Source organism: Varanus komodoensis, unplaced genomic scaffold (genome assembly GCF_004798865.1).
Source record: "Varanus komodoensis strain SLA01 unplaced genomic scaffold, ASM479886v1 scaffold5, whole genome shotgun sequence".
Taxonomy (NCBI): domain Eukaryota; kingdom Metazoa; phylum Chordata; class Lepidosauria; order Squamata; family Varanidae; genus Varanus; species Varanus komodoensis.
In genome coordinates, this window is record NW_025336087.1 from 24514556 (window position 1) to 24586644 (window position 72089).

Below are 72089 nucleotides of genomic sequence, written 5' to 3' on the forward strand. Positions count from 1 at the left end.
AAAAGTCTTCTAAAAACTGAATGAAGTGTACAGGGGTGTGGCATCAGGGCAATGGGACAGGGTAGGCAATATGCTCACCTAGTGCTAGCACTGGCTGGGGAGATGAAGCCATGCCTGAAAAGTGAGGCAAAAGACAATGGTCCTGGTGCAATCATGATAGACATGTTCTTTATTGTAAGGCTATGATTGGCCCAGCAGCGGACAACAAGCTTATTGGGACAAGGGGGACATTTTGCATTCCTGTCACAGACTTGAGAGGGCCTTGTGGAGAGACTGCAGGGTGTACAGGTGAACCTATCAAAGCTTCTTATAAAGCATGAGAAGAAGTTGATCAGGGAATGTTTCCCCAGAGCCTAACTGGAAGCAGATGAGCAAGCTTCAGGGAGAAAAAGAAAGGTTGGGTGACCATCAACTCTTCCCCTCAGTCTAAGGCCACTGAAACAGTCCCAAAACATGCCTTCTGCTGTACATACTCCTATGTGAAAGACCAACAGCAAAAGTCTCAAATTAGCAAGCCAGAACCTACAGTCAAACCAATTCAACAAGTTAAGAATTCTCAGTCTCCAGAGAAAACGCTCTAAAATAAAACCACCTTCTACCATGTCTCTGAAAATTAAAAAAAAAAAAAAAAAAAAAAAAGCAGGGGTAAGCAAAGTTTCACTAGGGAAGGCATTTGATAATGTGGACATCACAAACAACGAGCCTCAACTCCATCTTCTGGCAGATCTAATTTCTGCAAATGGCCCGAAAGCTTTGAGGTTATTAGTTCAGGTAAGCAAGAATTGTTTTAAAAGGCTCCCTGTGTGAAGGTGCATCAAAGAACCAGGACACAGAATTCTGAATCATCTTCTGAGGCAGAGCCACATATAGTTTGGTCTTACTAAAGACAGCTCAGTATGAATTCAATGGAGAGAAGGAGATTCTGGATTAATACTATCCATGGAGATTGTTGGCTCCACTATCTTTTTTTTCATTCTGGGATAGGATACTAAATATGATGATTTCTTAAGAGATCCCAAACTGTGGAATATTAGGACTCTTCAGTTGTTTTTTCTCAATGTCAGGAAGACTTAGCATAATCAATAATGAAGAATGAGCCTTCAGTTACCTTCACCAGGTACAGAGAAAAATGCCAAGAATAAACTGTAGGCAGAATTCTTCTGAAGTGTGGAATGTCACTTATTTAATTACCTCTTAGTTTTTCCTTCAATATCTTGTCTGGGATTCTATCAGTGAAAAACAAAGATAGAATCATGGAATAGTACAGTTGGAAGGGGCCAAGGAGGACTTTGGGTCTGACCCTCCACTAATCCAGGACACCAAGTTAAACCATGCCACTCAGATGGCTGCCCAGTTCCATCTTGAATGCCTCTACTGTGGAAGAGCCTACAAACTCCCTAGATCATTGGTTCCATTTTCATACTGCTCTAACAGTCAGATCCCTCCCCCGCCCCCACCCATATCTAGCTGGGATGTGGTTTCCTGTAACCTGAGCCCATTATTTGGTGTCTTATGCTCTGGGATGATCCTGGTCTTCCTCTTTGTGACAGCCTTTCGGATACTTGTAGAGTGCTATCATGTCATATATCATATCTCCCTTCAGTCTTCTTAAGGTTAAATATGCCCAGTTAAATCTCTCCTTAGAAGGCCTTGTTTCCAGGCTTTCCAAGCCCTGGATCATCCTTGTTGCCTTCCTCTGAACCCTTTTTTTATTTTATTATTTTTTTTATGAACCCTTTCCAGCTTGTCTGCACCTATCTTACAGTGTGTTACCCAGAACTGGACACAGTACTTGGAATGAGGCTTAAACAGTGCAGAGTAAAAGGGAAATAGTACGTCATGGGATTTGGAAGTGACAGTTGTATTAATGCAACCTAAAATAGCATTTGCCCTTTTTGCAGCCATATCACATTGTTGACTCATGTCCAGCTTGTAATCCACAACCATTCCAAGATCACTTGCAGTATTGTTGAGCCAAGTATTTCCCATCTTGGTTTCTTTTCACTAGGTGCAGAACTCAGCATTTGTTGCTACTGAATTTCATTCTGTTCTTTTCAGCCCAAAGCTCCAACCTATCAAGATAACCTTGATTTTCTTTCTGTCTTCCAGAGTATTAGCTATCCTACTCAGTTTTGTGTCACCTGCAAATGTGATAATCATTCCCTGAACTTCATCATCCAAATCATTAATGAAAATGTTGAAGAGCACTGGGCCCAGGACTGAACCTTGCAGTACCCCACTTGTTCCTGCTCCCCAGATTGAGAAGCTGCTGTTGATGAGCACCCTTTGAGTCCAATTGTGTAGCCAACTGTTTATCCACTTGACTGTTGTTCCATCTAGCTGACTTTTAGTTAGTTTTCTAATCAGCATATCATAGAGCACTTTGTCAAAAGTTTTGCTGAAGTCAAGATAGATTATGTCAATAGCATTCCCACAGTCAATCAGGAAAGTTATTCAATCACAAAATGGAATCAGATTAGTCTGGCAGGATTTGTTATTGAGAAATCCATGTTGGCCTCAAGTAATCACTGTATTGTTTTCAAGGTGTTTGAAGACTGACTGCTTTATAATTTTCTCAGAATTTTCCCAGGGATTGATGTCAGACTGACTAGTCTGTAGTTACAAGGTTCTTCTTCTTTTCTTTCAGAGGAACAACATTAATAGTCAACACCATCCAGTTATCTGGCACTTCCTCCATGAAGAAAATAGACAGTGGTTCTGAGAGTTCTTTTGCTAGCTTCTTTATGACTCTAGGATGGAGTACATTGGGCCCTAGAGATTTGAATTTGTTCAACCCAGTTAGATGATCAACCCAATTAGATGTTTAACATTTGCCTAGCAATCTTGAGCTGCTATCCTGCTCCTTCAGCTTGTACTTCTCTTTCCTCAGGGAGGTCATAGATCTTCTTTTGGGAGAAGACTAAACTAAACTAGGAATTGAGAACTTCTGCCTTTTCTTTCTTATCATTTTGCCATCCACATATAGTAGCTGAACCCCCATTTCTTTTCTTTGTCTTTTAATTTGAACATATCTGAAGAAAGCATTTGTGTTGCTTTTAGCATCGCTCACTAGCCTCAGTCCATTCCTAGCTTTAGCTTTCTTGACACCATCCCTGGAATTCCATGCTACCTACCTGAATTCTTCCTTTGCAGCCTGGTCTTCCCTCCACTTTCTCTACATGCCCTTTTTTGTTTTCAGATCAACTCTAGACTTTTTGTGAAGCCACATGCCAGATTCTTTCATTGTCTTCTATACCTTTTCCTTGTTGGAATTGTTTGTAACTGTGCCTTTAGAATTTCCTTTTTCTAATATTCCCACCCATTCTGGACTCCTTTTCTCATTAGAGTCACTTGCCCTGGGACTTTACCTATCGTTGTTCTGAATTTATCAAAATCAGCTTTCCTAATATCCAGGGTACACGTTTTGCCACATTTGGCTTTTGCTTCCTTTAGAATCAAGAACTCAAGTACGGCACGGTCACCTTCCCCCAGAGTTCCTGTAACTTCCACTTTGTCCGCTAGGTCTTCCCCATTGGTTAGGATCAAGTCAAGGATAGCTGTTTCTCCCTCCACTTTCTGTTGGAGAAAGTGATTAGCCCAGGGGTGTGAGATGGGCTGCCAAAGGACACTATATATGCCACCAAAGAGAGCTGCAACAGCTGCAGAGAACTTTCCCCCAGTTCTTCAAGGAATAACATGCTATGACCACAGCATGCTATACTGTTATTAAAGGAAGGCTCAATTCCATGAGACTAGTAGGCTGGGTTTGCACAATATGGCACACAATCCAGTTGTGGCACTGTTCCCATGGCGTGCAGAATTTTGCAGAAATGTACAAATTAGATTATCACATAGTCACCCAGACAGCACAGTTTCCAAACTCCCCACTCCATCCTCCAAGTTTTATTATACTTCCTGGCAGCCCTAGCAAACAAAATCCCCATCCTTTCCCTATTCTTGCCTATGAACCACAGCAGATCCTCCTGATGGGTCCACTCTGATCCTGAAATCTCCCCTTTCCCCCAGAGGCTAGGATTAGAGCCTAGAGTGCACATGCATGTCTGTGGCACTTCATAATCACTCCGGCCCCCCAGAGAGGTTTTTATTAAACGAAAACAGCTTTGCTGTGATTTCCCCCTTCTCCCTGCACCTTCTCCCTGGTTCCAAAAGTAAACCGGGAGCAGATGTATTGCTTGGCCATATTGCTTAGAATAAAATGAGCAATGATATATCTGTTGCTAGGAAGCTGGTGATAGCATCAACTGAAGGCTAGAAGCAACTACTTCCATGGCTTTTCTTGCCAGGGGATGCTTTGGTGTTTCCATACCAACTGTGGTAACATGACAACACCAGGTCCAGACAAGCAGAGAAGCTGTGGTGAAGTGTGGAAATCTTAGGACAAAGCACCAATTCTCTTCCTGGTTTCAGAAAACTATTCCTACCAAGCACAGATTCTGGAACTGGGTCCGGAGCACACAAGAAACCCACAACAGTGATATTTCACCATGCCTGTTCATATAATGTGAAATTGCCCATAAAGTTCACTGTTTAAGACTGGAATACTAAGCAATTGTGTCTGATGTGACACTTTCTGTTTTGGTGCATATCATTCTTATTCGTAATCAGCTTTCTCCATCTATTGCTCTCATTTGTCTTGTTTCACCTCTACTGGTATGCATTATTCCACATCATGCCTTTCATACTTCCTACTTGCCTATAGATTTTGAGGGCTTTGCAGAATAACTAAAGTCTTGTTTGGATAATTGTAATGCCCTCTGCATTATGCTACCTTTGATGATGGTCCAGAAGCGTCAACTGTTCCAGAATAGGAAGTGAGACTGATGGTGAGGACTGCCCAGTACCAACATATAATGACAGTCCTCCACCAGCTTCACTGGTTACCAGTTGAAATCTGGGCCCCATTCAAAGTGTTAACACTAATTTGAAAGACCTGAACAGCTTGGGGCCAGGTCATCTAAAGGAGCACCTCTTCTCAACTGTGCCTACCCAGGTTGTTATCGGAGGTCTTTCTCAGAGAGCTCCCTCTGAAACAAATGAGGATGGCTACAAGGAGAAAGGCCTTCTCAGGGTGGCATCCTGATTCTGAAATCAGCTCTCCAAAGAGGTTCACCTGGTACCATCTCTCTATTCTTTTCAGTGCCGGACAAAGACCTATTTATTCACCCAATACTTTAATTGTTAAGCTAATTTTAAAGATTTTATGGCATTTATTATATCTCATGTTACTGTGCCTTTTAATGGTTTAAGAACCATGGTTATTGTGTGCTTTTGTTGTGGGGCTTTTTATGTGTTTGATGTTGTGACTTTTTTCTTGTAATATTTTGCCTATTTTATATTATGTTTTATCTATATTGTTATTATTCTAGTATTATATTGCAACCCTTCAAAAGAGCCATTTTGGCCAAGAGGAAGGATTGAAATCTAATAAACAAATATAAATAATAGTCCAATGTGACCTGCCAAGTTATGATGTTCTAGAATTGCCTATTAAGATAATGAGCACAGAGTTCATAAGGAAATAAATGAATAAAATAGCTATCAGGCGGTCTCTTTTTGCAAAAGCAAATGCAAAAAAATCAAGCTACAATATTATTTTTCTTTCTTTTTAACTCCAAATCCAGTTGACCAGAATAATGGTGATTTTTTTTTTTGAGTCATCAGTGTAGCTTTTTAGGACCTGAATTGCCATTTATCAAAGTATGTCTCATGCTGAAAAATAGCCAAACATGAATGCAGATGGAGAGTGGTTGATTTATGCCCCATCACAGAGCTTATATTTTGCTGTATCTCTAAACACATCTTTGAAAGGGATTGCACTTTTTGTCAGAGTTTAATGAATGGAAAAATTTCACCTAGCATGTGGGTGAACAATAGCAGGAACCAACGTACGGCAGTGCATCCATTGATCATCAGAGAGAGGCAGCATGTTCCATTGATTCCTCTAGTGCACAGTAATATCAAAATGAAGATCAATACTTGTGGGGTGGAGGGAGGACTAATAAAACATTGGGCGAGTATGCACCATAGCAGGTTACACTATGGAGTTTGATCTAATGTTGTCAATGAAATATAGCATTACCTTTTCCAGCAAACCAGAATGAAACCAGAATAGCATTTTCCTGATCTGAGTATATGGAAACAAGTCAGTTCCCTTGTCGCTTATTTTGACTGGAATCACATGGGAAATAAAAATGAGATTAGAGCATTTTTTCATTAAGTTTAATAGTTCAAAATATTTTACACCATAGCAAAATAAGGAAAAGGTTTATTTTTATTTTTATCTTACTTTTACGGAACAGTAGTCAGAGCCACCTTCACATGGGACAGCAGGAAAAAATGTATCCATGTGGAAAGTTGCCATGTGTTGCCCTGTCCAACTGAATCAAGCAAATCATTTTCTTTCCATCCCAAGCGGATACAAAACAAAGTGAACATGAATGACTTGGTTAAAGAAAAACCTCACTCACTTTTGTCCTGGGAGCAAGAGCAAGCAGATCACACAGGGTGTTTCCTTCTAACCAGTGCGACAAGGATCACACCCCGTGAACTGGAATTCCTCTGGCTTCCAGCTGATAGGAGGGCCTAAGCAGTGTTGGGGTGAGATGGAGGGACAGTACAGGCCTGTAATGCAAGGCCCCTCCGGCCCACATATCACAAGCCCAAGCTGTCAGTCTCATGAGTTATGAAAGACAAGTTTCCTTCTTAATCTGAAATTATATTTTCTACTTTCTAAAATTAAATCAAGACTCAGAGGTGGACTTTTTCACCATGCCCCCAAACTTTTTCCCATTTATGCCATTTCTGTATACCATAAAAAAGCAAGCTACAAAATTTGCCAGGCATCCTCATCCTCATCTAATTCTATTAATAATAATTAGAGTTATAGCCCACCTTTTTTCTTAAAAAGACTTGAAGCAGCTTACATCAATTTCCTCCTGCTGCTCTTTCTTATCCTCACAACAACAACCCTGTGAGGTAGGGCGATCTGAGAGTCTGTGACTGGCCCAAAGATACCTAGATGGCCCCATGGCTAAGAGGGGACTAGAACCAGTTCCATGTTCTTAACCACAACACCACACTTACTCTTATATTGTAACTTTTTGGTCGATTCCAATATACTATGCAGGTGATAGACCGGTGTGTTTTTTAAGGTGACATAGATATAATTTTTATATATATATATATATATATATATATATATATATATATAATTTTTATATATCATGATATATATATCAATCAATTTCATTTATAGCTTTATTTTCTGGGCTTTACGATTACAAAATCATGTATTACTCTCCAAAGTCAATTTCTCTTGCTAGCTCACATTCAGTAGGACAAACAGGTAGATAGTTTACATGTTCTTGTCCCATGGCAGAGCACCTGCAGTTTTTGGTGAATGCCAACTTGTTGAAACATATTTCTGCTTTTGCCATGTGCACCGGCAAATCTTTAGGGCTATCACTTCACTGAAAAGTAGCTGGAGTTCTTCAAAAAGTTGGAACAACAGATAAAACACTTTTTGAGGCAAAGAATTTGTCTTTATAGCACAAGCCTATATCTTTGAAGAATAATAAGGGAAGAAAAAGCGACTGCACACTCCTGCTTTTAGTAAACCTTCTAAATATGGTGATGCTAATTGTGGTATTACAAGATTGTCTTTTGAAAATGTTGAATTGAAGCCATAGGATGCAACTGGAAAGTTCTTTTTCATTGGTTGACATGGAAAAATCTTTATAGATGTTTCTACATTAAAATCATTTTAAACTTGTTTTTGTTAATATACTTCCCTAGATAGTGTATTGTCAAGAACTAGATTGTAGAAAGGCCTTGTCTGTCTTGTAAAGCTAGAGGACTGATTGGTGTCCTTTAAATTTCTTTTAGTTTTCTTCCTTTAACCCCCATACTTTTCCAGCTGCCTGGTTGGTATTTATAGCCAGACGTGACAGTATGGGGTGTGTGTGTGAACAAGAGATTTGCTCACATATATTTTGGGGCTGTACCAGCTGCACAGACTCCCACTGCTCATACTATCATGATCCCAGATCAGCAGCAGCAGTGGCAGCAGCATTTATTTTTTCAAAGTATACCCTGTCTTTAAGGTTAAAAGCCCCCTCAAGGCAGGTGCCAAGGTAACATACAAATAACAATAAATTTAAAACATTAATAAGAAGTGATAAAAATAAACAGACATCCTAGAACATGCAGGCCAGGAAGAGACCAGAAGCCAATAAATAAATATAGCTAAAACAAGTGGCCCAGTAAAACTTATGTTATGAAAAAGCAGCAGAAAACAGAGGAATCTTTCAGGCTTCCATAAAAGCCTGTAATTATGAGGATGGTCTCTCTGATTAGCTACAGACTGGAGATAAGGGATTTTCCTTGATAGGAGTGTCAGCAATGCCTGGAGAAGCTGGTGGGCCAAGTGGGCAACCCTGTAGAGTGTATCTGTCCAGTGGGCTGGAGGTCACCCAGTCTCAAGAAGCAGATAAAATATGCTTTTTACAGTAGGCCATCTCTCTGCAATGATCCATAAAGTACTAAAGCCGAAATACTTAGAATCATAGAACAGTAGAGCTGGAAGGGGCCATGAAAGCCATCAGGTCCAACCCCCTGGTGGTGCAGGACGCCAAGTCACACCATCCCACTCAGATGGCTGTCCAGTTTCTTTTTGAGTGTCTCCAGTGTGGAAGAGCCCACCACCTCTCTAGGCAGCTTTTCCTCATGTCCAGCCTGAATCTGGATTTTGCAATTTGAATTGATTATTCCAAGTCCTACCTCTGGCATCAGCAAGAAGATATCTTTGTGACAGCCTTTGCCGTACTTATAGAAGGATATCGTGTCCCCTTTCAGTCTTCACTTCTCAAGGCTGAACATGTCCAGTTCTCTCAATCTCTCCTCATAAGGCAGTACTTAAATTTAAGTCATTTAGTTCCACCAAGCACAATGTGAATAAAAGCTTTGTTTAAAGTTCATTCAAAGGAATTGGACCAACTTAAATACAGGACTTCAAAACTTGCACTGATTATTTGAAAAATAAGAATGCTGTACTCCTACCGATGTCCATTCATGGTGAATTGCTCCTTTGAATGAATGTCGTGCCTCATTTCTGAGGAGATCAATTCCTGGAGTTGGGGAAAAAAATCTCCACTTCAAGTATAAACTGATGGGATCTGAGATAATGGTGACTGACCAAGAAAGGGACCTTGGGGCTGTGGTGGACAGCTCAGTGAAAATGTTGATCCAGTTTGTGGGTGATGTGAATAGGCAAACTCCATATGAAGCATGATTAGGAAAGGCATTGAAAATAAAACTGCTAAAGTCATACTAGTCTTATACAAATGTACAGTGCAACTGTACTTAGAATATTGGGCATAGTTCTGGTGGCTGCAGCGAAAAAGGATATTGCAGAATTTAAAAAAGTGGGAGAAAGTGGGACTAACAAACAGCCGAGCTTCCGTAGCCTTGAAAAAAAAGTCATGAGGGATACAAAATAAAGGTGTACAGAATTGTGCATGATGTGGAGAAAGTGGGAAGGGAGACATTTTTTCTCTCTTCCTCATAATACTAGAACCTGGGGTCATCCCATGAAGCTGACTGGTGGGAGACTCAGATCTGATTAAAGGAAGTCCTTCTTCACACACATCACACTTAAGCTATGGAATTCACTTCCACAAGGTGCAGTGGATGACTTTAAAGGGGGATTGGACAAACTCATGCAGGGGGATATTTATCAAAGGCTACTTGTCCTGATGCTTTATGCTCCCTCGCGCAACAGAAGCCGTGTGCCTATGGACACCATTTGTTGGGAACTTGGACTGAAGAGTGCTCTTTCACTCATGTGCAGCCTTGGCCACGATGCAAACAGAAGGGTGGATTGCATGAACCTAGCATGCTCTTCTTATTTTCTTATGAGTCAAGCTGTGACCCAGTCTCTCTGATCTTCATGGCTTAGCTCTAATCCTGGCCAATTTGGGTTGACTGTGGTTATTCGGCAGTGATGGAAACATGCCCTGAATGTCTTATTTCATTTGCAAGTACACACACACACACACACACACACACACACACACACACAGAGAGAGAGAGAGAGAGAGAGAGAGAGAGAGAGAGAGAGAGAGAGAGAGAGAGAGAGAGAGAATGAGGCAGAAGTCATGTTTCTCATTATCTTTTCTGCTGCCATTGCCATCACCCCACCTCCTCCTGCTCTTCTTGAATGTTCATTAAGCTCGCAGTATTCTGATTGATACAGTCCTGTTGGCTTTATATTTATTTCAGTGTTGAACAAATGGACTGCAGTTATGCACAGTATCAGAGTGCCTCTTTCTCATTATCGTTTGACTCTGATCCAAACCCCGGAATTGCAATGAGATCCCATGGTTAAGCTTGATGAGCATTGGATGGACCTGCAGCATCTTTCCTGAAGTGGTACGGTGCAGGAGTCTCCCATGAGCTGTGCTTTTACCTGCATCCAGCTATCCCCTCTGCTATGTCTTGGGGTGGGGCAGTAAAGCATTTTGCAGCTGCCAAGCATATAAGTATTGTCCTACAGGGCTCAGAAATTGGCATTGTTTTCATAAGCAATGTATAACGGGAGAATTGTCTTGGTATATTTCTAAATGGAATTTGGAAAAAAAATATCCATCCTTAAGCAATTCAGAAAATATTGGTGTCCTATGGCATATAAATAAAAACATCAAGCTTTTACTGTTATATTGCTGTTTATTCACTATGTAAAGATGTCCCCTTTTTTTGAATAATTACTGGTAAGTGTCAGTAAAATGTTGCTTCAACTTCTTTTCTGTCAAACAATGGAATTCTTTGTTCTCATTCAAAAAGTAGGTTGTGGCCACCTTTAGAGTAAAAAGTGCCACAAGGAAGCATATTATTAGCAATCTTGCTAATGATTTTTTTATGATCTACATAACCATGGAAATATGTATATATCCAGAATAGACTGATTTTATTATAGCACTTAAATGCACAAAATGTGACTCATAACTGTTGGCAATTAGGATGTTTAGTAGAAGAATAGTCTACACTAATATATTGATTTAAAATGAAAATAAAGCCATATAAGACTATTTCATAGGTAGTAACTCTGAAGTGTATGCCACACCATCTGGTCTTAGTATTTGTCACCTGCCCAACAGTGCTTTTCCTCAGGTTTAAAATACAGCTCATGGGAATATAGCCAATTTGTTATATTCTCAAATATTTGCTCTTACCTGTGTTTGATTATGGAGATGCAATATGATCTTCACCATCACATTACAGACATCAAACAGTAAATGTCAAATTTCCTTGGCAGTATTTTTCTTTTACTTGATCTTTTGCACCATATGTATGATTAACCATGATGACCTGTATAATGAATTCCTGCACAGCCATTGTCCTGATGTAGTTATTATAACAGCATAAGGATGGATTCCAGAATGCAAGCATTAAAAGAGTTCTAGACAATTTGCTCTGCTTGTCTCCTGAGTTTTCACTGCCATATTTCAACATATGTTGAAAGACCACATAAGGAAACTACTTCAGTGAAAGCAAGCTAAGGCTACAGTCCAATTTGGTTTCTCTGCACAGGTTAGACGCTTCAGGCACATATAGCCTGAAGGGCCTGATCCTGCACTTGGAAGCTGAGCAGGATCAGGACTGGTTAGTATTTGGATGGGGAACTCAAGTCCTGCATTGAGCAGGAGGTTGGAATATAGGGATGGGCAAGTGAGTTCTATAACCAAATGTCGCACTACGCAGTGCTTTTGTTCAGTCTGCCATTACTCAAAGCATGTAAATAGGGAATAACTAAAGAAGGTGAACATAGAGAGGATGAGAATGCAAGGGAGAAGGCACCACAACTCTGCTGTCTAAAACATGAAGAATCAAGAGCTTCTTTCTGGCACATTGACTAATAGGAATGTGTGAAAAAGGCTGCATTCACTCTTTTCACCTCACAGAAAAAAAACCTGTTGATTGCCCCATTAGAGGAGATCCAGGATTATGATGATATGAAAATGCAGAACTTCCTTTTTGTACTGTCCAGTTATCCTGTGAAGTGTGAACCTCATCAAACACATTGGAGTCCAGAGTCTCACTGGTATATCTGCAGAACTGTGACAGTTGCACAACTATTTGTTTAATTATATGTTGTGTGAGACTTGCAAATGCTTTTTTCCCTTTCCTCTTGGGGTAGTTTTCCAATTTATCACTTTCACTAGGTGCCCTTCTTTTGTTCTTCTTTTATGTCTGGAAGACAATATAATTCCCATTTCAATTTTCAAATGCCATTCACTATTTCATATCATGGGTAAAATATTTTACCTCTGAGGTAAATAATACCAGGGACTTTATGAGAAAATCTCTCCTGCTGACATTTACGCTCCCCTTACAAAGATTTTACCCTAATATGGATTTAGATTTATTATTATTTTATTAATTATTATCAATATTAATCATTGTTTAATTTCTTCTAGACCACCCAGCGCCTATGGGAATGGAGCGGTATAAAAATATTAAGATAAATTAAAATAAAATGTATTTTGTTTTTGTGGAACTAGGAGCAAAACAAATTTAATTACTAAGCGGCAGGATCCTACACTGGACAAAGAAATTTTTATACCCCATGAAGCTGGGACTTTTTTCTGAGAGTGTACATCTCTAGCGTCTGTGTAAAACTACATTTATTTGCTTCTTTTGACTTATGTTTTTACCTAGTCTACCATCTAAAATGATCTCAAGCTTTGTTAATATAAAAATGTTGAGCTTCTCATGTCTTTACCCTTCTTTCCTTTCTCCTTTGGGAAGATTTGGGCAAATCTGAGAGCCAGTGTGGTGTAGTGATTAAGCGTGTGGGATAGGGGCTCAGGCGATTGGGCTTCTAATCCCCACTCAGCTATGGAGCTAACTGGGTGGCTTGGGCCAACCTACCTCACAGAACTGTTGTTGTGAGGATCAGATTGAGAGGAAAAGGAGAATTATGTAAGCTATTTTGAGTTCCTTGAAAGGAAAAAGGTTGAGATATAAATTTAATAAACAATAAATAAATTTAAAAATTTTCACCCTCAGGAAGACATGCATACCTGTCTCATAATTACTGAACTTTAATGAATGTATAAAGTTCTCCCCAAAAGACTTTTGTTTTCTTTTATTTATCACCTAGTCTAATGAATTACTTTGTAATAAAGGCATTAATAGATTTGGGTTGTTTCTATTTCTATTTTTTTGCTTATGGTCAACATGGTTGTGTTTGTTTTTTATCATCTTCATTTGTCATTAGCCTTCCCTGAGAGATAGTTTACACTGAATTCATAGCAACATAAATCTGATATCAGATTTGTTTGGTATCATAGTTAAGGTTACAGTATAGTAAGTGCTGTTCTAATGCAGCACACAGCATTAACCTCTGTTGATGTACATAATTGATTAGTTACTATGGGTGCCATTTTAAATTTTACAATAGCTGTTTATTTTCAGAAATCTGCAGTGTGTGTGTGTGTGTGTGTGTGTGTGTGTGTGTGTGTGTGAGAGAGAGAGAGAGAGAGAGAGAGAGAGAGAGAGAGAGAGAGAGAGACTGAAAGAGAGTGAATAGCCCCTGACCTTCCAAAATTGCCCACCCCTGATTTAGGGCAAAGTCCATTAGGAAGTTCTCTTTCACATCTGCCATTCTGAAATTAATGGAAGCTGCATATAAACAACATCTTCTGGCACAGCTTCTACTATTTCATTCATTCATTTTATTTCTAGCCTGCCCCACTAGCCACATGGCTCCCAGGGCGGGTTAGAACAAAAAACCAATACAATATAAAATGCAATATAGCAACAGAGTTTACAAATAATAATAAAGCATTAAAACCAACATAAAATGCGTAACTGAAAGAGCTTCAGTAGGAAAACAGAATTTCAGTAGGAAAACATTGTAGTGGGTTGTGCTCTACTTGTTAAAGTTCAACCATCACTGTTCTCCATGTTGAAAGGAGAATTGTATTGCAAATGGTGCTGCAATGAAGTCATTGTTACGTGTCATCAAGCTGTCTCTGACTTATGGAGGCCCTATGAATGACTGAATGCCCTCAAAATGTCTTGTCTTTGACAGTATGTTCAGCTTTTGTAAACTCAAGGCTGTGGCTTCCTTAAGTACAATTGAACAAAATACTATCACCCATAATAGATGTGCCAGTCATTCACTCTCAGCCTAAGCTACCTCAGAAAGTTGCTGTTGAGATGATAAAACAGAGATATATAAGCTACCCTGGGTTCTTCACAAGAGAAAAAAAGGCAGTATACAATTGCAATAATAATAATAATAATAATAGTAAATTATTATATTTGCTATCATAAATTTTTATTTCCAGGAATCTTTCCTACACAGTAATAGAAAATCATTCTCAGTGTGGAACCCTATGTATGCATAAGAGCTCCATCAACCATCTGTTCTGAGCCCCACTGAGGCCTGAGAATGCAAAGTGTCCCTGGGATGCTGACTGACTGGGTGGGGGGCAGTATGGAATAGATTGGCATTATCTTAGAAAAGAACATGGCTGGTTGTCTGGCAGACTGAGCAAAAGCACTTGCAGTGCAACATTTAGTCCCAGATATCACTTGTCCATCACTATATTCCACTTTAGTTAAACTAATATTAAATGCTCAGAACATTGCTGAGAAAGTATGTGGTTATGATATTTAGTTCTGCTATATTACGTGAGTAATGGCAATTACATCATGGACAACTTTTATCCTCTTTAGAGCTGCATACAATGATGGAGAGTGGGTCAGGGCTCAAAGACCCCTCCCTTTCCCTTCCTCAAACACACAACATGCACACCCTTTCTCCACACGCAGACAAACCCCGAGAGAGAGAGAGAGAGAGAGAGAGAGAGAGAGAGAGAGAGAGAGAGAATGAGAAACATATAGAAAAGTCCCCGCCAGGGAAGAAATTACCCCAGGAAGAACCTGCCCAGGTACAATAAAGAATGTGTTCTCCCCAGCTCACAAAGCAGTCTAGGAGGAGCACAATTTCCTCGGGGAGTCTCTTCATGCAACTTTCTTCTCCTCACAGTCATGCTCCCTTCATCTAAGCAGACAGGTATATGCAGGAAAAAGAGTGATACATATGGGAGGAAGTACCTCCTGTCCTTCCCTCCATCAGTAGCATCAAGCTAGTGGCTGCAGGACAAGGACTTGGGCATCCACACATGACATGTGGAAAGCCTCTGAGGGTCACATGAAGCTTTTGGGTTGCCCATATTTGATGGAGACGGTGACCTGGATTTTAACGTAGATGCTCTGCTAGGCTGCCATGCAGTCTTAGGCACTGTCATGACTAGACTTACCATTCTCGGACCTTCTGATTTGCCAAGTATTTTGGACTGGATAAATGATGTTTGTAAACTGTATATACATGTGGTAGAGAAGGATTGCCAGGGGGTTAGTGAGAATAGTAGGCTGTCAACCATTATATTTTATTGCAACTTCCACCTCTTACTTCTACGTGCAAACATTATACCAGAACCATAATTTGGCAATCTCTGCTGCTCCAGGCTTATCACAAAATCCATATTAATCACATTTCACTGCAAGTCATTCAAAGAGTTTTATCTTGAGATCAAACACAAGTACTGTCTGTTATTATCTACCCTTTTCTATTGCAGTTTTCAGTACAAACGAATTCTTACCTTATTTATCTTTGCAACACCCCATTAGGTTAGCTATGTTGAAGGACCATGACCTGCCCAAGGCAATATAATTGACAACAATTTGGCTGACTGACCAGAATCTAGGCTTCCAAAACCCAATCCAAAAAATTCAATGAGATCCTTCCACTAGTACTACGGGGAGGGAGGGTCCTTTCTTAGAAAGGAGGAGATTGTTCTTTCAATCTGAGCAATCCCACCTATTAGGTTCCTTATTTCCAGCAAATAGAAATAAAAAACCCCATGGGGCCTGCCATTATAGTACAGATTTCGTCAGATTCTTTTCTATTGCCATGATTTCTTCAAGAATATTTTAAATTCTCCTAGGTTTGGCAATGAGATGGGCACCAACACTAAGGACAAGATGAGATATTACAGTATTAATTGATGTGCTCCTTAGCCAACAAACAACACACTGCACCTTTTTGTCTGGGCAGGTTGGCATGATGTGTGAACATGTCCATTGTTGCTATTACAAGCCTCTAATGACTGCCAAATATACTCATAACCAGGCCCAGGTCCTTGCATATACTTTCTCCTAACTCCCAAAGCTCCTCCTGTTTTATTTGTGCTTGCACAGATCATTTTTGGGAGGTTTTGCTGCCTGCTCATGTGACCTTCTACTGGAAAAATCTTCTGGCAGCCTCCTGGCATAACACAGCCACCTGTTCTCTACTCCAACAACATATGGTTATCCCACAGAAAAGGAATACCTTAATCTTCAGGCTTTAGCCATTATCTTCAGCTTTCTCCTAGCCCTTCTATAACATCCACCTACCAACCGGCAGTTGTTTCACCCTCATGTACTATCCATAAACTCTCTAAATCCTCAACTCCTTTACTGTCATCTTCCAATTGCTCTTTTCCACCTAGCTAGAATCCCCAGATGATTAGAACTGAATTTGACTAATGCAGGTTCCATCTAAAAATATTCAAAGTGATTCTCCTTCTCTCCCACACTTCAGGACATCACTAAGCAATTACTGCATAGGTCGTGGATAGTAACAAAGCAATATATCAGGCTGGTCTGGATTCATAACAGCCACATGGAGTGCATGCAAAACAAGCATGTACAGTATGGCATTTCTTCACATGTCCCAACTTAGAATAATAGAATAGTGGAGTTGGAAGAGGCTAGAAGGCCATTGAGTTCAACACACTGCCGTTGCAGGACACTGAGTTGCACCATCCCACTTAGATGACTGTCCAGAAGCTTTTTGAATGTCTCCAGTGAGGAAGAGCCCACAACTTCCCCAGGTAATAGTTGTCATTGTTGCAATGCTCTGACAGTGAGAAAATTCTTCCTGGGGTCTATTTATGTGTTTGTTTGTTTAAAGTTTTTATATGCTGTCCCAATACTAAAAGTCTCTGAATGGCTTACAAAAAACAAACAAACAAACAAACAAACAAAGCACAAAAACCCAAAATATCTAGTTTAGTCTAAATCCGTTTTCTTTTAACTTAAGTCCATTATTCCATTTCTTGCACTATGGAATAAATTAGAAGAGATCATGTCTTTCCTCTTTGTGGCAGCTTTCCAGGTACCTGTAGGGTGCTATTGTATCACGCCTCAGCCTTCTTTTCTTGAGGCTCAACAGAAGCCTAGTTCTCTCAGTCTCTTCTTACGTTTTGCCTCTAGTCCCTGACTCATTCTTGATGCCCTTCTCTGTACTCTTTCTAGCTTTTCTGGATCTTTTAAAAATGTAGGTGCTCAGAACTAGACACAGTACTCTAGGTGAGGTCTGATTAGTACTTCATGTATTTTGGAAGTAATGTTTTTTTTTTAATGCAGCCCAAAATAGGATTTGCCTTTTCTGCATCTGCATCACATTGTTGGGTCATATTTATTTTTTTTTATTTATTAAAACATTTTTATTTAGCAAGTAATCTACAAAAACCCCAAGATCCTTCTAATTTGCAGTATTGTTGAGCCAAGTTCTCCCCATCTTGTAGAGGCACATTCGGTTTCTTGTCCCTAAGTGAAGGACTTGACATTTGTCTGTACTGAATTTCATTCTCTAGTACTCTGTCCCTCATTCTGACCCTTATCAGGATCTTATCTCTGTCTTCCAGGGTATTTGCTATTCCACCCAGCTTTTATGTCATCTGCAAATTTATTTATCTTTCCTTGTACTCCCTCATCTAAATCATTAACAAAAATTTGAAGAGCACCAATCCTAGGACAGACCCCTGAAGCACCCCAGGTCACCTCTCCCCAGTTTGAGAATGTGCTATTGATGAGCACTTATTAAGTCCAATTTTGCAGCCAGATCCACCTAACGGTTGCACTTTCTAGCCTGCCTTTTGCTAATCTGGTAATCAAGATGTTGTGGGGTACTTTCTCAAAGGCTTTGCTAAAGTCTACCTAGATTATGTCCACAACATTTCCACAGTGCATTTTGGAGGTTACCCAGTATATTAGTGTGGCAGTATCTGAGAATTTATGCAATAGCTATGTTTTCCCTGTTAGTTAGGATCAGGTCGAGTAAAGCCGCCTCTCGTTCCTACTGCTGGAGGAAGTTTTCAGTAACACATGTTAGGAATCTCTTAGAGGGGCCACATTTGGCAGAGTTTGAGTCCCAACAGATAACAGGAAAATAATGACATCATGCCTCCTTGAAGCACTGGCAATTGGTTTTTTGAAAGTTTCATCCTTCCCTTCTAGACCGGACAGTAGTAGACTCCAACTATACTCCTTTTATTCTTTTTTCTGTTTATATTAATTCAGATATACTTGATGGAATTTATAGTTTCTTGCTGTATTTCTTTTAAGAGATATGCATTTTTATCATAAAGAGAAACTTTACCTTCTTTTCTGTTACTTCTATTCTTTTTGGACAGGTTATAGTCTGTAACTATTGAACTTCATTCATGGGAATCATCCCACCAAATTTCATTTATGCCTATCAGGTTATATTTGCCCTCATGTACCAAATGTTCAGGTTCATGTTTGTTTCCCATATTTGGGGTACTGATGTATAGACACGAATTATTCCCTGGCATCTTTCCTACCATTTTTGGAAGACTGGTGTTAGGCCCAGGTAGAGTTTAACTGTTGCAGTGCATAATCCTTTTCCAGTTAATGTTGTGCCCAGATGTTTGTCCCTCTCCCCTGCAGAATTTGTTTTAAAGCCCTTCTGATAAATTTCCTCATGCTGTGGGAAAGTACATTCTTTCCTTTCCTTGTAAGTTGCAACCCATGGCTTGCCAGCAGTCCATCTTCCAGAAGTTTAGCCTGTGGTCCCAGAATCCAAATCTCTCATGGCTGAACTACCATCTTAGTGAGAAATTCACATGGAGTACCCCCCCACCCCCATCCCAGCTAGGACTCAGGAACTAGAATGAAAGGATTACCTTCTTCCTTTGGAAGTCTATGGAAAAGCTGGGACCTTGACAACATCTTTGGGTTCAATGATAAAAAAATAGGTAGGTAATGGAAAAAATCCTTTACTCTGTTACTTGAAAGCCATTTCAGCAGTCACTAATAGAAGCAGAAAATTGGACTGCTGATTTTGGTCTGATTGGTATATTTTCCCCATGGAAGCCCCTATGTAGGGACTTCCCCCCCATTCCATTGCCCTTCAAATGCTGGTGGACAGTTCCCAACATGCCCCAGAAGCCTGTTCATGCTGGCTGGGAGTTAGAAGCCAACATATTCTCAAATCACCTGATTGAGAAGTCTGTCAAATGGCATTTTTGCTAAACTCTGAAGACAAAGGATAGATCAGCTGTTTCCCAAATACACTTCTCAGTTTCAATGCCTGCTGGTCTAATAATGCTCACAGTAAAGTGTTATTGATTTAGGATGCAATTTTATACCCCCTACCTGGGAGTAAGCCCCACTGAATGCAATGAAATTTTCTTCTGATTAAATGTAGATAAGATTACACTATTATTGATTTAAAAGACTTCTAAGCTGCTCTTTGGTTCACTGCCCTCTCAGCCTGCAAGATAAAGCATAATCTCAATAAAAATATAATAATAGTTAAAACAGCAATTGTTGCTAAAATGGTATAAACTAAAATATGTGTCCTTTCAGAGTCCCTAAGTGCCCTTTTCCAACATAGCACTTAATTTGTGGATAAAAAGTCTCCCACCTGGGTGGACAAACTTGACACCTAACTAATTATCCTTCATGTAATATTTCTCACCAGTGATGTAAAAGAATTATTTTGGAAAATGAAAAAACGCCCAATTTTCTTTTTCATCACAGTAACAGTCAAGTCAATCCTATTAATTTTAATACATAGTTTAACAAAGCTTTTTACCAGAACTTGATATCTGTTACCTGTCATGTAAAACATTTAAAATGAAGCACAGTGCTCGCTGTGAGGGACTGCAGGAGTACAGTGCCAGACAGTTGTTTAATAAACACTAAATCCATTGACTGCTGCATGGCTCAACTTGTGTCAATGTCATCTCGATTTCTTTTAGATTCAACACTAAATCTATTTCTGAGAAGGAAAGGAGCATAATCTTCCTCCGAGTCTCAAAAGACCTGGTTTCACACATGGTACTAACAATCTGAAACACTTATGCTCTCACTGAACACAGCAGGACTGCACGTTAAAGTTAACATGGACAGGATAAAGCTGCACAATTGTTTTTCCTAAATATTTTATCCATACATGACAACTACACACACACACACACACACACACACACGCATAGTCCCTGCCGTGGATGAGTTCCATTCATGAGAACTTCCTTAAGTCAAATTTGTATGTAAGTTGGATCACATGAGTAGCCCAAATGTTTATTTAGTATATGCATATATTTTACCTTTTATATGCATACAAAACACTTAAAGAACACTTACATATTCATTAAAACATTTTAAACACAATACAGCATTGTAATAATGATAATAATACAGTAATAATAAATTAACTACAGTCACTGAAGAGACAATCGGTATGTACATGTGTATGTGTTTAGGTACACAGTATTGCAAAAACACAGATAAAAGAAATGCTTCTTAAAACAGTTTAGAACATCCTTGAGGTAACATTAACTAATGAAGATGAAGACGGAGCTGGTGCTGGAGAGGCAGGGTTTAATTGTGCTTCTGGAGAGGCTGGGGAGTTAGTGTTGGAGTTGCTTTCTCGAAGTAGGCTCCAAGGGTTATTTGTACAGCCATTTTTCCCCTCACCATAAATGGCCTTGTAGCAACTGAGGGTCTGGTTACAAGGGTAAAAGCTACAGAAAGTCCAAAGGAGAACTATGTACCCTACATGTGCTTGGAAACACATTGGCTTGGGTATGCTTGAAGTGACATCCAGAACAAAAAGCTGTAAATACTGTATCTCTAGGGGACTAGGCACCACTGATGAGGCATTCCTAAGCATGTCACATAGTTCCCTAGATATACTTCATGCAGCCATGATGTATCTCTAGAGATTTTCTATCTCTGGTGAAAAGTCATGAGTATCTAAAGAAAAACAGAAATATTCCCATAGAGTTTATTTTGTAAATATAGGTTGTTTGTAACCTGGACATTCATAACCTGGGGACTACCTGTATGTGTGTGCGTGCACATGTATATTATTATGTAGCGTAGACCGGTAACTAGCATCCAATCTGTATTACATAGCAAATATAGCATTACATCCAATATTAACAGAATTACATATTACATAGCTTCCTCTTCAGAGAGTAATCAACATAACTTTGTGTTTAACCTATATACCCATCCCATATATTTAATCCTATTCAAATCGTTAAAACCCCAAAAGCCAGCACATCATCTTCTTTTTGTTAAATGCTGCAAATGTTAATGTGAAATATGAAGAAAGTACTTTTTGGAATCGTATATACAGTGCACTACACTCCCAACATAAAACATTATTATTGATGAATAGTTATATGAAATAAAATGGAAACCATTTGGCATCATTTTGGGTAATAGACAGCCCAGTTCTATTTATCTGTTTTAGATGGAGGAGTGTAAAGGTGTCTTAACACGCCATCACAGTAAAAAGTAAGATCCATTATTGGTTAGAGAAGTACAGCAGATTACTTCTGCCTTTGGGAAAGCCTTCCAACTAAAGCAGTGACATACAAATACTGAATAATCCTGATAAATTGGTAGAATTATAGAGCAAACCTGTGCTCAATTAATGCCTGCTAGACAAAAAAGGGCCATTACATGTGTCACAGGAAAGGTGTACACAACTTAATATAAAATTATATATACCCTTGCACTGATGAGAAGGTACTGTTGGTACAATACTTCCTTTAGCAGGTCTGCTAAACACTAAAATAAAAACTGGTTAGAACTGGGGAGGGCCAGAAATGCCAATTAGCTTATGGTTGCTCAGGGGTCTGCCCTATGTTTGTGCTAGCACAATGCTATACTTTTGAGGCACGCAGCACTTCTTGCGTTACGGACATAGGTGTACATGATAAACATCTGCGACCCTCTTCCAAGTGCTTCTGAGGCAGGTTTGGAAGATGATACTAAGGGAGAGGGCTTTTTGGCAGTAGCCCCTAATTGTGGATTGCTCTCCACAAAGATATCCACAAATTGCCAATGCTGTCATCTTTTCAGCACCAGGTTATTTCCCTCTAATCCCAGGCAATTGATGGCATGGGGCAGGGGTTTTAATGTGAGTTTTTCCTGGGTCCTCGCTATTGTTTTAAGCTGTCTCAATTTGTTTTACATTTCTGTGCATTAAAGGTATCATATGTTTTGTTATGCTGCATTTTAGAGTTCTGATTTTCATACATTGCTTGAAGAACTTTGGCTATTGGACATTGCAGAGATGTAATAAATGAATTATTGCATGGAAATACTGTCAGTGGAATCCCTGGAAAGCTTCAGATGACTGCAATCCCTCACTATCAGGTCACATACTTTGCACTGCAGAAGGTCCCACTATCAGTCCTTGGCAAATCAAATGAGAAGCATCATGAGCAAGGAAAAACTACTACCTAAGACCCAAAAATATCAGAGTGGCAACTAATACTGGACTAGAGGTATAAGTCTGTGTCTGAAATCTGAGCGTTAGGGAGCAGTTTATACCTTTGTGGAACTAAAAAGGTATTTTGAATGTTGTTTTAGTTCAGTCTACCCAAAACTTGGCGCTCTCCAGATGTGTTGGACCACAACTTCCAGTATCTTGCAAGTAGCTGTTGCAGAAAACAAGCCTATGGCCTCTTGGTATTGCCCGGGGAAAGGCATAGGATACTTTGGATTCCCACCTGTATCGTCAGAGACAGGACTTCAATCCTGGAGCTCAAAATCCAAGTTCTGCTCCCCACTGCCCTTTTGTAACTGGTGTTGAAAGAATTGCATAGGCTGCTCTCAGAGGGTAGGAAAGTGACCTCTGAGAGGGACAAAAGAGTGCATTTGAGGGGATGGGGAGGAGAAGCAACTGGAGCAGCAAGGATGCAAAGAATCCAGAAGCCACTCCAGCCTCCTTCCTTCTCTCTCTGTGGCATGCTGTCTTGAGGGCTTGAAAGTGGCAATCTATGAAGTTTGCCTCCATTGTTCATCCCACCCTGCATTGGATGAGCATAATAAGCCTCTGCGTTCTTGATAGGATTCTGTCCTTAGTCACCACATTATTGGATTTACAATGTTCATCACCAGCCCTTGAGCCACCAGGCTTCCTGAATAGCTTAGTAAGCAACATGCAAGCTTCATCAGCCCTTAGGCTAAGACATGATTTCCACAGAATAAGGGATAGAGGGAGGAGGTGGGTATATAAAATTAAAATTGTTTAAAAGGCAGTTTATTCTTATTATATTACTAACACTTTCTAGACACTTTATTCCCACCTCCAACTTCTGAAGAACAGTTGGTGCATAATGCAGAAGTTCAGAAACGTGTAGAAATCTGCCTAAGCCTCCATGGCCTCCGACACGAAAAGAAACCGTGATTTTATTATTATTCCATTGTTCTTATTCTTCAAGATGGTCCTAACTACACAGCAAGCAAACTTTAACGGGAAAGCCTGAATGTTTAGAAGGCCCTCGGACCAATTTAGCAGAATGTAAGTGTAATAAATACATACATAATGCAATTTTTATAAACACTCATGAAAGCGCTCTTGCTGACGCGACCAGCCACAACGATATCCGTCACTCTCAGGTACTATCCAACCCAGCCTTCTTCAGCCTGGAGTTTTCCAATGTGTTGGACTACAACTGTTGAGAGTGTTTGGGCCAATGTATCTGGAGGGCTTCAGGCTGGGGGGGGGGGGGACCATCCAGGCACGGCGCCTCCGCATTTATGATGCGCGACCACCAACCCGCAGCCCCGGCGCGCCGACACGAGAACAAGGAGGGGTCGGGAGCGCCGCGCAACTACTCCGCGCGCATCCGCCGAGCTCGCCCGTCACGTGGCGCCAGCGGGCGGAGGGAGGCGGGCCGAGCGTCGTCGCGTCACTCGGCGTCCATGGCAGCGCCTTCGGCGGCCGGAAAGATGGGGACTTCCGCTTCTCCTCTTTCCGACTTCCCTGAAGGGCCCAGCGGTGCTTAGGCCAGGTTAGGGCGGGGAGGGATGCGGCGGCTGTCGCCGCCACCGTCTCCTCTCCCCCTGCTGCTCTTGCCGGCGCTGCTTCTGGTGGCCGCGCTGTGTGGAGAAGGCGCCCCTGCCCTGACGCACCCCCCGCAGCCTGTGCACTCGGGCGCCAACGCCGTGCCCGCGGCCACCCCGGCCGGCACCGACTCCCCCGACGGTGGCGAGGCGGTGCGGAGCGCCAATGAGAGCGACAGCAGCGTGGCGCCCGTGCATGGGCTGAAGGAGGCCTACCAGCCCATGACCCAGCGCGCCCTCTCGGTGCTCGTCCTGGCCAGCGCTGCCCTGATCGTCTACTTCGTGATCCGGACCGTGCGGTGAGCAGCGACGCGGCCTTCCTTTGCTTTTCCGGATAATATTTCGGGTAACGCCCCCATAGGCCGCAGCTCAAAGTTTGTATGCCCATTGACCTGAGGGAAACTGAGGATGCTCCTGTCTTTCATGGGTAGGGAGGCGGGCAATTGGCTTCGGTCGCCTTTTTTCAGCCCCTTTGCTTCTGACGGCGGCCCATGTGCCTTTTCGCTCCTTCCCCGCCTTGGGTCAGTTGCAAAAGTGTTTGTCATTCCTTCACTTCAGCCCTCATCAACCATGTTTTGGACTACAGGTGTTATAATCACTTCCCATAGGCCATGTTGGCAGGAACTGATAGAAGTTGCACTTTAAAACAGCTGGACAACACTAGGTTGGATGAGGCTGCTTTACTTGTGGAAGGTAGTTCTTAGGGCCAACAGTTGATTTGAACAGTACTGTCAAGATTTTGCCCTCATGGAATAATACAATATTAGCTTAGATTCATTTATTCTCCCTTTTCTACCACTGATAAGAATTTACAGCTTCTTAGTTCAAGGCAATGGATACTGCAGCTTCTTAGTTCAAGGCAATGGATTACATACAATCCTACATATGTTTGGGGGTGGGGAACAACAACAACCTAAAATTCCTAGCATGCCTCTCCCAGTATGTCTAGAAATGAATGGAATTGCACACTTTGACATACTTGGAGCAAATCCATTGAAATCAATGAGGTTTAAGATTGTAAAAGCTAACTTCAGTCCTATTTGCATTAATGGGTCTATATTTTAAGTCTGCCGGAAGCTTGAGTACAGCAGTGGCATTCACCAGCAGAGTGAAAATTGCTAGTGGAAAGGATTTTCTATCCCCAATCTTCTATAAGTTTGGAGGGTGCCTGTACCATATTTGGGACTGTGCAGTGGAGAGCAGAGGTTGTGGAATTCCCATTTCACAAGATCTGCACACATGGCATTGGATTTAAGCCTGCATCCAGATCCAAACCAATAGGTATGATTGATTCAGCTTACTGCCTTGGTTCCTCCAACTACTTGTAGGGTTACCATGTCATGTTTCAGGGATAGTATAAGCTAAAGTTAACAATTTTCTTTGGCAAGGTGTAAACTTGAGACCTTTTTAAAAGCCTAGTCTTTAAAAAATGAGTAGATTTTAGTTGACAGATAACCTATCTTGGATGACAGGTTTTTCCTGTATCTGACCTAGTGGACATCTTTGGTCTGCAGAAAGATAGTGAGAGAAAGACAAACATATATCAGTACATAGACCAACCCTGGAAAAGGAAAAACAAATCCAAAAGAAGGACTACATGGTTGGATTGATGGTTTGATTAAATTGAGCTCATATAGTCTGATGTTTAGCTGTAATTTACTATTAAAAATATTTCTCAAGAGTCAGGTAATTAAGAATGTGGAACTGGGACTTAGGAGATCTGGGTTCTAGTCCCTGCTCAGCCATGGAACTAATTGGGTGACTTTGAGTCAGCCACAGACTCTCAGCACAACCTACCTCTCAAGATTGTTGTTGTTTTATAATTGGATTTATAATTCACATTAACCAATAGTCCAGGAGGACTTTCTGGGTAAATGTTGTAGTTAGAATAAGACTGAGAGGAGGAGGAGGAGACTTATGTAGGCCTCATAGAGTTCCTTGAAAGGAAAAAAGGCGAGATACAAATATAATGAATTAATATTATTTTGTATTAACTTGCAATTACAGATATTCAACATAAAGAAATAGAGGGTTGGATCCAAGCAAATCTATATGGAAAGGGACTGGTTTGTGTCAACACCCCTATCAATAGCAGATTCCTTCCTTCTGTTTAATACTGTGGGCTATCGCACAGAGGGATAATTTTGTGTGGAAGCTTCTCTTTATGGAGGTGGTCTCTGTCCAGCTTTCCAAGGCTCCCATTCCCCTCAGTCCCATGACCCACTGAGGAATATTTTCAGCTGCTGAGAGGAGCAATGGGGAAGCCAGCTGTTAGCAAATCTATTCCATACCAGTTTATATGGATCCAAACCCAAATAAGGAAAAAATGTTGGTGGGGGTGGGGAACACACCACCAATTCTAAATATATTTTAACATGACATTTGTATAACATATTTGAAAAGCCTCTTAAAAGGTACCTGGCATTTGTTTTGGCATAAAATTTGTATCTTGAAATTCGTTGGCATGTGTTGACCTTCTAAGTATAACTATTAACCAAAAATAGAATTCTTAAATTAAGGTTCTGCTATAAGCTTATTTTTCAGTATCAGTAACTATGTAGTTGGGGAAAACGTTGGAGTGTTTTGGTTTGGTTGTTTACATAATGCTTGCTTTAAAATTCTTATCAGCATAAGATACACTAGAGTGAGTTTGATAAACACTTGGTCTACTGTTCTGCATTTGGTCCTCAAAAACTGGTAAATGATACTGGGATTGCAGCCTTTCCCACAAATTCCCTTGTTTCTTAAAGGTGCGTATAAAGAACCAAAGCATTGAACTAAATGTTAAATGTCCAGCCTTATATTAGCCAATAAAAACTTTGCTAGATTGAAGTCCTCTGTCTAGCCTATGTTCTGCTGGCAAGCCTCCATGCATTTCACAAATCAGACATTCAGCTACATGAGTGTTTAAACCATGTAGGTTCTCTCTCCATCCAGCAGAATGCCTTGTTTGAGACCATTACATGGTCACTGTTACATCTTCGGGAATGTAGCGGTTCCTCTGGTGGCTGCAAGGCCCTAACCTGATTCTGCCTCTCAAGCTCTGCATCCTTAAGAGCAGGGGTCCAGCACAACCTGTGATATCCAAGACATTCTTTGGGAACATTGATCTGACCTGTAAGGCTATCCTATTATATACTATGACAGCATAGTATGTGAATAGAATAATGGGCACTGTAGAAATGAGTTTCTTACACAAGATTGCAATTAGTGAAAAATACAGGAACACGGCTGAACAGCTTTTTCTGTAGGAACTCCGTGGTTACATTACGAAGGACCATTTTAGTAAATGATTTATTTCAGATTCCTCCTACTTGAAGAATGTGCTGGCTCCCTTAGTCTACTAATGCTCCTTTTAGCCTGTCAATGTGTGAAACAAAAATAGCACTGAACCTTACTTGGCTATTGTACCTGCATACCTGAATGCCTAACATATTTGTAGCATGAAACTATTTGTTTTTATACAGAGGTTCAGTTGATTTATTCCCAAATAGTTGTGCATAGGATTGTAGCCTTAAAATGCTGAATATTGTATAATGCAATGGTGTCCCAGATGTTTGCTTCATCCTAAGTTCACCACAAGGAGCACAACATGCTCGCACCTTGCCTTTGAGAGTTGAAGTATACATTGGCATTTGTCCATACAGTTGCTCCTGTGCTATCACTGTTCTCCCTCTTGGATACAGCTTTTAACATGGTGAGAGGGTTTGAAAGTGTCAGAGAAGCTGAGAGCGATGCCACCAGAAGGTCATACTGGTCTCCTAGCAGGGTCAACCAAGGCAGAATGGTCAACACAGAGACTAACAGACTAACATGCATTACCCTCTTCAGGAGTAATGGTCATATCAGCAGAAGAAAATTGATCTCTCTGATAATGGTGGTGGCAGAGAAACTTCTGAAGGGCAGCTACTGGGCTGCAGTGGTGGCTGAAGGTAGCACTGGCAGAGGATCATTCACAGGCAATGGCTGTGATGTCCAAACTGACTCTGGTTAGTTCTGTGTAGAATAAGGCAATGGTAAACCACTTCTGCATCTTCTTACCATGAAAAGCTTATGATGAAAGAGTTCAAAATTAAACAGAAACAGTGCCACAAGATGAGATTGTTGCCCAGGTTGGAGACCACTAAATGAGGCACTGGGGAACAGCAAAGAACAAGTCCGAATAGCAGTGTCACTAATGACACAACTGGATCAAAGTGGAAAGGAAGTCTAGTGGCCAATATGCACAGAGGTGAAAGGAAAGTCTGATGCTGCACAACACCTATAGTTGGACCATGGCATGTTAGAAGTATGAACCAAGGCAAACTGGGAACATAAAACAAGAAATGTAACAGCTAAGCATCACAGTACTTGGTGCGAATGAACTAAAGTGTACTGGAATGGGACATTTGCGGTAAGTCAAACATGAAGTGTTTTACTCCAGAAATGAAAATCTCAGAAGAAATGGAAAGACTATAATACTGAGGCAAGATGTAGCACAGGCAGTAAGGTGGTATTTGAGATAATATTGCAAATCTGCATTGGCTACTGGAGCACATACAGTATCAGAAGATCAGTCTATACTTTATAGACCACAGCAAAATCTTTAACTCTGGATCAGGGAAGCTATGGATGTACTTGAACAAAATGGGTGTGCCTCAGCACTTGATTGTCCTGATATATATAATCTGTATCATAAACAAGAAACTACTGTGAAGACAGAATATAGAGAAGCAGACTATAGGGAAAGGCATTATACAAGTTTTATCTTCCTATCTGTTCAGTCTTATGATATGCACACAGCACATATCATAAGGAAATATTTTATATACCTTGGCTCTGTCATCAATTCAAAGGGAGAGTGTAGCCAAGAAATTTGAAGAATGTTGAAAATTGAAAGGCAGCAATGAAAGAACTAGAAAAGATAATCAAATGTAAGGATGTTGCATTGGAGAACAAGACCAAGTTCATTCACGCTATTGTATTCCCAATCATGTATGGGTGTGAAAGCTGGACATTGTAGAAAGCTGTCAAGAATGGAATTGATGTGTTCAAAATATGGTGCTGGAGGAGAGCTTGCAAATGCCCTGGGGTGACAGAAAGACAAACAAGTGGATCCTAGACGAAATCAAGCCAGAGGTTTTCCTGGAAGCAAAAAATGACAAAACTGAGGCTGTCAAACTTTGGACATACCATGAGAAGGCAAGGATCCTTGGAGGAAACAATAATACTAGGGAAAGCTGAAGGCAGAAGAAGAAAAGGAAAACAAAACAAGATATGGATTTACTGTATTAAGGAAGCCACAGCCTTGAATTTAGAACAGTGAAGCAGGGATGATACGGATAGGACATTTTGGAGGGTTTTCATTTGTAGGGTCACCATAAGTTGGAGACAATAGCACGTAACAGCAACAACATCACTATAATTTAATAGATCCATTGGAAGTCTTCCCCACCTTCATTTACCTGTATGTGTCAAGGTTTGATTGTTTAGTTGGAAATTCTCTTTGCACATGCAGACTACAAGAAAGCAATGCTTTAAACAAAGTCCTTCATTGATCACTTCTCTGAAGGGTTTTTTTAAAGTGTGCATGAAGTTTAAAAATGTATAAACCACATTTTCATCTTAGTCAGAATTGCAGAGTTGTATACATAAGCCTTCAAGTGTGATAACTCCCAACCTTTTAGAGTCTAAATAACTGGACAGTAAAACTGCAGAACATAAGAAAACTATTTCAACCAGTGTGAAATAGTAACTACTGGAGAAGCAGTGTGATGTAATGGTTAGAAGACTGGACTGCAGGTCTGAAAGATCTGAGTTATAGTCCTCACTCAGCCCTGAAGCTGGGTGACTTTGGGCCAGTCACTCATGCTCAGTCTAACCCACCTCACAGGCTTGTTAATTGTAAGCATACAACAGAGTGGAAGACTTTGGGTTCCCCACAAAAGGAAAAAAGGAGGATAAAAGTGCAGTGTAATCTTAGTAACAACACCAACAGGATACAAACAACTCAAGTTTAATTTTTTTCTACCAGTTTTAGTAATTTGAAGAGAAATATGGATGCAGAAATAGTCAGAAAGAAGGTGTATTAACTGGAGGCTATAAGGTGGAGGCACAGGAGCTCTGTCTCCTGAATATGTAGAAGCTGCCATGAGTCTTCTGAATTTTTAAAGCATAAAATCAACAAATATGCCTCTCTTTTCAAACATAGTGGAAGGTTTTTGTGCACTATTTTAATATTTTATATCTTAATATGAACTTCTCTAAAAGGCATAATATTTAAAGAAAAAGTTGGTTTCCTTCCCCATGATGAGTTAGGTGCAGATGCTGCTTGTATATTTTGTCAGTTGTATTTTGAATCTATCTGGTGACACTATAGTTTTTAAAGGGCTGTTGCACTGTATTGTTAGATTGTCACAGTTTTTATATAATACTTTTGTGTCATACCTACTTATCTACTGTAATTCTGTGTTTGAGATACCCCTCATGTATTTTAATGCATTTATGATCAGTTGTAATGCATGTAGGGTCTGCATCTTGTTTAGGCTTGTGTGACTTATAGCTAGATTTAAGGCAAAATTTTGAAAGTTGCTGACTGTTGGTTAAGTAATACCTTACTAAGCAAACCATTTACATTTCTTCTTTGTTTGTCTCAACTACTTTACTTTTTGATAAGTTTTTCCTCCCTGCTCAAATACTGTCTTTCCATTTTGGAATCCATAAGAATGTAAATCTTCTAATCCTGTTCTTCAGTAGCCTACTTCAGTTCATAGTTAATATATTGTAATTCACATTTTACAGACTCAGACGAAGAAACAGAAAGACACGGAGGTATGGCGTTCTGGACACAAACATAGAAAATACAGAGCTGACACCATTAGAGCAAGATGATGACGATGATGATACAACACTCTTTGATGCAAATCATCCTCGGAGGTTGGTTGCCAGGATTCAGGAGTTATTTCTTATGGTGGGGATGGGGGGCGGGGGATATATGAAAATCAAGCATAGCTCAGTTTATTTTTCATCTGTGGATGAGTGGATGGTTTGAATGACAAGTACATGGTGTAACCTACTTCTAAAAAAGCCTCCCTAGTTGAAAGCACTGGTGACATCTTCTCAGGACATATGGACAGTTGGTTGCCACATCTAGTGCATGCACCCTCCTTTCCCCCAGTTATCAGAATTAGAAAAAAACAAACGGTTGTACAGAAAACATGAAACTTTAAATCTAAAATTCATGCCTTTTTAGTTAGGTACCACCAGGCACTCTTTGTTCTATAGAAATAACAAGTGGCGCAGTGGGCGACCTACTCTAGCTGACAGCAGGCAGTGGACCAACTACTTTTTTACTACTGGGTGTCTTGGACTGTCTATGATGTGCTTCATATTAGCTTTTTATGTTCTGTTGTCAAACCTCGTTATGCATCACATTTTCTTAAAGCTGATACCCTTCAGAAATGTTACTTCAGTTAATTAGATAAAGTGTTTATGCTTGTATGATATTCCTGGTTGAATTTCATTTCCTGAATAAGAGCAGTGATAGTCTCTCAGGTTGAACAAGTCATCTTCGTGTGTTGTAGGCTAACTAAATTTATTGTGACTTGGGATTGCACTTGCAGCACTCCTACCTCTTGGGTTTTTTGAGATTAATTCCTTATTAGATGAGTGTAAATTACTTTCTCATGTCTTCTGCATAAATTAAACCACTTATATTTAAAATATTAGCACATTTTAAAAATATGGGCCACTTCTGATCAGCTGAACTAAAATGCATTTGCCTTTAAAGGCAGGTTTTTTATTAAATTGGTCTTTCTAGCAGGTAGTATGGTTCTGACTGAGAAATATGGTATTCTCTACTGAAAGAATTAGAAAACTGGGCACAGTTCATTGTGACATAAAGAATAATGAAAGTTGTGAATGAACCTTCAGTGGATATCAAGCTAAAATATTTCATGGCAATTTTAACTTGTAATTGAGTTCCCCTTTTAAGAGTACATAAGGATATAGCATCAAAGATAGCTGCTGTTTGATTTAACATAAGATGTGGCTCTTACTCTACTATACCTTTTAGCTTAATAAAATTACACCGTAAAGGCAAAAAACGTGGACTGTATCTAAATATAATGCTTGGAACTAGAGCATGATTTAATGTCTTTAATAAAAAGTTCAGATAAATGTATTTCTCCTTCAAAAGTAGTTGCGATGTAATTCTGTACGCTCAAAAATGGAGAAATATTGAATTAAATATATTCAGTATTAGAGATACAACAATAGTGTTCATATGAATATTGCTCATTTTCCATTGGGAAGGCACTGTGTGATAACAGACCTTTTGTAGTTGCATTTTAGCTTTTGTTTTCTTAATCAATTTGGCCATTCTTTTTCAGCTCTCCCTCCAGAATATAACTAACTTGCTTGAATGCTCTGTTTTCCCTTTACTTCTAATACATGCTGTCTCAAGTCCTCATTTTGCAAAGTACTTTATGAAGCTAATTAGCATTCATGATTCTCCCTGTTTTTATAAAATATTGAGACTGTTTCAGATCTAGAAATCGTCTCAATATTAAGACAGCTATCTGACAGCTTCCAGGAACAAGTATGCAGTGGCCTTTTCTTTTTAAAACTAATGCCTGCTCTTCTGACTTGTATGCTTATTTTTGTGACACTCTTGCATGTATTAAAACTTCCATGGCCTTGCTTTAATATATTCATGTCACTTCTAGGGATGCTGACAAATCACTGCTACAGAGCAGCCATGTGTTATGTTAGTCTAGCAGTTGCTTCCCTGTTACAAAGCATCTGTGGAAAGATGGTGACTTGCAGTGAAAAGGGGAGGGGAATGTACTTAACCTTTCTCCAAGCAGTCACTCTTTTCCTGAAATTCTTACCCCTGAATTACCTTTCAAACCTGGGTTTGGAAAAAACTACCGGGGGTGCGGGGGGACAGGACTTGAGGAAGGTATCATTTTCATCTGACCTAGTTCTTTGTTTCAAATCTCCTCCCATTGTTATATTGTAGTTAAGAAACATGCATCAAGCAAATGCGGTGGCTGTATTACTGAATATAGTTTTGCCCAAATGCACAGTGCATTAGTGTTACAGATATGAACATACTATAACTAATTTGTTCATAGCTTCAGCCAAGGGACTGTTTTTCTTCTGATGGTCTAGAGAATTCTGTCCCTCAACTCCATGTATCTCACTGAGCTAAAGTGTTTGGAGAGACTTAGAAATCATGACCAGTCACTTTTAAACTCATTCAAATTTAAACCAGGCCATTAATTCCCTGTGCAATAACTAGCAATTTATATAACTTCAATATTTCCTGTTGGATATTGCAAGAAAAATTAAGTGAAATGTTGGACTTAATTCATAGATGTCAATTATACTAAAGGCAGCTTATAACATGGCTTTCTATATGAATATCTATCTTAGGCATAATTTTCATTGAAATCTAAATCTGCATCCGTATTCATTCATACCAAAGAATATCTTCATATAATAAAATAGGTATTAGAAGGAGGATTCTGGCATTGTCTCCTCCTTGATATGCCAGTTTTCTAGGGAATGTATATTTAATACCACTATAAGAATCTGACTTCCAGTGCTGTTGTTCCACTCACAGAAACAGTGCCATCAACAGAATGGAAAGTCTCCTCTTCCCCATGCAGCCCCAGTGCCCTCATTCAAAATCTGCTCTAATGGGCTGTGAAACTCTCCAATGCAGATTTTTGGGTGGGGCAGGAAAGAGGAAGAAAGTACCATTCTGCTAGTGGATGTTCATTAGCGTGGCATTTGGTTTATCTTAATGACAGATGTTGCACGCAGTATAGGCAAGATTATGAATGTTTGTCACATATCTCCTTATATGGCAAACATTCTGGTGTCAGTTGCTAGAAATATGCAAATAAGGTAAATATTGCATAGCACTCAGAATTTTCAGGCAGTCCTGATAAAGTAAGTCACAGCACTGAACATTCTAAAAAACACAAAGCAAATGGAGACCTTCTCTACATGTGCATTTATGTAAGGTGGGATAGGATAAAACAGTTGGAACTATGGAACTACAGTCAAGAGTTGTTAGTAGCAAAGAGTTCTAAAGCAGCCCAAGGTACTCTATATTCTGTAAACATGAAAAAGTAAATGCCCACAAACCTCTTTTCTCCAAGGTCGCAAATGACATAAATGTTGAAGTAAAGGAAATACTCAAGAAGTATTCTTCTCCTGAGTGCCATTACAAGATGGTCATAATGGCAACTTAAAACAGTTTCCAACAACTGTGAATGACTTTATTGGACTGCATGTATTCCCTAAGTAATAGCCAAGTGTAATATAGATAAAGCATGCTTGAAACTGTATTGCATTCCAAAATAAACTGGTTTGAATAGTACTGTTATGATATTAAATGAAAAGGTGGAATTAATAATGCTTGGATGGTTGCTGCAGAAGTGAGTGGAGAGGATGAGAAGGAGACTGGTTCAAAGACAGTGGTTTACTGACAAAAGAAATGGAACATGTGAGAAGAGAGTTGTGAACAGTATGCAGTTTCTCAGTAAGTCTCTTCTGTAGAGACTTGTGTCAACTTTTTCTTTTTAATTCAAGGACAATTATAAATGTGGGTAATATCCTATTGTACCCATATACTTCTGGGCTTTACCTCTTGTACAACAGGGCTTTGTGGTTCTAAAAATAGGCTGAAACAAAGGATGGACCCTGCATGGGGAGGCCACCCATCCTGACCAAATTAAGGAAGGCACATGTTTTCCTTTTCTTGGCTGTTTCTTCAAAGGGAACAGATTACTTCTGTTACCTCAATAAGGTAGGAAGACTGGCTATTTAGGAAATGCAGTGTTCTGATCCTGTTAACAGGTTGCCAGTTTTTGAACTGAGCTTTTGGGTAGCCCAGGAGCACAGTGTTTTAAATGCAAGGAATGTTATGAGAAACCAAATAATGAGAAATCCTGTTGTTGATTTTAAGTTCGATCTGGGGAGTTTAGCTACATTAAAAGTGTTCAGTTGAATACATAATATTTAAAGAACTTCCTTTTTCTTTCTTTTTAGATAAGTATGTGCCTTTCAGGAAAAGATTGCAATCGTGGAGCAACAAAAGAAGGCTATTTGGCGGGAATAAGAAGCCAGTATCAGATTTGGGACTCTCTAAATGTTATATTATGGCATCCTTAGTTTGTTGCAATAAACACTAATGTTTTACTGTATCTTTTGTATATATATAAAAAATTTAAGTTCAAACTTATGTAAACAGTGCACTAAACTTCAAACCTATTTTGAACAGGGTATTTTCTGCTTGTATTAATTCTGTATTATCATCCTCTCTTCTAAACTACATTTGTGGGTTTGTCAAGCATGGTTACTTACTGTACAGCTAGCTCAGCCTTCTCAAACTTGGAAACTCCCAGCATTCTTGACCATTGGCTGAAGCTGAATGGAGCTGAAGGAAGGAAAAAACATCTGGATGGTACCAGGTTAGGAAGAACTGAGCTGGTTTTTCTTTTATGAGATACCTTGCCAAATCTAACTGTCCCTGTGTGTGAGGGGTGTTTTTCTTTTGTTTTGTTTTTGGTGAATAGGATGTGCACTCAAGATCTGTATGAGTGATGCAAATAAATGTTTACAGTATTGCTAACATTCATCACTTGTTTTATGTATCTTGTGTTGAATGTTATGAATCAGAAGGAAATATGTGAACGTGAAAAGTTTATTTGGAAGCTGTTCCTGACATTCTTTGATTGGCTAAGTTTACAGATGAACTCACCCTGATAATAATAATTCCAAAAACTTGGTAGCATTTTAAAAATGCAAATTACTCCTAAAAGTAAAAATCTCAGTCACATCTCAAAACAAACTTTCTATGGATTTAACTCATACAGTAGGGCTCAAAGATCATGCAAAATTTTGGCAAAATATTTGATTTTGATAGAAGGCATGATAAGATTGATTTTGGTTCCAAATGTTCTGCAGTATAAGTGGGTGAGTTATTTTCACTATGTCTTTAAATAATATAATCCCAACACACATGGTTTAGAATTTGCCTTGTCTTAGGTAGTTTACGTACATGGCTACCACTGCTGAAGCTGAAACAGAAAGCACAATTTCATATCTGAAGTGAAGCAGACTCTGTGGGCACATATTTAAGGAAAATGTAAACATATAGGTGCCTTTATATCAGCTTTCTTACTATGTTAATTTGATAGGAATTATTGCAATTCAAGTATAATGGCTTCCATATATAAGAAGAATAGCAGTTATTCCCCATCTAATTAGCTTGATTGATATTGTTAGTAATATATTTGCTGGCTATCTCTTAGTTAAACTTGAGAACTTAGCCACAGAAAACAATACTTCCCTGTTCAAGCAGGAATCCCCTGTGGGTTCTGCCATCACACATTTCAGGGCACAGCAGGGATGTAATGACCAAACTTTTTGTCTAGTCTTTCCTGGCTCTTCCTCTCTACTGAGTTCTCTGCCTTAATCCAGGGCAAAATTTTCCTTCACTGCTTTTTCTCACCTGCTTACTTCACTCAAGCCTCTTGGTCTCCTTTACCTTCTTCATTCTCTTTTTAAAATTTGCTTACTTAAATTAGCCTATATTTTAAAAAAATAGCAAAAATACTCCCTTCATCGTTTCTGTTTTTCTTTCTGTTCCTGGTCTGTTGCCTGTACAAACAGGTGTGCCTCCATCTGAAAACATCCATGTGATCTGCACTAGGAGGTAAAAGAGGAACAACAACAACAAAAATAGGTTCTACAGCAGGTCTGGACCGCTGTAAAAACAGCCAGAGTGGTTGTCCCTGATCATTTTGAATCTCAGGAATGCCAGTGTGGAATTTTCACTATCAGCAAAATCTCCTGCATTAATAATTGCCACACATGGATTAGTACAAAGTGTCCCAAGCTGCACCATTAGCTCAGCAAAGATTGCAGATAACCTACCCCACCCCCTCCACCACATCTTCCTTCCAAGAGCATCTGCTGCCTTTCCACCATTTTGACTTACCCAGATATTCAAGGTGATATGGAATACAATGGATTTGGAGGTGTATCTGGCCATATACCATTGACCGGTCATGTAATCTAGAAGGAAGCACATTGATGTCAGTGGAATTGGAGGGGAGATATGAAAGTGGAATGAAGATGAACCCCATGTTTTCCCACATATTTTTGTTTTGTGAGGGACAACAGTCCTCAAAACTGCAATGCCTGTCTTTACAGCCACCAGGGCTCCCTTTATCAATGCTGTCAAAGCTGAAGCCTTCACACCTGAAAATGGCTCATTTTCATCCACCTCCTCTCACTTGAAATTGCCTCTGGAGTGTAGCTAGCTAATAAGAAGCAAGAGATTGTTCTAGCAGCTTCATCCAGCCATCCTAGTTCAAATAAGCAGCCTCAGTCTACTTGTTTATATGTTGCGGTTTGGTCTCATCCCCACCACCACACAAGCAAACAAAAGCAAGCAAACCTATACTAGATTCCCATTCCTTTCAGAGTCTGGAGATGAGTCACCTGACTCAAGGGTGTTTTCGAAGGGGAAAAAAAGGAACCAGACCCTGATATCCCAAAATCTTCAGCAGATAGGGAGAGGGAAGTGGTCTGATTTTGCACAGATGGAACAAATTACAACTTTTAAAAATGCTAGCAATTTCCTGCCCTGTTAGCTGAAGTTATGCTTTATCTTCTTTTCCAGGACCAAATACAAATTCCTTCTGCCGTCAAAAAAACTTGCCTATACTAATTGCTTGGCCTTACAAGGTGTGAAGTCCTTTGGGATGGCAGAAAAAATTACATTTTCCCTCAGAGAATCATGGATCTTTTAAAAATGTCCATTTTTTATTTTTTATTTTATTTTATATTTTTGCAGGGAGCTATAACCCTGAGAGATAAGGAATATCCTTGGAAAGATCCAGACAAAACTGGTCCAAGTTTGCCCTTAAGAAAATGCAGGCACATTGTGTACACTCTTACTTCTTCTCTTTCTTTGTTGGAGATATTCCTGCAGAATAAGGATCTAGACAGGACTACCCTTTACTATGACTTGGAAAATTCTATGCCTTAATCAACACTACTCAAGACATAATCGATTACAGTGCTTTTTTTGTAAAAAAAAAAAAAAAAGGTGCCGGAACTCACGTCCCCGCCAGCAGTAAGCACACACACCAATCCCAAGCCGAGCAGCAGAGCAGCGTCCCAAGCAGCTGTCTCTCACTCAGATAGCAGACACAATAGCAGCCTGCAGGCACTATGTCAATGATGTTTGCTGCTGATCTGCTACGCCTTTCAAAATCACTTCGTAAAATCCATTGAAAAAACGGTGCCGGAATGCCGTTCCGGTGAGTTCTATGACAAAAAAAGCCCTGGTCAGTTATATGGCATTGTCATCACTGCAACTGTAGTGGCAAGATTGTGTCTTTGGAATATGGATACATGCTGCAGGGGGAATTTGACCATGACTACATTTAAACAAATGCAGCTTTTCAAGGCAAAGGCCTTGAAACCAGAGTCCTTCTGTTAGCAGAACAAGCTTGGCTTCCTAGTCCGAGTCAGGAAGACAGTAGACAAAATAGTGTCTTAGATGGGAAGGGGAGGACTCAGCTGCTTCCAATTGGTTTGGAGAACGTGGCTTCAGATCACTGGACACTAAAAAAATAGAACACTAAAACAATAGAACATGAATACCCAATAGAATTTGTGACTCTTCCAAAACACAACTTTTCTCTCACCCCATGTTCTCTCTACAAAGAGACGAAGGCTGTTGTCTCCTATGCAATCAACAGTCTGCTCCAAATCAGGGTACTGGAACATGCTCCCTCACTAGAAACACTTTCAATGGTATACACAATCTTTTTTATCATTCTCGGGTAGAAAGGGGACATCCAAAGGCCATGATGGACTTAAAGTACATCAACAAATCTGTGGCATCCCAAAAGTTCAGAATGAAAATTCTCCAGTCCATGTGAGAGGCATTACAAAAGGGAAATTTCATGGCCTTAGTTAAACCTTATGGAGGCTTATTTCCATGCCCCGCAGCTGCTATGGCTGCCATTAAAAACAATATATAACACTTGGGGCAGCAGGGATAGTCACAGGGGCTATACATAGGCTGAACTTTACCTGCCAATTGCAGAAGGGCAACTAATATTGAGTTAGCCTTGCTTCATATGGAGTTCCAGCACTTTGGAATAGCCACAAAGAAGTCCCTCTCGCTCCTACAGGTAAAATCTATGTTGGACACTGGTGAAACAGTATCTCAGCTGCTGTCAATGGTTCCAAACAAATTATCATTTTTTGTTCAGCCAGATACCCTATTGAAATTATCAGTGGATTTAAGGACATGGTGCACTATATTACCAAGGATATTGCACAAGTATTGTCTTGGCAATTCCATCATGTGTGTGTGCGTGCATATACATGTGTGCATACTATTCTCTGTACATCAAATGGATATTTTCACTATTTGAGTAGATTTGACTGAGCAGATGAGTTATATACTGTTGGTACAGTAATTTATAATGATTCTCCTTTATGCTAATATATGAAAAATGACGGGCTGCAGTCCATCTAGTCTAGCACTGCTCCCCTGCTGCTGCTTCAATTTGGAATAATACCAACTTTGAAAAGTAAACTAACATTTAAACAAACTTGCACAGTGAAAAATGTTAGAAAAATGATGGTATATATGAGGCTGGAAGTCAGCTTCTATGCCGTGGGTTGGTATAACAGCTAGTTGACCATCTGTCAGATATTCTGTGATATGCTCTCGTAGGCAATATATATTTGCAATATGATCCCAAGTAACTCTTTTTTTCCAGAATCCAGCCTGAACCTCAGTCATTTCTTACTCCATATAGGGTAAAATTATTTCTTGTAGCACTTTGAACATTACTTTTCTGGCATGGGGAATTAATGGAATGGTTCTATTGCTTCACCTCTTAGCAACTCCTTTCCTGGGACTTGGAATGTATATTGAACATTTCCAGTCTGTGGGCCATTGTTTTACTTTCCATATTTGTTGACATATTCTTGATAGGATTTGGACTGATTCTGTCTCTGCAGCTTGAAATATGATATCCCCATGCTATCCTGATTAGCAAACTAGCTCAAAGTGGGCTAGATGGAACAATGATCAGGGAGATCCACAGCTGACAAACTGGGGAGAGGTAACAAGTTGGGTAATGCACAGCTGAGCCCTGGTCCAGTGCTCTTTAACATTTTTATTCATGATTTGGATGAGGAAGTGCAAGGAAACCCTTATCATATTTGCAAATGACAGAAAACTGGGTGGGATAGCTAATACCCTGGAAGACAGAAACAAAACTAAATGCCATTTTGATAGGTTTGGGATCCTTGGCTGAAAACAACAGAATGAAATTCAGTAGGGATAAATGAAAAATTCTAGTCCAAGGAAAAAGAAACCAAATGCATACTTACATACTTGGCTTAACGATACTACAGGTAAGAGGGGATTTGGAATTGTTGTTCAGGGAACCAAGGTTCCATTTAGATACCAGGAAGCACTTCCTGACAGGACCCCGAAGGTATGGAATGGGCTTCCCCAAGAGGTCGTTGAGGCCTCATCGGTGAGGGTGTTCAAAGATAGGCTGGACATGCACATGGTGGGCATGTTGTGAACGGAGTGGGATGGAGCTGGGGGTCAGACTAGATGGCCCAGGAGGCCCCTTCTGACTCACTCTGTTTCTATGTTTCTGTGTTGTAGATCACAAGCTGAATATGGGCCAACACTGTGATGCGGGTACAAAAAAAAGACAAATACTATTTTGGACAGCATTAATAGAAGAATCACTTCCAAATCATGTGAAGTTCCTTGCTTAGGTCTCATTTTGAGTACTGTGTCCAGTTCTAGTGACCACAATTTCAGAAAGATCTAGACAAACTGGGCAAGGTTCAGAGGAGAGCAACAAAGATGATCAGAGGTCTGTAAAGAAAGTCCTATGATGAAATAGAATTGTGCATAAGAAGAGAAGACTGAGGGGAGATAGGATAGCACTCTTCAAGTACTTGAAAGGATGTCATGGAGGGGACGGCAAGATCTCTTCTTGAACCTCACAGACAGCATGACACAGAATAATGGACTCAGGTTACAGGTAGCCAGATTCTGATTAGCATTCGGAAAAACTTCCTGACTTATTAGAGCTAAATGACAATGCCACAATTACTTAAAGAGGTTAAAAAAACCATTTTAATGCAGCCCTATAGGCGATTGGGTTCTCTGGGTGGCTATCAATGTAATTAAAATATCAACGAGCAGTTAACAAGAAAATAACATATAAAACTATAGCAATAATAGCATATGATACAGGCTTATTCATTCATTCATTCATTCATTCATCTTTTAATTTGTACAAAAGCCACTCTGTAGCATCATGGTCTCTGGGCAACCATTACAATAAAAGTGTCAATAATAACATTAAATAAAACAATAGACAAAAATACTGTATATGTATATATACATACGTGTGCACATATTTATCCTGACAAAAACATAAATTAATAAAATTAAAACAAGGGCCATCAATATAGATGGTCTACATAGTGCTATAGATGAGTTGAAAAAGGAAATTTTTCATCAGGCACCTAAAACGCAGTAAAGGAGGCACCTGACGAATCTCCAACTGCAGGGTGTTCCACAATTATTATTATTATTATTATTATTATTATTATTATTATTATTATTATTATTATAGCATTTCTATGCCGCCCCTTGCCGAAACCTCGGGGCGGCTTACAACATGATAAAATACATTGAAATACAATAGTACATAATAAATTACCATTAAATATAACAATACAAAAAATACGTTGATTTACAAATACAAAATTAAAATTATCAGTATAAAATAAAAATATAGGAGGAGAAAGAGAAGGAAGAAGAAGTTGCCCAGGCCAGATCATATGTTTTAACAATTGAAATGATGTTTAAATAAAAAGGTCTTTACCTGGCGCCGAAAAACCAGTAACGACGGTGCCAGGCGGACCTCTTTGGGGAGTGAATTCCATAGGTTGGGCGCCACCGCAGAGAAAGCCCTCCTCCGGGTACTTACTCTCCTAATTTCTTTCATGGAGGGTTCCCGGAGAAGGGACTCTCCCGCAGATCTCAAAGGGCGGTCGGCCACTGCAGAAAAGGTCCTCCTGCTTGCAACCTCCCACTTGGGGAGAGGAACCTTTCGGAAGACCTCTGTTGATGATCTTAAACAATGGCAGGAATGTATGGATTAAAGCACTCCCTGTGATAATGTGGTCTCCTTCCCTCCCTAGATCTTCCAATAAGCCAGGGATCCAACAAGCAGGTGGTAGGCTGGACTTGGACAAGCCTCTTGTCCACATCATTGGGCCACAAAGGCAGCAACCTATCCAGCAAAGGTGGACTAGATGGCGCACTGGACACCTCCAACTGTGGCATCCAAGTCAGAGTGGAGATTAGTGATTTTATCCTTGAAATTCCAAGCAAACTCATTGCAGTAGGCTGCCAAGCCTTCAACAGATTCTTTTTTGGGGCTAGCATGTAAAAGGCCCTGAACCACCCAGAAAAGTTCTACTGGTTGGCATTTCGAGGAAGCAATACAGGCAGAATAAAAACGCTTCTTAGCCACTTTGATTGCCACAGAGTAGGTTCCATAATGAATTCTAAACCATGTTTGCTTAGATTTATCCTGAGTTTTTTGCCACCTGTGCTCTACCCAGCTTGTTTCATCCCCCTCAGCTCCACAGTGTACCAGGGGACTGCACAGGCTCTGCAAGGAGGGAGAGGGTGCTTGGGAGCCATTGTGTTGACCGCCCAGATCATGTCTGTATTCCACAGAGCAACCTGGGCATCGACAGAAGCACCAACCATGCCAGCCAGATACTCCCCAGAGCTCTCAGGAATGCATCAGGGGAAAGGCCGACTTAACGGGTCCCCCAACCCTGCAGAGGTTGTGGGCTTTCCCACACTGGAGGCGCTTCAGATGTAGCTGAACAGTCATCTGTTAGGGATGCTTTAGCTTAGAGCCTGAAATGGTCTTATTGGGTCCTTCCAACTCTACTATTCTGTTTCCATGAACAGTTCTATTGGTGCCCTAACTACTCTGGGTGCTTTATTCATTCCAGTGCTTTCAGAGCAGCTTTTATTTCACTTCCTAATATTGCAGGCTCTTTCTTATATGATCCCTCTTCAAAGGAGGCTGTCATCCTTTTATCTCTCCTGTACATTTCTTCTGTATATTTTTCCTACCTTTCCTTTATTTTCTCCTGGTCAGATGATATGTCTTTCTATTTGTCTTAAAGCATTCCTAATCTTGGTTTGCACATCCCTTTGATTATCTGGATCTTCTGCAGGAGGTCTCCTGTTGTTCTATTTCTTTGCTCTGTTCATTGTGATCATTCTTTTTATCTCTGTGATAATCACTGAAGAGTTGCATTCGGGACTTTGACCCTATTTCAGTCATCTTTTTGCTTTTGCTTCTTGCCTGTCCCTAGTAACCATGAATGTTTTTTTGTGTTTGTTTTTTTGTGTTTTTTTTTTTTTTCATTCTTTCCCAAGAACATCTCTGGTGTCCCTTATTTAGTCAAAGACTTTTTCCCCACTCCTCAACAACACAAACAAACAAACAGGCTCTCTTAATGTCATCCGTATAAAAGCCAAGCAGTTCCTGCTTATAGTCTGACCATCTAAAAAGGGATGAGGAAAAATGCGAGCCCACAACCTCCCTAGCTCCTTGTTTCCATTAGTGTACTGTTCAGGGCATTTCCCCCCTGATATTTAGGCAGAATCTGGCTTCCTGTAACTTGAGCCCATCATTCCGTGTCCCACACTCTGAGATCCTATCCTTCTTCTTTGAGACAGCCTTTCAAGTATTTGAATAATGCTATCATATCTCCCCTCAGACTTCTTTTCTCAAGGCTAAACATGCCCCATTTCTTTCAATCTTTCCTTGTAAAGCTTTGCTTCCAGTTCCTGGATCATCCTTGATGCCTTCATCTGGATCCTTTCCAGCTTGTCTTCATCTTTCTTAAACTGTGGTACCCAGAACTGAATGCAGATGAGGCCTAATCAGTGATGAGTAAAAATGATCTAATACTTCATTCTGTTTTCAGACCAGCACTATCAAGATCACCTTGAGTCTCCTTTCTGTCTTCCAGGGTATAAGCTATTCCACCCAGTCTTTGCAAATTTGTGTCATTTGCAAATGTGATAATTGTTCCCTGAACTTCCTAATCCAGATCTCTAATTAAAATGTTGCAGAAAACTGGGCCCAGGACCGAACTCTGCAGAACCCCACTTGTTACCTCTCCCCAGTTTGAGAAGGTGCCATTGATGAGCTCTCTCTAATTCTGATTCTGCAACCAACTTTGGATCTACCTGATAGTTGTTCAATTAATCTGTTTCGGTTTGCTAATAAGAAATTATACTTGATTTCTTCAAAGAGAATTTTGTATGAGGGCTTTCATTTAATTTTTGAACTGAAATATGACACAGATCAAGAGGGAAGGAGGGCCAGTGTGTCTAATAACATCCATGGGCGGATTTCATTTTTTTATCATCAAGGTCTAGAATATTTATGTGTGCATTGTCTTGTTTTTGTCCTGCATGTTGTTGTTGTTTATTGTCCCCCTCCCCCATTTTTCAATCGCTTTTAGTAACCTGAGCATTGGAAAAGCCTTCATGTTTCTCATTTGATATTCATTTTGTGATCTAAGAGGGAGGGGGTGGCTTTCATCAGGCAGCAACCCATCAATCCGGAATGGACTTCGGGGTAATCATGCCTGCAGACTCTTGCAGAAGCGCCTTATTACACAGAAGCACAAATGTGCTTTCAATGTAGATCAAATCAACGCAGCCAACCAGGCTCTCTGCACAAAGCTAACGCAGTACTTGTTTGTTACTGTAATAATGGAGTGTGAAATAAATCACACCAGTTTACATAGCCTTCTAGATTTAGATACTTCTCAGGGGACTGATTTTAGCATTTTTAATGTCTACTGTGACTGAAAAAACATTTCTTTTTCCCATCCCCAAAACATTTGCTACATAGTATGAGCTAACCTTGGGAGGAAGTGGTTCTCTCCCCACATTCCCACACACCTTATTAGCAGTTGCAGGATTATTGAAAATCTATAAGTGAAGGGAAGGTAATTTGCTGTCCTGGTCATCTTGCAGCCCAGTGAGGCGACCTACTCCTCCAACCTTTATTTTTTTGTTTAAAGACCTGCCGCCGCCGTGGCTGACTGGTGCCCCGACACCCACTGAGGACGCCGCTACCCCGTGGGACAGATGGCACCATCGCGGGACCGGGAGCCGGGACGCTGCCAGCCTGCGGACCCACCATCCTGCCGGCGAGTGCTCCGCGGGCCCTGCTCCTGCCCCCACCTCTGGCATGGGTGAGAGCTGTGCCAGTCTGGGGGTGGGGTGCAGGGGAGGGGCTGCGGCCTTTAACTCCCCCAGCAGTGACCGGGGCTGGTGGCCTCAGGCCGGCGGCCTAAGGTCAGCGGCCTAAGGGTGGTGACGCCGTTTGGGGCTGTGCAGAGGCTGAGCTGGCCCAGGGACTTTGCTGTTGGCTGGAGGGAGGGGTTGGTTAAATTGGGCTGCGGGGGCTGTGGGGGTGTTTTTAAGTGTTTTAATGTGTTTTTAGTTTATTTTAATGGATTCATCTTCGGCGTCGACTATGGGGTTGCCTGGGGAGTACGTGGGTGCCACCATTGGGGTGGTTTTGGGCAATGGACGTTATGGTGGTGGGGATTTAACGAGTCTGCGTAGAAGAAGGAGGGACAGATGGTTAACACCTGTTCCTCTTTCTGGTTACTCCCCCAGCTGGCGGGTGCCAGATAGGCTTGTCAACCGCCCCCCAGGCCTGTCGGTGCTGTTGCTTAATGCCAGGTTGGTCCATAATAAGTCATCACTCATCCATGACTTGATCATGGATGAGGGGGCCAACCTGGCTTGCATTACAGAGACCTGGGCGGGAGAGGGAGGGGATGTCTCCCTCTCTCAACTGTACCCGCCCAGGTACCTGGTCCAGCACTGACCATGCCTGGAGGGGAGGGGAGGGGGGGTCATGTTGGTTTACTGAGCCTCTATTTCCCTCATGGGATTCCTGTTCTCTCGAGGCTGGGTCTAGAATGCCTCTACTTGGTGTTGGGTGACTGAGACAGACTGGGGATTCTGTTGGTGTACCATGCACCCTTCTGCCCAGCAGATTTCCTGTCTGAGCTGACGGAGTTCGTCTCGAATTTGGTGTTGAAGACCCCTAGGATGCTGGTCCTGGGGGACTTCAATCTCCACGCCGAGACTGGACTGACTGGGGCAGCTCAGGACTTCATGGCCTCCATGATGGCCAGGGGACTGTCTCAACATGTCACTGGCCCTACCCCATGAACATGGACACACTCTGGACCTGGTTTTCTCAACGGGACAGGAAGAGGGGGATCTCAATGGGACAGGAAGAGGGGGAACTTGTATCTGACACCCCTGTCATGGTCAGATCACTTCTTTGTGAAGTTTGAGCTCGAGAGCGACCTTTCCCTCTGTAAGGGTGTGGACCCGATTGTGTTGGTCTGTCCCCAGAGCCGGATGGATCCGGATGGATTCTTGAAGGCCCTGGGGGAATTCCTGGTTGATAGGGCTGGTGCTCCTGTTGTTGCCTTGGTCGAACTGTGGAATGGAGAAATGACCAGGGCTATTGACACGATCATTCCTAAGTGTCCTCTCCCGCCTGACAGAGCCCATTCATCCCCCTGGTATACACCTGAATTACGGGCGATGAAGCGGGTTGGGAGATGTCTAGAGCGTAAGTGGAGGAAATCACGGGATGAATCTGACTGAACACAATTAAGAGCCCATTATCGGGCCTAAGCAGTGGTGGTGAGGGTGGCGAAAAAGAAATTCTTCTCCGCTTCCATTGCCTCTTCACAATGCCATCTGGTGAAGCTCTTTCGGGTGGTACAGGGGCTGGTTCACCCAGGCCCCAAGAAAGATCTTGTGCCACCCTCGACGGCCCGCTGTGACGACTTTGCCAAGCATTTCAAGGAGAAAATCGCTCAGATTCGTCACGAGCTGGACTCCACTAGTGACTCAGAGCCTTCAGGGGAGGAGTCAATGTTGCCATCTGGTCCAAAATTGATGGATGAGTTTCAGTTGTTGCAGCCTGATGATGTGGACAAGGTGCTTGAACAAGTATGTCCTACCACCTGCTTACTGGACCCTTGCCCACCTTGGCTACTTAACAAAGCCAAGCACGGGATAGGGGCCTGGATCCTGGAGGTTGTCAATGCCTCTCTAAGGGACGGCTGGGTACCTGCCCCTTTAAAGAAGGCAGTAGTCCAGCCAGTCCTAAAGAAGGCATCCCTGGATCCAGAGGTAGCCGCCAATTATTGACCAGTGGCCAACATCCCGTTCCTGGGCAAGGTGTTAGAGCGTGTGGTGGCGGGACAACTCCAACCACTCTTGCATGAGACTGATTATCTGGACCCATATCAGTCCAGCTTCAGTCCCGGGTATGGCACTGAATCTGCCTTGGTTGCCCTGTATGATGACCTGTGCAGGGAGAGAGTCAGGGGGAGTGTGTCCCTGTGGTTCTCCTGGACCTCTCAGCGGCTTTCGATACCATCGACCATGGTATCCTTCTGGATAGGCTAGCGGGATTGGGAGTTGGAGGCACTGCTTTGTGGTGGTTCTGCTCCTATCTTAATGGCCGATTCCAGAAGGTGGTGCTGGGGGACTATGGCTCTGCGCCATGGCAGTTATGCCATGGAGTACTGCAGGGGTCCATTTTGTCGCCCTTGCTCTTCAGCACCTACATGAAACCTCTGGGAGAGGTCATTAGGAGGTGTGGGCTGCGGAATCATCAGTACGCTGATGATACCCAGCTCTACCTCTCGTTTTCAACCAATCCAGGTGAGGCAGTGGCTGTCCTGAAGCGGTGCCTGGCCGAGGTAATGGGCTGGATGAGGGCCAATAAACTGAAGCTCAATCCAGACAACACGGAGGTCCTTTTGGTAGGTGGTTTGGGCTTCGGGGTGGGGGACTTGGACCTTGTGCTGAATGGGGTTGCACTCCCTCTTAGGGACAAGGTTTGCAGCTTGGGAGTGCTCCTTGACCCTGAGCTGTCATTAGAAGCTCAGGTGACGGGGGTGGCGAGGAGTGCTTTCCATCAGCTTTGGCTGATCCATCAGCTGCATCCCTATCTGGAGAATGTTTGCCTGGCGACAGTGACACATGCATTGGTAACTTCCCGGTTAGACTTCTGTAATGCGCTCTACATGGGGCTGCCCTTTAAGACGGTCCGGATACTTCAATTGGTGCAAAACAGAGCTGCCAGGTTGCTGACGAGGACTGGGCATTGTTCTCATATAACCCCAGTCCTCCGTCAGCTTCACTGGCTCCCCATTGAAGTCCGGGCCCAATTCACGGTGTTGGTTATCACCTATAAAGCCCTCAACGGCTTGGGACCTGGTTATCTAAAGGAGTGCTTGTGTCCATATATGCCCTCCCGCCCCTTGAGATTGGCGGCAGAGGCCCTTCTCCGGGAGCCCTCCTGAAAGATATTAGGAGGGTGAGTACCTGGAGGAGGGCCTTCTCTGTGGTGGCGCCCCACCTATGGAATGCGCTCCCCAGAGAGGTCCACCTGGTGCCATCGTTATTTGTTTTTTGGTGCCAGGCCATGTCCTTTTCATTTAAAAGTTATTTTAATTGTTAATTATTGATTGTATTTATTGGGGTTTTATGCTTGCGCTGAGATAGTTCCGGATTTTTAATGGCTAATTTGTGATTGTTTATTTATTTTGTAAGCCGCCCCGAGGCTTTTTGCGAATGGGGCGGCATAGAAATGGGCTAAATAAAATAAAATAAAAATAAAGTTAACACATATTCTTACTGGCAACAGGGATCGCTTCAGTGAGAATTTGAAAGAGAGTATGAGAGAGAAAACTTTCAAAAGAGAGGCTTAGCATGAATTGGCTGGCAGAGCAAGGAATTCGAAAAGGGTTGGTCTTCTGAGTTATAGGTTTACACTGACATTGAAAACTTTGGCTCAAACGACTTCTTTAGCATGTTGGGGTTCAGACCTCACATCCACCTTCTACTCAAGCCCTTTTGGGCAGGTAACTTTTCCATTGCAACTAGTCTTGCCTCCCAGGGCATTTTATGATGATGTCCAGAACAGTTTCTCAACTTTCTTAAGAAGTCTAGGGAGGTAAGAATGTTGACCACCCTTGCTGCTACCACCTGGCTTTCAATCATGACAAGAAACTGTGATGTCATGAATATAACAAATGCTCTGTTAGGCAGAGAACAGAAAACAAAGACTGACCAGATCTACTGACCAGACCAAACTTAGAGAATGGCCCACCAGGGCTGACTTTTTCACCGGATGCCACAAATCTCTGGGAAATCATCTCCCCCACCACTCTGCTTCCTATGAAGGGACGGGACCCTCAGGACCTGGCTTTTTGCCCATATGTGCTTCATCGCCTGCTTCTACTCTCCTCCCTTCCATGAATGTCTGACTTCCCCCCGCTGAAATCAGATGCCCTTCTTTCGACTTCTCAAAATCAAAATAGTATACATGGTTCTCTCATTTCTCCTACTCACATTTTATTCACATGAGTACCCTGTGAGATTTGTTGGGCAATCTGTGGCCCTCCAGTTGTTTTGGGATTACAGTTTCCATCAGCTTCAGTGTATAGGATTTCCGCTTAGTTTGCAAAGTCTTAGGTACACCATCTCCATCGAAGGTTTTCCTGATCCCTCAAGTCTGGAACTCCCAGGGCCAGCACTGTTCAGAAAAGCTCCAGCCCAATTCATCTACAGGTTCTGGGCATTCTGCATAGTTCACTGAGGTCATCATCCGAGGCCCTTCTCTTTTTATTTAAGCGTCATTTTAATTGTTAATATTATTTGCTTATTTTATCTGGCCAGGGCGACTTATTTTATATTGTTATTTCTTGTATTTTAATTTTCTGTTGTGAGCCGCCCCGAGGCTTTGGCAAATGGAGCGGCATAGAAATGTTTTAATAAATAAATAAATAAATAAATAAATAAATAAATAAATAAATAAATAAATACCTCCCCCCAGTGAGGTTAAGGGGGAGATGGCAAGCAGAAGGACCTTTTCTGTGATAGGGCCCCAGCTCTGGAATTCTCCCCCATCCGAGATCAGCTGGCTCCATCTCTTTACATCTTTAGGTGCCAGTTAAAAGCCTATCTCTTTCAGAAGCACTTTGACTGGTGAGCTACCTGCTTTATTGTTCAATGGTGTTTAATGATTTATGCTGTCATACTTTGCTTTTGTTTTTAATGCTGATTTTATTATGTAAATTGTTATTATGTATATTTCATTTGTTTTATAAAGATCATTTTAGTATTTATTTGTTGGCTTTATATTATGATTAACTGTATTGTTTTAATCATGTTGTGAGCAGCCCAGAGAGCCTATGGCTAAAGGGGCAGCATAAAAGTTAAATAAATAAATAGGTAACCACAGGTTAATGGGGCATTGAAAACAGAATGGTTGGGGAGTTTCAGACACTCAGAGTGGTTGGCCCTTAAGCAACATGATACACCTGGAAGGTAGGGGTAGCTCCTTTCCTTGTGGAAGGGAGAGAAGGTCACAGGATACAAAACCAACTTTGTATCGTTAAGTTACATTTTCCTAATGGCTGGTATTCTAATGTTGCTTGTTTCTTTGTTATTGCTTTTGTAGTACTCCTCTTTTGCATTGCAAAGTCAGCCTAGTTGGTCAGTTTTTACATAATAAAGTTTTTTACTTAGAAAGTCTTTGTCCTGATCTGCTTTGAAGGAGTGCAGAAGCAGAGAGGAGACCAGGAGAATTTGTTTTATGACACAAAATGCATGAAGTCAATGTTTGTCATTTTCCTCCTATGTAACCATGTCTAGTGGTATAGCAGAGCCAGGACTCACAGGGACACAGTGTTGGCACATTTTTATCAACAGGGTTGCTGACAAAATTGATCTAACAGCCCACTCACTACCACCCCTCAGACTTGCTCGTCTCTGATTTTAGCTATAATTTTCACAGTAGCTGGGAAGGAGGCAGAGGGAAACCTTTTTCCAACAACAATATATTTGCTTCCTGTTGTGATATGAAGTAGTTTGGGTGGCTTGGTCCTGAATGGCCAGTTGCAACCTTTAAAGAATTTGTTCAGTCATTAAGTTGTGTGCATCTCTTTATGACCCCATGGACCAAAGCGTGCCAAGTCCTTCTGTCCTTTTCTGCCTCCCAGAGTCTGCTCAAATTCATGTTTGTTGCTTCAATGACACTATCCAACTATCTCATCCTCTGCTGTCCCCTTCTTCTTTTGCCTTCAATCCTTTCCAGCATCAGGGTCTTCTCCAATGTGTCCTCTCTTCTCATTTGGTGGCCAAAGTATTAGAGCTTGAGCTTCAGCATCTGTGCTTCCAATGAGCAGTCAGGGTTGATTTCCTTTAGGATGGATTGATTTGATCTGCTTGCAGTCCAAGGGACTCTCAAGAGTTTTCTCCAATGCCACAGTTTAAAGTTCAGTTTTAGAGAATACCTGCTTCTAATGGAGATGAAAACTGCTAGAACTGGTTTGTAGATACAGATCAACAACATTTAAATTTCTGAACTCTGTTTCGGAGCCTAGGTATGGGAACTGTCATGGTTAATGTCTGCACTTCAAAACATATTACTGTATCACTAACCATTTCCTGACCTCTTGCATTCAGGTATATAGGCAATCCTGTTAGTTGATGCCAGGTCAGTATCTCCTATTATCAACATGTTCAATTAAACAAAATGCCACTAAATGCTTCCCAGCTTGCAGACTCCCAAAATAATAGTGGATTGGATAGTCAAATCATATGGAACATCAATGCATGTGGGAGTTGCTGCTTGAATTAAGGCAGTTTTCCCCTAATAAATGGTTCTCCTGGATGGGTACTAGGAGTTGTAGGCTGGCACATCTGAAGGTTACCAGTCGAGAAGACTGAATCGTCAGTGCCATGTTGCACATCTATAAAACTACCACACCTGAAAAGTGGTTGGTGAAAGTAGCCATGGTTCGAGGTCATTAATGATTTGGGCTGGTCAATGCTCAAGGTAGCTTTTCACACTATTGAACTTAAGAAATTGCTTTATATTGAAAAAGATTGTTGCTTCTTGTGCTCTAAGCTAATAAGTTCTACTCTGACCAGTGCCAGTTCTCAAAGTCTCTTTCTCAAACCTTCAACATGAGAACCTAAACACAAATGCTGAAGGCTGAACCTGGAGGCACAGCATTTTTCACAGAGGTGCAAAGACAGTAGATCAGGATCTACTGATAAGTTTTTTGAACACTTACAGTAGCTTAGTGAGAATTCCTAACTTCCAATTGTCTAACAACAGAGCTCCCTTCTCCACCTCTATCCCTAAATTAGGTCACTGGAAAAGAATGCTGGGGAGAGAACTAGGAGTAAATTTTTGTCTGAAAGGACTTGTGGGTTGTTTTGGCCTTCACAGATTCCTGGAGCATGCACTCAGAGGCATCCTGTTTCTTCATAGACGTCCTCCTGGATTTGGTTTGTGGACTTCAGAGACAAAGAAATTCTCAGAAGCCAGCCCATTCCTTCTCTGCCACTGAGTATCATGCATGTAGAAATATCCGCCCAATATTTCAATTTCCAATCTGCATCCTGATGCTTCCTTTTGTTCTCACTTGCTGAAAAATCCTATGTTGGATGGTAAGATTGGCCTTAGAAGTGCAGTAAGCAAATATGTCATTTCCTTGTTTTGCATCATTTGCTCTGATCATAGAAGGTGTTTGGCACAGTCCTGCTCACAACCTGATTCTAAGCACATTCACTTGGAAGAATCTATTGATTTAAAGGAAACTTGCTTCCGACAAAGTGTGTGCTTCAGACTGGAGTGTTTGTCAGACTTTTAATTATGTTACCTCAAATGACAGCAATTCAGGCAAATAAAACCCATCTGTGTGCCTGTTGTTTATACTGATGTGTTGCTGTGAGGATTTTCTTTGATTTATTAGATCTTGCTGCAGCAAAAGCATGATTAAAGCCTAAGGATTAGAAAATGAGGGAGCCACGTGCATTATTCAGAAGGGGAAAGACAACAGTATGGATCATCATATTTGGAGAATTTGTGCAAGCTCCCATCTGCCTGGTGGTTTACAGAAGCCATGCACTGCTTTATCATTCCTGGAGGGATGAAGGTATATTGTTACAGCTTACGTAAAGGCACAGAATCTCCCATGGCACCATTTAAAATTTTACAGCAGCATGCTGTAACATTGTTTCTCAGGTGACAATCAAAGCCTGCATTAAAATGCACAATGTGGAAGATATCAAACAGGAGCGGCTATGAAAAGAAGTCCTCACAGGAAATCTGTGGAGATTCACTGAGATCAATACATTTTCTCCTTTTGATAAGTTTCCTGAGTGCAATAGCTGCAACTTAAAGGAGGCCTGTGTCCTTTTTCTCCTTCATACAAACATCACCTCCAACATTTCAATTTTTTTACAGCTAGGTAAATCGGGTTCTGTCCTTCTACTCTCTTAAGCTTCGAAGCTACAAGGTTGAAGTTTTTTCTCCACACAGGAAGGTCTGAAACCCTAACCCACAACATCTGTAAGGGCACATGTTTCTGCAACTTGCTTTACATAATAAGGAAGCAAGGCTGCAACCCAATGCACACTTCTCTGGGAGGCAGCCCACTGAATCTTATAGTACTGCTGCACAGACACCAGTACACTGCAAATGCAAGTTTCTATTTATCATTTACCATTTTAGAAGTATATACAGCAATTCATATTTAATCAAAGCATAAAATATGTATATTTTATGCATGCACACATTCACACACACTGAATCATTGATTTATCACCAATCTTGTGCGTATGTGTGTGTTCAGGGGGCATTGCAAAATTTCAGAAATGTTACATGTCTAACCAAAATTAAAATAAAATTTTAAAAAACTGCTCTTGCAAGTCAGGAAAACTCATTTATTAAAAAAGTCATAGAATAGCACTTAGCATAAGCAATTTCTGAATTTTGGTGGTGTGTCCAAATGGTATTATACATATATCACAAGATACAATTATGCCACAGTTTATTAAGGTTCTTTTATGAATGGGTTGGCTAATTTTGAGTCTTTGGAGACTATAACAGGCTTCTCCCAGACCTTCCCTTGCCTTCAAGGGCACAGTGCTTCAAAAGCTTGGAGCCCACCTATTCTCATATTAAAAAGCTGTTCTCCTACCATACACTGCTTAGCTGATCAGTGAAGAACAGCTGATCATGAAGGAACTGGACTGCAAATAAAGTTTAGCATGCAAAATATTTTCCCAAATTTGATGTTTTTAATTTGCAGAAAAGGGGCATAAGGCAGTATATGGATCTATGTAGCTTTTCACCAATTGATCATTATTTTGCCGATGCTGCTATATTTTTTAGATATGCTTCTGTGATTAACTGCATTTCAGAGCTCACAGCTCTACTTTTCCTGTGACTGTATAATTTATGAAAGATTGAACTCAAATGAATGATGCTCTGTTAGAACAGAACTCAAAGTCCAACATCTATAGCTATCCTTTTCTATCACGATTGTATTAAATATGAAAACTAAACATGAAAGCTAAGGCCTATTGTCTGTCTATACAATTCTGTAGTAATATTTTCACCACAAAACAAATGCTAATTTTTGTCAATTTTTCAAAGGCTGTTTTGCATTTGCTTGTTTATTTTTAGTATAAATGGGAAGTAGTTCTCATTTCTCACTGGAAAACCTCTGAAATCATGACATGAGATTGTAAGAATTTTATTTCATGCCAAATCAATTTGATTATGTGAATTGCCTATTCCAGAAAGCAAAGTTTTCTAAAAATAGTCAAATGCGCTATACATAGAAAACATGTTGCTTTGTAACAATCAGATTACATTAACTTGTTCTCATAGTAGAAATGAGAGTTCTCCATGGTCTGGCAGAATTCCCAGAAGATTAAGGACATATAATGCATTTAATTGTAGAAGAAGTCAAGGTAGCAAAGAAACACTACATCTCTCCCTTTATTGCCTCCTTCATATGTCATCCAGCAGAACTTCCCAGGGTTGACTGGGGCTTATTACATGCTGGACATAAGAAGATCATAAACCTTTTGATACTCACCGTGACAGGTTCGTAAGGCATTTCTGTGATAAAATCTTCTGAATCTGCCAGGACTTAGACTCCACTGTGATAGATAAGAATCAGCTGTGCTTTCCAAAGTACTGTCCCATCCTGTTTTGTTAGAGGAATTTCAGTTGGCAGACTCAAGGGCATTGACCATGCATCCTTGCCCCTCAGGGCTTAGGGAATCTGACATGGAGAGAGAAGTTGTTTGGGCCAGGGAGGAGTTTAATTCTTCCTTGCAGGAGGGCACCTGGCCACCTGAGGTGGTGGTGAGAACCTTCTGAAGAAATCCTCCCTGGGCCCGGAAGATCTGAACAACTTTGGGGTTGTGGTGAACGCTTCCTTCCTCTTCAAAGGCCTTGCACAGTTGGTGCTACTGCTACCTAGTGCTACTTTTCCACGATGCAGGTGGAACAAGGTGAAATTTGTAGCATTCAACTGGAGCGGTGATGGACAGGAGGTAACTTAGCAGAATGTTCAGCAGATGGCAAGGAAGGAGTCCAAGAGAGAAGACAGAGAACGGGGGAAGCAAATGCCAGCATGTAAAAGAGAACAACTCATGGCGTCTATAGGTAGATCTGTTAATACTGATCAGATAAATGAGATAAGGCAAGCTATTGATCAGGTTTAGAGGCATAAAGCTATTTAGCAAAATCGACTGCTCTGCCACAGGGGCAGGCAGAAAGTAGATCGGAGTCTACTGGGAGATCTCTGGGAGATCTGTAGTACATAGCAAGGCCTCCTGGTTCCCAAATGACTAAATGGTTCTCCTCCCTATATTAGGTTGCTTGGGCAGGGATCTGGGAGTGGATCCACATGTGAAAGGGCTTCAGAGCCTGCCTCAGGAACTGAAAACATATTCCTGTTCAGAGGCACCAGATTCTTTAATTATGTAGAGAACCAGTATGGTATAGTACTTAGGAGTGCAGGACTGGGACTCAGGTGATCTGGGTGCTAGTCCCCACTCAGCCAGGAAGGCAATTGGGTGACTTTCGGCCAGCCACAGACTCTCAGCTGAACCTACCTCACAGGGTTGTTGTCGTGGGGATAACATGGAGAGCAGGAGGAGGAGAATGATGTAAGCTGCTACGAGTTCTTTAAAAAAGGAAAAAAGTGGGATATAGATCTAATAAATAAATAATAATATTTGCATATGTCCACAGCTTGAGCCACTATTTTGCACCAGACATCAGCGTGTAGAATTCAAGGTTCTAGTAAAAAGCACACAGAATAAATCATTCAAGACTGAAATCTGCCTACCCCTGTGGTACTACATATGGGAAGTTCAAGAAACATTGAAAGAGGCTCTGTTGACTTCTCCCTGGTTTTAGTTCTTTGCTGTTCCACAAAACAACCCTCCTCCTTGGCTTCAGCCTTCACCAACATGGTGCTCTCCATATGTTGAATGGGATGAGCCCCCTCACTCCAGCCACTGAGTGGGATTGATGGGATTAGCAGCCCAAAATGGGTGAGAAGCACCAGACTGAGGAAGGCTGCCCTGCACTGATCTACCTCATCCAGCAAAAATGCAAGCCATGGTTTCCTCTGTTTAGTCATCAGAATATTATGCAGCTTGAAAGGGCCATATCGATTTCTTCAGGGTTAACCCCAGTGGCAAACTCTGAATTAAAGACTTACTTGTTATCTGAATTTATTCAACAGCAAAAGCGAAGCTCAGAACCCTCCTTTAATTCAAAGTTAAGAATGACATTAAAAAGAATGGGGAAGGGAAATGAAAATGCTCATCTGCACGGATTTCATTAACCTTATCCTAATCATAGCTCCGGCATTGTGCAAAGTGCTCAGTCTTGTGGCACACAAATTTGGATCATTTAAGTGTGCTAGGTCTAGAGGGTTCTGCCCTTGATGTGAGGCTGGAGAGCAGAACTTTCATTCCACCCCCCACCCCTGCCTTATTTCCAAAGAAGAAATGTTATAGAAGGACAAGGCTCAAGAGGAACTGGTGATAAAAAGTTAGGTCAGAAAGCCTGAGATCAGAGGCAGAGAAAACCTGCAGAAGAAATTGAATAGAAGTACAGAATCTGTCAGAAGGGTAAACCCCAGCTTTTCAATGTTTTATTTCAGTTATGATGGTAGAACACCATCTTTTGGTTTCAAAGAACTATGAATTGGCACAGATACTCACAGCTCATAAATACTGTGTGAATGGCCCAAGGGAAGTGTCTGCTAACCCAGTATTATTAGGTAAAAACTGAGGTGGAGATCATGCTTGAGCATTTCTGTGTGTGTGTGTGTGTGTGTGTGTGTGTGTGTGTGTGTTTAAAATTCATTTATTTATTTTTATTCTGCTGGGTGGAGTGGATGGATGGTTAGAGTGTTGGTTTGGTACTTGAAAGACCCAGCCTCTAGACCCTGTTCAGCAAGGAGTCCCTCTGGGACAATCACAGACTCTTTTCCTAACCTACCTCACAAGATTGATGTGAGGATAAGATGGAGAGGAGGAAGATGCGCACAACCTTGGAGGAAAGGAGGGGTATAATTGCAACCAATAAACCGTATTTTTACACTCTCTGAGAAGATCACAATTGCTGAACAAATAAAATACAATACGAAAGCTAAAAGAATACAAAACAAACAAATTGAAACAACAAACAGCATAGAATAAAATATATAGAACAGTCATTAAAGTTTACCCACCCCAAACTGAAACATGCCTGGAAGAAAAGATAGGTTTCCCAAGTCTGCTTTAGATACTTCAGCCATTTTGTCAGCTTCATAAGTATCCTGCATATCTTGCTGAGAATTCTCCTTATGCAATGTTGTAACTGAAAAATAAATATAACTTCACTATACATTTGGAAAATAATATGAAATACCCTTAAGATCAAATGTTATTTACTCAAGCAAACTGCCACCAATTCAGTAAAAGGTGTGTAGCCCTTTTTTGAATATAGCAAGCCATCAGTGACTAGCCGAAGTGAAAAGGAATTTCAGCGGCCTAGCAGTCATCAAAGTCTAGGTGTTCTATTATGGGGCAGCAACATTTCAGCCACCTAGCTATTTGGCCTCTCAAAGGTGAACTTGCAAGAAAAAATGGGTCTGGGGTGATGCTGTATGGTTTTGAAATGAAAAAGTTCAGAAATGTCTTTAAAGTGAACAGCTATTTACAAAATGTTTGCAGTTGTGTTAGACCACTAGGATAATAATAATAATTTTTAAATATCAAAACATTGACAAGTACAAGAGAAACATTACAAGATAGCAAGCAAACTTTTCACAACCCTTCCACAGTATGGATTTTACATCAAGCAAAAATGGCAAAAATAGATGTTTGGGAGCATGGTAGAAAAGTTCTGGTGAGGACCATGATGCAATTTCACAACTGAAATTTCAAAATTGAAATTGAAATTTTATTCATGACTCAGGAGATTATATGCATTGGATAGGATCACTGGGCATGACAGTCAGTTGTGTCTGTCCAGTGACGGAAGTGCCTTTGCCTGCAAAAGAGATTTATGAAATCAACTTTAGATGACTGTGAAAAGGTGAATCCTCGGAGAAAATTAGGGATGCTTTGCAGAGAAGAGGAGAGATCAGGGACGTCTGTTGTGGAGATTCACCTGCACAGTGTTTGGCAGAGCCCAATTATTTGTGTGTGTTATGTGCAGGGGGAGTGCCGTGTTCCAGTTTGGTACATAGGCCACAAATATGATGCTCAGGCCCTGACTGTGTGCTTAGAAAACTGACATATAGGAGAGTAAAAGAAAATGTAATTCTGTAACACCTAGATAAAACCTGTTATGTTGGAGTACCTTCCAACTGTGGAATTAGTGATCCTTAGACTTGCCATAACAAAGATATATGCTGGCCTGAAAGTAGGGTGTCCCTTTCTGAAACACCCAGAAACAGGAGATACATCACCAAAAAGAACACAAAAGAGGGAACAAATGTGTATAAAATGAGCATATGCTGATGAAATGTATAAATGGTAACTGATAAATATTTATTACAATTTAAATAGGAAGATATTAAATCCCACCAAAGTTCAGAAGACTGTGATAAGGTGACCTACTTCCTGTTCACTCCACTGTCCGAGCAGCATTTTTAATGGTTCTTTAGCCTCCAACTGGACCGGGACAGTCCTTTAGAGAACAGATGGTCCTTTGGCAACCCTTCAAATTCAGCACAGTCCTCCATCAAAGAGGACACACAGCCACCTTAGGATACAAGATTGGGCTAAGCTATTAAGAACAACTTAAGATGGGGCTGCAGCTGCACCCAAATTTTGAGGTCTTAAAACATATGAGGGGCAGATGCGTAGGAGAGCCATGGAATGGAAGGGTGGAAAAATGTTCAAGAGAGAATCTGGTTCATGGCTTGATTTACAAAGCAGACCTGTCTTCCTTGCAGGCAGACATCTGCCTGGATTATTGGGTGTGAATTGGGTAATAAAAATGATGACAGCCAGGTTAGGACAATGGATCAGTATGAGGAGTGATAGCAAGTGTGGGATTGTCCAAATGCTCTGGTTGACTTTATGGGGCTACATATCACTTCCTGAAAACAATGAAAATTGCATTTGTCAGTTTCCCAACTTCTTATTAGTGAATACAGAACCAAACTTTTAGTGAGACAAGTGAGGAAAAATGGGGAGGGAATCAGAGAAGAAATTGCTCTTGGGCTGTTAAGGAATGAAAACAGATAGCGCTGTTCAGTATAAAGCTCACTTCCTTGCTTCTGTTTAATTTGGCTTGGGATTTTGTTCATACTTTTGGTAACAAATATTTACTTTTCATTTTTTTTTAATTCTCAGCTTTTCTCTGTCATTCAGCCTGACCCCTACAGTTATTTTGCTGGTCTTTTGGGCTGGTTACTTGTTTCATGAACTGCTTCAAAACTATGGGTTTTGTTTTGTTTCCGTGTCTTCTGTTCCCTGACTCTTGCCTTCTGATGCTTAGGCTTCACTTTAATATTTCCCCCAAATTAGTCCATCTAATTTTTCCTGGATCCTATAGGTATAGATTCCTGGACCAATTTTCCTCAAAACTCACCTGATCTCCTAGAACCTGCCTCTTGGACCACTGCTTGAATAAGTGTGCTTTCCTTTGCTTTTTCTTTCCAGTTGCCTCCTCCCACATTAATTCTTAGGCTAATCTGCTGTGCTGTTGGGAAAGTGGCAAGTTCTAAGCCACTTACACTGAGTACAGACTCAGGAGAGTTTTAGAGGGTGCCAAAAATAAAGCCAATGTTGCTAGTTGTATTTACAACCCTTTATGCATGTGTCAGTTATATTAGTAAATGCCTTAATAAAGCCAGAAATAGTATTTATTCTCCTGGTACAGTTTGGTTCAGGAAGAGTTAAATATCTTTTTGTGGTTTATGCTCCTTGCATTCCATCACAGTTGCATCTCGTGTCATATTACCATGTAATCACTGCATTTTCACATTTACCTGCATATTATTTCATTTATATGTGATGTTCTTTTGTTTTCTCTGCTACCTGCATTTATTTTTAAAACTTTATTTATTTATAATATGATTTATTTTTAATCTATATTTTTAATCAGTTTAATTTAAAAGCTGTCTCTCCTCCCATGTCCAATTACTTAACTCACTGGCACAATTAAAGAAGCACTGCTTTGCTGATGTGCTGCAGTTCAGTCATATGTCCAAATATAAGACAAGCTCTGCTATGCCGGGTCAAAGGTCTACTTGGTCCAGAATCTCTTGGGAAAAATAGCTGGCCCAAGGAAGCTCACAAGCTGGACATGAAGGCAATCGCTTTCTGCTGTTTCTGTTGCCCAACGACATCCTGCCTCAGAATCAGGGATGCATGAGAAAGATGTTGGCTTGTTTTTGACCAGAGCAGACCCAGTTTGCAACTCTTAGGACTGAATGCAAAGCCAAATGCAATCTGTGATTGAAGTTCAAAAACGTTGAATTAATACTGAATATTAATATTGAAAAAGAAGCACAAGCATGCTTTATTGAACAGGAGAAAAACACATACATTTCAAAAATTCATACAATTGATTGAAATACTTGGTGCCAAATCTGTAGGGAGATATCCAAGAGTTTGCATACAACCAGAACAAAACAAGGCTCACACTTTGATACGAGCAGCAGTTGGAGAAGCTCAACAGGCTCAAGCTCGACTGATTCACATGTCGCCTCTCTAAACCAGTAGATGACCTTGAGCCATCACGACAAGGCAGGCAATGTGTACCTGGGGTGTGCATCAGACTAGAAATACAAAGGACCTTCAGGGATTGCTCCAATTTTCTTTCCTCCAGCCCTTCCTTTCCTGACATGAAAGTTTTAATCAGCAGCACACCATCCTTTCTTTTCTTCCCCCTCTGTGAAGCTCGTGCAGAGGAAGGGGATCAGGCTGTTAAAGTAGACAGTTGTCATTACAAGGGGTGTGGGGAGGCTGCCAATTTCAACAGCATCCTTTTCTGCTGTAGGCCAATTGCCAGCAAAAATGTTGATTCCTTTTCTTTCTGCCTGTCATCAACAATGGGGGAAAGAAAGCAGAAATAACTGCACCGATTGAAAGGACACTTGCTTTTATTTGTTAGTTGGCCACATTTCTCATATGAAAATCACCAATGGGGGGGAAATTATGGAGCTCGGGACTGTCATTTCCACAAAAACTGATCTGTTATTTGACATACACTTGAAATCCCTCTTGTGGTGCCTTCATCTAATAACTGAGATAACTGAGCAGGAAGTGCTAGTGATGATTCCCCAGATTCTCAATAAAGATGTGTAATTGAGATGTAATTGTGGGGCTGTTATTTTCTTTTTGTAGCATAACTACCTTGCACAATGAGAATGTGTTACAATAAAGGCCCAAGTCTGAAACTGCCATCTGGAAGTACATCAAAGTACAGTTGGCCAAATAGGCAGAAGAGTAATAAGCACACTATAGATCCTGCTAAATTCTGCATTTCATTCCATAGCAATTCAGAGACATTATTTCTAAAGCAGAATCTTCTGAGTTAAACATGTCAGAAGAATCACTCATGGAAAGGAAGCATGTGTGCCAATAACCCTGACACCAAGCTGGAGGGCAAAAATTAACCATGTAGCTGCAGTGAAGCTCCCTGCAAGGGGGAGCCCTGCGTTAGCTATTGGGGTAAGGTTGTGAATGCATCACTGCCCTCTTCATGCATTGTCAGTGAATGCCATGATTGTGTAGATTAGAACTGGAGTCACTGTCCTTTCCTCTACTCAGGGAAATCCAAGAACTTTCACTTCATTCAGTGGAAAAGTACTGCATAGTCTTGAACAGAAAAAGCTTAGCAAACCACATTTCTTATGGCAGTCCACAATAGCTTGTCCCCTTAACTATCTGATGTCTGAAAGATGCATGAGTTTGACTTGGGGATATGTGTTGCCCTTCTGGGGATGTGGGGGTGAGAATCTTATTACAAGATTTACATGCATGTCAAAATTCCTTAGGCATTTTGCCTAAGCAGGAACCAAGCCTGGGATTTCCGTTTGACTTTGCACGTAATACAGCTTGGCCCAGTTTGCCCGTGTGTCAAACATGGATGGAAATCCATCAACTTGGACTTGTCAAGCTGGATAAATCATGTGATTAGCTGGAAAGATGCCCATTGATCTTGATGGCTTTTCTATTAGTGACCTGAACAACAAGTGGAAATGCAGTTTTGCCTTGCCTTCTCCTCATCATGGCTGTCATTCCTAGCTAGACCTGCCCTAATTCTTCATCAGAATAGGAGTCCTTGGTTGACTTGACAGTGGATTTGATAGAGATGAAATGGAAGGAATGGAATTGGAAGATGGGAGAAACTCAGTTCATGCTCTGGTATCTGTGCAAGACCAATGAGAAGCAGATAAGAGTTGCAAAACTGAGGATTGTTTATATTTGTGCAAGAACTATTGAAGAAGCAACCCTTTAGAACATGGCTTGGCAACTTCAGTGGGTCTAGGTATCAATTTCAACTCCCTAGAGGCTGCATTCCACCCTGTGCCAGTGCTAAAATTACTTTCACTGACTCGCTGTCAAATGTTGACAGTGATTCAGTGGTGATAAAGACACCACATTTTAATTTTAAAGAAAGCTTCTGAGGAGCATGCATGCAGTTTGAATGCAAAATTTCATTCTCAAAACTCAGTGTGAAGCTCCTTTGTGCTTACTTTCAAAGCGAAAATGCACCCCTTTGCTGCTGAACACTGCTGACATTCAGCACTGGGGCTGTATTTGGGGCTGCATGAAAGGATGCCTGGGCACAGGCAACCCGTGGGCCATCGGTTGCCGGCCCCTGCTGTGTGGGCACCATGCAATGAGCAGTCTCTCATCACTTGGCATTTCCAATTCCCTGGACGTTTCTCTCCCCTTTAACTTGTTCCTTGCTGAAGATCCAGCCTGAAAATCGTATTTGTTAAAGAAATGTGCTTGTGTGGGTATGGGTGTGAGCATTTCAAAAACTTAATCTAATCCCATACTGTTAGCAACAACATAAAATGAATATGCAGCTTTTTATCCAGCCCATCATAACCATGATGCATATTATTCCTACCACTGGGTGATACCAACCACTGCTGGTCCAGATAATGAGACAACACTGAGCCTTTCATGTGTCAAGCTTCATCTGTGGCATCCTTCTTATGTGAAGTTGTTGTGGCATAGGAAACACTGTGGCGCATTTTATTCCCACACTGCAGGGCAATATGAGCCTTACTGGATCACATGCCATAATTCCTTTCCACACCAGTTTCACCCCAGCTTCTGAGACGTTCCAATCTGGCACCGAGAGTGAGCTTCTCCCACATGTCCCAGGGCCTGTCCCTTTGCCAGGAAGTGCCCAAAACTCTGCTTGCACACCGTAAGTGTAATGCAAGTAAGTAACTCCTAATTCCCCTAAACATCTAAATCTCCTGGCATGATCAGTTCTACAGAGCTGGATTATCCATTAGTCAATTACTGGCTGGAAAGGCGTATATGAAGAGTAGTAAATTATTCGTTATCTGCCTAGAGAGGTATAACAAGTGGCCATACAAGAAATCTCCATTAAAGGTCCAGTGATGTTTAATGTATTCATTCATTATGTGGAAAATGGAACAGAAAGTGCACTTCTAAATCTACAGCTATGGAATTGGAAAGGATTTCAAGCATTCTGGGGGACAAGAATGTAATTCAAAACCCTCTCAATGATTTGAGATGATGGGAGAAAACGGGGGGATGAAATTTAATAAGGATAAGTATGAGGTCCTGCATTTCCTAAGAACAATTGAAGATACAATTACTGGCTTGGGCATGTTTGTTTGGCATGTAATAGTGGAAAAGGTCTGGGGGTTGAGTGGTTCATCAATAGTAAGAACATGAGTCTTCAACATCAGTCTTTCAACAGAAAATAAGTGTTCTTGTTGCATTAACAGCAAAACTACACACAGGACTACACATCCAATGTTAGCCCGACATAAAACCCATTAATTGCAATTGCTCTACTCTCAGTTAGAGGCAACCCACTTTCCATACCTTACTTTAGAAATGAGCCAACTTTTTTCAGAAGACATTTTTCTAAGAAAGTTTCTCAGAATTTTCCTTACTTCTGCTCTCCGACCCTTGGAAAAAGAAGGCCACTTTGCAGAATGTGTCTGAACTTTCTTCACTGTTTTATTTTGTAGATATCATCAATCCCCTCCCCACTACAGATAATATTTTGGAACCACAGTGTCTGCAGAGCATTTTGGAAGATATGAATTGCTGCTTTTATCATTTTTCAGTGGCTGCTAAAACAAACAAACATGAAAGAAAAAAAAGAAGCCATGTTACTGTCATTGCTAATGGTGGGTACTACCCTAGAGAAGAATTTCCCCCGCACATGGAGCAATTCAGTGGAATAGTCCTGCCACTTTGGAAGATGGAGCATTTTGAAAAGCCATTTGCACACAGCTCTTTGCATGTTTGCCTTTGGCCTTAGTGGTGACTCATTATTAAGTTGAAGGCAGCAGAAAGCTTCTTGATCCCAGGTCAATCTGTCCATCTAAACCCAAACTCTCTGCTGTATGAGCCAAGCTACACATTACCTTAATTATGTAGCATGCAGCTCAGTGTTTGCTTTTTATTGACCCTAGTGCAAGAGCCCCATATGGACTAGGCCTACTGTGCACTGGCATGGAGGAGTTCAATTTTGGCAGGAGTGAAGGATTACAGTAGAGTAAGCAGATAACTACCTTCAGCCACACATTATGCAGTGAGTATAACTTGTAATTTGCCTCTGACTGGCATTAGCACTCTGCTTCTGTCTTTCACTGGGATGAAGTTCAGTTATAGCTGCAGAAAAAGAGCAGAAGGCAACAGTGGATCATTTTAAGAAAGACTCAAAATGGAAAGAAACAGTTGGTTACATGAGTGTTTCCCAATATATCATGTCCTTCCTCCTTTTAATAGATTCTGTTTCCTTACTGATTTCTACATAGTTCAGCAGTAACAGTGGTTATAAATGTGATTCAACTTTTTGGTCATTTGGAACAAAGTCTTCCATTTGGGGTTGCCTAGAAAAAAATAATTTTAAATATGTAAACAAAGCATGTTTGCTTTGGAAATATACTGACAGACAGTTAAATTGAAAGTCCCATTTGGAATGTCCCATTCGAACATAGAAACACCGTATAAATGCTCAGCTGCAAAGTTAGACAGCTGCAAATATTTGCACGTGATCATTCATCCATCAACCCAACACCTGTTCACATCAGATTTGCTCAAATATTTGCATATCTTGTTCTAAACATTAGAAATGTGTTTTTTTAATCACTCTCAAGCAATTCAAAAATTACAAGCACAAAAAACACCTCTGACTCCTGCTGATGGTAAAACAAAGAACTCCTTTGTTGCTTCAGTGCATGCAATCTATTCTGTTCATTCAACAACTACCTGTGAAACAGAATGTGAACATAACCAAAATAGCTCAATACAGATATTAACCATTTATTTTACTGACCATAATTTGGAACCCTGGCCCATATCTGGTTGTTTGTTGATGTTATTCTTTTTATTTTTTCCTTCCCCTCTCCATGTTTTTGTACCATCCAGCCATAGGGAGAGTTCTACATTTTTTTTAGAATTTTGGTTGGTTGGTTGGTCTAATAAACGTGTTTCCCAGTTGTAAATTTTGGATTAATTCTTCGGCTGATGCCATTTAATTATGTCTCTCTTTGGAAGAAAATCCAGTATTTAGAAACTGAGCTACAGATTCTGTTTGACATTGCAGAAAGGCCTGGCTTTCCCCATCAGTGGAAAGGCTGATCATTCTCAGGAAAATGCCCCCAAAAGTGATTTCCGAGGTGCCTCTAGTCTCATGCATGACAGGGACTTTTCCACAATTCTAGCAGAAGCTGCATTTTAGTGTCACAGATCTATAGATTATCTGTGGAATAAAATATCTTGTCTAATGTGGTCTGTTCTATGGCATCTAGTTCTCAGGTGCTATTCAGTCTTTGAGTTTGCATCCCAGATGGGTAAGTTCACATATCCTGATATGCTACTCTGAAAACAGGCCACAATTAACTTTGCTACCATTGGAGAAGTAGGCATTTATTGGTTTGCCATGGCTTGTTTCCCCATTAGTCCTTTTCCCCATACCTGGCACATATCCCGTTGTCCCTTGCAGCACAACTTTTTTTAAGTGCTGATTTTAAAAGTCTGCAAACTTTTGTATTTTGCAGTTTGACAGGTGTCTTGCCTTGCCTTGCTTTGCGTTGCCAGAGAACATAGCCCAGAGGCCCAAAATGCATACTCCTTTCCAGTAGTTAAAGTGTAAAATATAGATTTAGATGAATGCTTGCACAAGTTTGTACTAACTGAGCATTAGTTAATGGGAATTTTCACAAATAAAACCAACAGTGAGGGAGAAAAAGTTTTAAAAAGCACAAGTTCCCCTCTAATCTGCATTTTTACTCCTTAGCCAAGAGATGGAAGGATTGCATGTATTTGCTCCCTGGCTCTCCTTCCTCCTTTTTTTTTAGAGGGGTGGGGGTGGGGGTACTACTAAATTTGCTGAGAATTCCTGAAAGTAATAAATAAATAGGGAAGGAAGAAAGGAAGGTGATCTGCCAATTTTGGGCAATTTGTGGTATTTTCATGATCAATAATGCTCAAGGTGTGCAATTCTGTCTTTTACACAGAGTGAACAGAAACCACATATACAAATGGAAACCAGATATGTGAGTTTTTCAAGCCTGAGATATGACTCAGGAAACATGCAAGGTTTCTGGCACTCTTGCCAAGTGATTCTGCAGCCTTTTGGCAGAAACCACTCTAGCTTTGCACATCATGATAGGCTAGAATGAAAATCAGTCACCCTGAAAAACCCAACAGGACATGGCTTCTCAGGGTAGCTTCTGTGTGGTTAACACACTGAAGCCACTGTCCTTGGTTCAGATGTCTTATCAAGTTACTCTGAAACAAAGAAGATTGACAAGCCACCATGGATTGTCATGCCATGCAAACCAGATCAGCGTGTCTAGGATGTCATGTCTATCTTTGTGAATACATGCAGCATCAGAAATTTTCTGAAAGATTTCCTCTCATGAAGCATGCCAACAGAAATCTCAGATTATTCTTAAACTCCAAACTTTAAAAAACAGCATAAAGCAAATGTACAGTTGCTTTTGTGTGATGACTGCCCCTTGTCCATACTCATACACAAGCTCTTCTAAGAAAAGGTCCCCTTGGACTGGCCATACCAAAGAGGCACTGAAGAGCGTTCTGTCATTTTTTTCTTAGCATTTTTATATAATTGAAGGGCAAACATGTTGCCTGCCTCTGATGCATCTTAGGACAACAAATTTGTATTACAGAGGAAAGAAAATGTGTTAGAAATGCTTCTTTCCCTCCCCCATCCCTTTCTTTTATTATTATTAGACTTGCAAAAGTTTTCCCCCAGGCTCCAAATATTACCAAAATGTTTGTGACCGTGGAACATAAAAAAGGTTGCTTTGTTTGCTTTGCTATTTTCTAGAAGAAAGTAAGTGTTCCCAAAAGTATTTCTAGCAAAATTGCATGGAAGCAAATTGAAGAAATGTATGCATAATGGATTGTTGCTTTTTGCTGTCCAACAAAACTTAATTCCACCAGGTATACCACAGTCCTTTCACCTGATCTGCTTACCATAGTATGCTAAAAATCAATATGTGTTAGTAGGCTCTTTTCGTCCAGAGAGGGAAGCCATTACCTTTGTGATGCAAAGTTTCTTCCCAAAGAGAGCTTCTTTAGTGCCTGATAAATTCAGTTACTTAAATCTTAAGAGTTTTCATAGGGGAAGCAGATTATTCCGTCCTGCATTGTACAGTCATAAGGCTCTTCAAGCCCACATTTTTGACATGGTGCATGGGAATATCAAGGGCCTGTTGGCTTTCGTGGTATTCGGACAAATATGAAGAAAACAAAAAACAGCTGAATGCTAGTACTTTTGACAGTAGTGCAGGGAACACTATTCTGCCAGCAACTCTCTTATCTCCTTGGCTATCTCCCAAAGCGCTCCGTATGATTCATCGTCCGTAGGCAAGCTCTATCATCCAACCACATTAGCTGCAATCCCTAAGACAGCAAAATACTTGAGGGGGCACAAATGTTCTTCAGGAATGTATTTATCTCAGGCAAAACTTTGGCATTATACTACTGGGAGAGATGATGCAGAATGTTGTGGCTTGGTGATGTCAGTGTCCTGATGATCGCTTCTGTATCTCCTTTTCCGCTGGTACTGAGGAAATGATGGACATCCTGAATTAGTGTTTGGGGGCAGTGATGGAATGAAAGTGAGCTAAGAAATGGAGAAGTAGACTAAGAATTCCAAGAAGATAGTAGTACTGCAGTTCAGCAGAAATGTTGATTTAGGATTGCAAGTACTGACTGTTCTGGGCAGCATTAAAATACCAGATTTGAAGTCTATGAATATTCTTGGGCTCAGTGGCTAGTCTTTGGCTAAGTGTGACCACCCCTGGAGAAAACAGTCAGGCTGTGGTTATACGTGCCTTATCCACAGATTAAGACAGACTAGGCTACTGAGCCACACACCGCCTGGGGCTGCCCTTGAAAATTGTTTAGAAACTACAGATGGTGCAAAATACTGTGACCAATATGATTTCTGGCTTCTCACCATCTTCTAATTAATTTCTGGCTCCAGCTCAGATGATTATTACTAATATGGTTTGAGATCAGTATATCAGATGGATTTCATTATTCCACATGAACCTGCCCATCCATTGCACTGCAGAAGGAAACCTGTGCTGGATCAGACCAATGGTCCATCTAGTCTAGCACTCCATTCACATGGTGGCAAATCAACTGCCCACATGATCCCTCCAGCAGGATGGTTACAAGAGGCCCACCTGCCAGGATCCTCAGCAAGTGGGGTGTGTAGGCTGACTGCCTCTGCTAATGGCAACTGCACACAGTCGGCCAAGCTAGTCATCTCCAAGAGAATAGCAACTGGTGGAGAAGCAAGGCAGGACCATTTCAGCAGCAGAGACCAGACAGAGCAGCTTCCTTCCAGGGAAGGTTAGACTGGCCCATTAGCTTTTCAGTGCACAGCTGAGACTTTTTTATTCCAGCTGATGCAAACAGATGTTACCTTAAATGTGCAACTAGCACCATGTCTTCTTCCCATTTTTCCTTTAGAGTAGGCACCAAGACCAGGTTATTCCGTATCTGAAAAATCTTTCCATCCCCGTACTAAGGTCCTGATCTGGATTGGGGTCCTTGTGTCTATTCTAAAATAAAAATAAAATTTAGAAAGACACAGTTGATGGACCTCCTTCATGGATCACTGCCTTGTTGTGGTGAAGAGGCTTGAGTAGCTCAATGTAGCTGAGGCAAGGGAGAAAGAGAAAGATACACCCAATTAAATGCAGAATTCCAGCAAAACAAAGTGATGCTCAAAATCCTAGAAGCTAGGCTCCAGCAGTATGTGGACCGAGAACTACCAGAAGTACAGGCAGGATTTCAAAGAGGGAGAGGAACTAGAGATCAAATTGCCAACATACGCTGGATCATGGAGAAAGCTAGGGAGTTCCAGAAAAACATCTACTTCTGCTTCATTGACTCTGCTAAAGCCTTTGTGTGGATCACAACAAATTGTGGCAAGTTCTTAAAGAGATGGGAGTACCAGACCATCTTATTTGTCTCTTGAAAAACCTATATGTGGGTCAAGAAGCAACAGTGAGTACTGGCCATGGAACCACTGATTGGTTCAAAATTGAGAATGGAGTTCGGCAAGGCTGTATACTGTTGCCCTGCCTATTTAACTTATATGTAGAACACATCATGAAAAAGGCGGGGCTAGATGAATCACCAGTTGGAATTAAGATTGCTGGGAGAAATATCAACAACCTCAGATATGCAGATGATACCACTCTTAATGGCAGAAAGTGAAGAGGAACTAAAGAGCCTCTTGATGCAGGTGAAGGAGGAGAGCGCAAAAGTTGGCTTGAAACTCAACGTTAAGAAAACTAAGATCATGGCTTCTGGTCCTGTCACTTCCTGGCAAATAGATGGGAAAGAAATGGAGGTAGTGACAGATTGTATTTTCCTGGGCTCCAAGATCACCGCAGACGGGAACTGCAGCCAAGAAATTAAAAGACACTTGCTCCTGGGCAGGAAAACTATGGCAAATCTAGACAGCATACTAAACAGCAGAGATATCACCCTGCCGACAAAAGTGTGCATAGTCAAGGCTATGGTTTTCCCAGTTGCAATGTATGGCTGTGAAATTTGAACCATAAGGAAGGCTGAGCGCCGAAGAATTGAGGCCTTTGAATTGTGGTGCTGTCCATGGGATAGATTGGGGAAAAATCCTTCAGCAGATAATTGAATTGTGGTGTAGCTAAAGTGCAATCCTATACATATTTAGAAAGAAAAATGTTCTATGAAACACAGTGTTCTTCATCTAGACTTGCTGGCTGAGGCATGCTAGTGTTGTAGGATTTTTTTCTGCCTGAACATGAACATCAGTTTGAGGATTACACCAAATGAGTGGTTCTCTGTCTTGCAAGGGGACAGAAACATCTGGCTGTGTCCTGCTTCCCTATGAAATTCAAAACATATAGATATGATTTAATCCACGATCTAATCCAATGTGCCATCAGCAATACAAATAAAAGAAATAACTGCATTTATTATTTTCTATTTTTTCTCTAATAAAAGATGAAGAATAAGAGGAAGAAAAAGAGGGAGCCAAAATCCCTAGCCTTTCTTGCTGCATTTTCACATTGCAGAGCATTTGTGTTGGTTGTTTTAAAAGTTATAGCGCAACCAATTAGATTATTAAAAGATATAATCATCACTGCAAATAAATATAATCAAGAATTAAATAGAACTGTACTGTCTCCATAAAAGCAAGCAAGCAAACAAACAGGATGCGGATAAATCATCCATATGTTTAAAGGCACATCTTAATATAAATGTGTATTTTGACAGTTCGTGGCATTTGTTGCAATAAATCTTGTTCTCCATTTCTGCTTAGCTAAGGCAGATCTTGCAACTCTGAATGCAGCTTATTTCCCTCCATTAGACAGAAGGTAATGTGTTTTAAAACTAAATCATGAACATTGACGAAGCCATCGAACATTGGTTCAGTGAATTTCCTTCTGTGTGTGGTAGAACTGTCACAACAGAGTACAAAATGACAAATGTCCTCAGTCACATGAGCTCCAAAATTGCAGACTGGTTGGGTTGCAGGGATCCCCCAGTAGCGTTCTGCCAGTCACTGAGT

At 41.0% G+C, this 72089-nt stretch overlaps 1 protein-coding gene across 1 annotated transcript; it reads left to right on the plus strand.

Annotated features, from left to right (window-relative positions):
• The first annotated feature begins 24108 nt into the window (after positions 1 to 24108).
• Positions 24109 to 35884, plus strand: FAM174A (family with sequence similarity 174 member A). The gene is made up of 3 exons (XM_044446851.1): positions 24109 to 24551; positions 31033 to 31167; positions 35296 to 35884. Exons 1-3 carry the CDS (start codon positions 24217 to 24219, stop codon positions 35297 to 35299), a joined length of 474 nt encoding a protein of 157 aa, XP_044302786.1. The 5' UTR covers positions 24109 to 24216; the 3' UTR covers positions 35300 to 35884.
• Positions 35885 to 72089: the final 36205 nt, after the last annotated feature.

Coding starts and splice junctions, on each gene's coding strand:
- FAM174A (XM_044446851.1), top strand. CDS start 24,217: ATGCGGCGGCTGTCGCCGCCACCGTCTCCTCTCCCCCTGCTGCTCTTG. Junction 24,552..31,032: donor TTCGTGATCCGGACCGTGCG/GTGAGCAGCGAC, acceptor CACATTTTACAG/ACTCAGACGAAGAAACAGAA.